The 71,316-nt window shown below is 47.8% G+C and overlaps 3 protein-coding genes and 2 pseudogenes across 6 annotated transcripts; all 5 read right to left on the bottom strand.

Annotated features, from left to right (window-relative positions):
• Positions 1 to 25,451: 25,451 nt before the first annotated feature.
• LOC109943035 (uncharacterized) lies at positions 25,452 to 26,086 on the bottom strand (annotated as a pseudogene). Its single transcript, XR_002265640.1, has 3 exons — positions 25,978 to 26,086; positions 25,767 to 25,887; positions 25,452 to 25,734 (listed from the first exon to the last, which is right to left on the bottom strand). The product of XR_002265640.1 is annotated as an uncharacterized protein (transcript).
• An 89-nt stretch (positions 26,087 to 26,175) lies between these two features.
• LOC103642546 (uncharacterized) lies at positions 26,176 to 26,742 on the bottom strand. Its single transcript, XM_020545788.1, has 2 exons — positions 26,567 to 26,742; positions 26,176 to 26,382 (listed from the first exon to the last, which is right to left on the bottom strand). Exons 1-2 carry the CDS (start codon positions 26,735 to 26,737, stop codon positions 26,176 to 26,178), a joined length of 378 nt encoding a protein of 125 aa, XP_020401377.1. The 5' UTR covers positions 26,738 to 26,742.
• Positions 26,743 to 30,164: 3,422 nt separating this feature from the next.
• LOC103642544 (protein phosphatase 2C 50-like) lies at positions 30,165 to 31,299 on the bottom strand (annotated as a pseudogene).
• A 17,149-nt stretch (positions 31,300 to 48,448) lies between these two features.
• Positions 48,449 to 52,478, bottom strand: LOC100193200 (uncharacterized). Of its 3 annotated transcripts, none has more exons than XM_008663182.4 (3): positions 52,270 to 52,478; positions 51,276 to 52,155; positions 48,449 to 49,198 (listed from the first exon to the last, which is right to left on the bottom strand). In XM_008663182.4, the coding sequence occupies exons 2-3, from the start codon at positions 52,069 to 52,071 to the stop codon at positions 48,903 to 48,905; spliced, it is 1,092 nt and encodes a 363-aa protein (XP_008661404.1). In that variant the 5' UTR covers positions 52,072 to 52,155; positions 52,270 to 52,478; the 3' UTR covers positions 48,449 to 48,902.
• Positions 52,479 to 53,515: 1,037 nt separating this feature from the next.
• Positions 53,516 to 55,349, bottom strand: LOC100381523 (uncharacterized). Its single transcript, NM_001174353.1, has 2 exons — positions 54,152 to 55,349; positions 53,516 to 53,952 (listed from the first exon to the last, which is right to left on the bottom strand). Exon 1 carries the CDS (start codon positions 54,918 to 54,920, stop codon positions 54,195 to 54,197), a length of 726 nt encoding a protein of 241 aa, NP_001167824.1. The 5' UTR covers positions 54,921 to 55,349; the 3' UTR covers positions 53,516 to 53,952; positions 54,152 to 54,194.
• Positions 55,350 to 71,316: the final 15,967 nt, after the last annotated feature.

Raw genomic sequence — 71,316 nt, 5'->3', positions numbered from 1 at the left:
ACTCCACGCACTCCACGTCGCATTCGTACGCGTGTCGGTACGTGGATCCGATGGTGATGACCCCATTGGGGCCCGACGTCTTGAGCTTGAGGTAGGTGTAGTTGGAAACGGCCATGAACTTGGTGTAGCATGGTCTCCCCAGCACTGCGTGGTAGGTTCCTCGGAACCCGACCACCTCGAACGTGAGGGTTTCCTTTCGGAAGTTGGAGGGAGTCCCGAAGCAGACGGGCAGATCAAGTTGCCTAAGGGGTTGGACTCGCTTCCCGAGGATGATCCTGTGAAAAGGCGCCGCACCGGCCCGGATCATGGACAGATCGATCTGCAAGAGCCCGAGGGTCTCAGCGTAGATGATGTTGAGGCTGCTGCCTCCGTCCATGAGGACCTTGGTAAGCCTGACGTTGCCGATGACGGGATCGACAACGAGCGGGTACTTCCCCGGGCTCGGCACGCGGTCGAGGTGGTCGCCTTGGTCAAAGGTGATGGGCTTGTTGGACCAGTCTAGGTAGACTGGCGCCGCCACCTTCACCGAGCAGACCTCCCGGCGCTCCTGCTTACGGTGCCGAGCTGAGGCGTTCGCCACTTGCCCACCGTAGATCATGAAGCAGTCGTGGACCTCGGGGAACTCCTCTGCTTTGTTGCCCTCCTTCTTGTCGTTGCCGTGGCCTTTGCCACCTTCCGCCGGGGGCCCGCCCTTATGGAAGTAGCGCCGAAGCATGACGCACTCCTCAAGGGTGTGCTTGACGGGACCCTGATGATAGGGGCATGACTCCTTGAGCATCTTGTCGAACCGGTTGGCCCCTCCGGGAGGCTTTCGAGGGTTCCTGTGCTCGGCGGCAGCGACAAGATCTGCGTTGGCGGCGTCGTGTTTCGTTTCGTTTGCGACTTCTTCTTGCCCTTCTTCTTCATGTCGCGCTGAGCAGACGCCTCGGGGACGTCTTCCTGCTGGCGTCCCTGAGGCTGCTTGTCCTTTATGGAAGATGGCCTCGACCGCCTCCTGGCCAGAGGCGAACTTGGTGGCGATGTCCATCAACTCGCTCGCCCTGGTGGGAGTCTTGCGACCCAGCTTGCTCACCAGATCGCGGCAAGTGGTGCCGGCGAGGAACGCGCCGATGACATCTGAGTCGGTGATGTTGGGCAGCTTGGTGCGCTGCTTCGAAAATCGTCGGATGTAGTCCCGCATGGATTCTCCTGGCTGCTGGCGGCAGCTTCGGAGATCCCAGGAGTTCCCTAGGCGCACGTATGTGCCCTGGAAGTTTCCGGCGAAGGCTTTGACCAGGTCGTCCCAGTTGGAGATCTGCACAGGAGGCCGATGCTCCAGCTAGGCTCGGGCGGCGTCGGAGAGGAACAGGGGGAGATTACGGATAATGAGGTTGTCATCGTCCGTTCCACCCAGCTGGCAGGCGAGCCGATAGTCCGCGAGCCACAGTTCCGGCCTTGTCTCCCCCGAGTACTTGGTGATGGTAGTCGGGGCTCGGAACCGGGTCGAGAATGGCGCCCGTCGTATGGCCCGGCTGAAAGCTTGCGGACCGGGTGGTTCGGGCGAGGGACTCCGATCCTCCCCGCTGTCATAGAGTCCCCCACGCCTGGGGTGGTAGCCTCGGCGCACCTTCTCGTCGAGGTGGGCTCGACGGTCGCGGCGGTGGTGCTCGTTGCCGAGGCGACCCGGGGCTGCAAGCGTTGCGTCCCGCGTGCGCCCGGTATGTTCCGAGGCTTCCGGCATGAATCGGGAAGTCATGACGCGATGCTCCGGGGGGTACCCCTGACTTCAGGAGGCAGAGCTTTCGGCCCGTCGGACCGCGGCATCCTCCAGGAGATTCTTGAGCTCTCCCTGGATACGCCGCCCCTCGGTGGTGGATGGCTCTGGCATCGCTCGGAGTAGTATTGCTGCTGCAGCCAGGTTCTGGCCGACTCCAATGGAAGCCGGGGGCAGCCTTGCCCTGGCATCGTCAGCGATGCGGGGCTGGACGTCCCGGGGCAGATGATGCGCTTCTCCGGCTGGTGCTCGGCCTGCCCACTCCTGCCCGGTGTTCTGCCGGAGCTGCACAAGTTGTCCTGCTTCCTCGTCGAGCCTGGCCTGCATCTCGTGGATTTGCTCGAGCTGTGTGTCCTGACCCCCCGCAGGGACTGGGACCACAGTTAGCTCCCGAAGGATGTCAACGTGAGGCGCAGGCTTAGGGGGATCGCCGTCCTCCGGCATACCAAGGTGGTTGCCTTCGTCGAGACCCCCTAGATCGATGTGGAAACATTCACGACTTGGGCCACAGTCCTCGTCGTCGAGGCTGTGGCCACCATCGGAGTAATCGGGGAGGCAGTAGTCACATGCGGTCATGAAGCCTCGCATGGCACTGGGGTTACCGAGCCTGGAGAAATCCCAACCAGAGTCGGGCTCGTCATCTTCCTCGGAACCCGGGGCCCGTAGGTCGAGACGGCCGTCAGTCGGTCCCAGGTTGACCACATATGGTACCCCGGAAGGTTAGGATATGCCTTTATGATAGCGTCCACCGAAGCGGGGTCGCTTGGTGGGTCGAAGCTGAATCTAAAAGGCACAGGGTGGAAAACGGACGATACCTCTTGATCGACGGATGGTGACGAAGTCGCGTCGAGGACGGACTACACCGTTATCTCAGGTACGAGGCTAACGCCCAGCAAGTCCTTCGCGAGCGTGCTGGCGTCATCCGTCCGCTTGGGGTTGGCGTGTTGCGGGGAGACGACGCTCGTCTTCATCTCAGACGCGAGGTCAATGCCCGACGTGTCCCCCGCTGGGGCACCGGTGTTATCGACTCGCTCGACAGCCAACAAGGTGTCGCCTCCTGCTTGGCCATGGTTGCCCCGCCTCCTCCTCCTGCGGCGGGGAAGGTGACGGGACAGGCCCGGATGCCGCTCTTCCGCCACGTGGGGAAGACGTCGTCGATTCCGCCATCGTCGGGTGGACTGACGGCCGCCATTGTCGTTGTCGCGCGGCGGAGGAAGGAGTACCATGTCGTAGCTGCCGTCGAGGGACATGAATTCGAGACTCCCGAAACGGAGCAGCGTCCCAGGCTGGAGAGGTTGCTGGAGACTACCCATCTGGAGCTTGACGGGAAGCTGTTCATCAACACGCAGCAGTTCCTGAAAGGGAAATGTGCCTTTGGGCCATCTCTAAGTATTTTGGTGATTTAGTGTCCAACACAAGTGCCTAAGTGATAAATGGTGGACAAAGTACAAATCAAGTATGAAGGTATGTTTCTAAGACTTAGTATATTGTTTTGGAGACAAATGTATTATGTCTAAGTGCTGGAAACAGGAAAAATCAAGTTGGAATTAAAGATGGCTTTGTTCAAGCCAAAGTCAGCTCAGTCTGGGTGCACCGGACTGTCCGGTGGTGCACCAGACAGTGTCCGGTGGTGCAGGCTGACTCAGACGAACTTGTTGGTCTCGGGAAATCGTCGGCGACGTACGGCTATAAATCACCGGACTGTCCGGTGGTGCACCGGACTGTCCGGTGGTGCACCGGACTGTCCGGTGAGCCAACAGTCAGCCGGGCCAACGGTCGGCCGCAGAATCCGCGCGCGACGCGTGGCAAGTGCTAACGGTCGGATGGGGCACCGGACTGTCCGGTGTGCACCGGACAGTGTCCGGTGCGCCAACGGCTCCAAGACTGCAACGGTCGGCTTCGCCAAATAAGGAAAGAGATCCGCACCGAACAGTGTTCGGTGGCGCACCGGACTGTCCGGTGCACCAGGCGACAGAAGGCAAGAATTGCCTTCTTGAAATGCTCTCAACGGCTCCTAGCTACCTTGGGGCTATAAAAGGGACCCCTAGGCGCATGGATGAATATACCAAGCATTCTCTAAGCATTCCTAAGCACCAAGACTTCGATTCCGCGCATTTGATTCTTTGTGATAGCAACTAGAGCTCCATTTGAGTTGTGAACTCGCCGGGTTGTGTTGTGAGCTCTTGTTGTGACTTGTGTGCGTGTTGGTACTCTGATTTCGTGTCTTGTGTGTGTTGCTCATCCCTCCCTTACTCCGTGCTTCTTTGTGAACATCAAAGTGTAAGGGCGAGAGGCTCCAAGTTGTGGAGATTCCTCGCAAGCGGGATATAGTAAAGTGAAAGCAAAACACCGTGGTATTCAAGTGGGTCTTTGGACCGCTTGAAAGGGGTTGATTGCAACCCTCGTCCGTTGGGACGCCACAACATGGAGTAGGCAAGTGTTGGACTTGGCCGAACCACGGGATAAACCACTGTGCCATCTCTGTGTTGATCTCTTTGTGGTTATCGTGTTGTGCAAGCTCTCCTCTCTAGCCACTTGGCTTAATTGTGCTAACTCCTAATCAAGTTTTGCAGATTAAGTTTCAAGTGTTTTACAGGATCACCTATTCACCCCCCTCTCTAGGTGCTCTCAATTGGTATTAGAGCCGTTCTCTTCAAGAAAGGGACTAATCGCCCGAAGAGATGGATCCTAAGGGCAAGAGGATGGTGGTCAATGATAAGGAGAAGGAGTCCTTCGTCAATGATCCAAAGGAGGACAAGCCTACTGACTCGGGCTCGAGCCACAAAAGAAAAGATGGAAGGAAGAAGAAAACAAGGCGCATCAAAGAGATAGTCTACTACGACAGCGACGAATCCTCTTCTTCCCAAAAGGACGACGACAACGACTACGAGAAAAAGAAGACGGTTAATTCAAACTTCTCTTTTGATTATTCTCGTATTCCTCAAAGTACCAATGCTCATTTACTCTCCATTCCACTTGGTAAACCTCCTCATTTTGATGGAGAGGACTACGGATTTTGGAGCCACAGAATGCGAAGTCACTTGTTCTCTCTCCATCCTAGTATATGGGAGATAGTAGAGAGTGGAATGAAATTTGATAGCTCGGATAGTCCTTTGTTTATCAATGAACAGATTCATAAAAATGCACAAGCTACTACTGTGTTGTTAGCTTCATTGTGCCAAGCAGATCTGGGACACCCTCAAGATCTCACATGAGGGGAACGACGTCACCATGCTCACCAAGATGGAGTTGGTGGAGGGCGAACTTGGGAGATTCGCAATGATAAGGGGGGAGGAGCCAACCCAAACGTACAACAGGCTCAAGACCCTCGTCAACAAAATAAGGAGCTATGGAAGCACGCGATGGACGGACCACGACGTCGTCCGCCTAATGCTAAGGTCCTTTACTGTACTTGATCCACATCTGGTAAACAATATTCGTGAAAATCCTAGGTACACCAAGACGTCGCCCGAAGAAATCCTTGGGAAATTTGTAAGCGGGCAGATGATGATCAAGGAGGCGAGATACGTGGATGATGCATTGAATGGCCCAATCCACGAGCCTCAAACCGTTGCTCTAAAAGCGACAAGGAGCAAGGAGGCACTACCTAGCAAGCTGGCGCAAGTTGAGGCGGTCGGGCTTAATGAGGAAGAAATGGCCCTTATCATCAAGAGGTTCAAGACAGCGCTAAAGGGTCGCAAGGAGCACCCCAACAAGAACAAGACAAAGGGGAAGCGCTCCTGCTTCAAATGTGGTAAGATTGGTCATTTTATCGCTAATTGTCCCAATAATGATAGTGACTAGGAAAAGAAGAGTGGAAAGTGGGAAAAGAAGAACTACAAGAAGGCGAAGGGCGAGGCACATCTTGGAAAGGAGTGGGATTCGGATTGCTCCTCGTCCGACTCCGACAACGAAGGACTCGCCGCCACCGCCTTCAACAAGTCATCCCTCTTCCCCAACGAGCATCACACATGCCTCATGGCAAAGGAGAAGAAGGTATGTACTCGAAACAATACTACTTATGCTTCTTCAAGTGATGATGAGTCTAGTGATGATGATGAGATAGACTATTCTAGTTTGTTCAAGGGCTTAGATAGAACTAAGATTGATAAGATTAATGAATTGATAGATGCTTTGAATGATAAGAATAGATTGTTAGAAAAGCAAGAGGATCTTTTGTATGAAGAACATGATAAGTTTGTAGAGGCACAAAAATCCCTTGCTTTAGAAATTAAAAGGAATGAAATGCTTTCTTGTGAATTGTCTACATGCCATGACTCTATTTCTAGCTTAAAGAGCATAAATGATGACTTGAATGCTAAGTTAGAAATAGCTAATAAATCAACATCTTGTGTAGAACATGTTGTAATTTGCAATAGGTGTAAAGATCTTAATGTTGATGCTTGTAGTGAACACCTAGTTTCAATTTCTAAATTGAATGATGAAGTGGCTAGTCTTAATGCCCAACTTAAGACTAGCAAAAGTGAATTTGAAAAGCTAAAATTTGCAAGGGATGCCTACACGATTGGTAGACACCCCTCCATTAAGGATGGACTTGGCTTCAAGAGGGAAGTCAAGAACTTAACTAGTCATAAGGCTTCCATCTCCACCAAGGAGAAAGGGAAGGCCCCTATGGCTAATAGTGCTCAAAAGAATCATGCATTTATTTATGATAGGAAATTTTCTAGAAATATTCATCATGATAGGAGTTGTAATGCTTATGATTCAAATGCAATGTTCGCTTCAAGTTCTTCCTATGTGCATGGTAGAAATATGCCTAGGAGAAATGTCATTCATCATACGCCTAGGAGAAATGTTGCTAATATTCCTAGGAAAATAAATGAACCTTCTACAATTTATCATGCTTGCAATGCTTCCTTTGCTATTTGTAGAAAGGATAAAAAGGTGATTGCTAGGAAGTTAGGGGCAAAATGCAAGGGAGATAAAACTTGCATTTGGGTCCCTAAGACCATTGTTACTAACCTTGTAGGACCCAACATGAGTTGGGTACCTAAGACCCAAGCCTAAACTGCCTTGCAGGTTTATGCATCCGGGGGATCAAGCTAGATTATCGACAGCGGATGCACAAACCACATGACGGGGGAGAAGATGTTCACCTCCTACGTCAAGAACAAGGATTCCCAAGATTCAATCATATTCGGTGATGGGAACCAAGGCAAGGTGAAAGGGTTACGGAAGATTGCTATTTCATCCGAGCACTCCATTTCTAATGTGTTTTTAGTTGAGTTGCTTGGATATAATTTGTTATCCGTTAGTCAATTATGCAATATGGGATATAATTGTTTATTCACAAATGTAGATGTGTCTGTCTTTAGAAGGTGTGATGGTTCATTAGCTTTTAAGGGTGTGTTAGACGGCAAACTCTACTTAGTTGATTTTGCAAAAGAGGAGGCTGGTCTAGATACAAGCTTAATTGCTAAGACTAGCATGGGCTGGCTGTGGCATCGCCGTTTAGCACATGTGGGGATGAAGAACCTTCACAAACTTCTAAAGGGAGAACATGTGTTAGGTCTAACAAATGTGCATTTCGAAAAAGATAGACCTTGTGCAGTTTGTCAAGCAGGTAAACAAGTGGGAAGTGCTCATCATATCAAGAACGTGATGACTACATCAAGACCCCTGGAGTTACTTCATATGGACCTCTTCGGACCCATCGCCTATCTAAGCATAGGAGGAAGTAAGTATGGTCTTGTTATAGTTGATGATTTTTCCCGCTTCACTTGGGTATTCTTTTTGCAGGATAAATCTGAAACCCAAGGGACCCTCAAGCGCTTCCTAAGGAGAGCTCAAAACGAGTTTGAGCTCAAGGTGAAGAAGATAAGGAGCGACAATGGGTCCGAGTTCAAGAACCTTCAAGTGGAGGAGTATCTTGAGGAGGAAGGAATCAAGCACGAGTTCTCCGCTCCCTACACACCACAGCAAAATGGTTTGGTAGAGAGGAAGAACAGGACGCTACTAGACATGGCAAGGACGATGCTTGGTGAATTCAAGACGCCCGAACAGTTTTGGACGGAAGCCGTGAGCACGGCTTGCCACGCCATAAATTGGGTCTACCTTCATTGCCTCCTCAAGAAGACTTCATATGAGCTTCTAACCGGTAACAAACCCAATGTGTCTTACTTTCGTGTATTTGGGAGCAAATGTTATATTCTAGTGAAGAAAGGTAGAAATTCTAAGTTTGCTCCCAAAGCTGTAGAAGGGTTTTTGTTAGGTTATGACTCAAATACAAAGGCGTATAGGGTCTTCAACAAATCATCGGGTTTGGTTGAAGTCTCTAGCGACGTTGTATTTGATGAGACTAATGGCTCTCCAAGAGAGCAAGTTGTTGATCTTGATGATGCAGATGAAGAAGACATTCCAACGGCCGCAATGCGCACCATGGCGATTGGAGATGTGAGGCCACTGGAACAAAAGGAGCAAGATCAACCTTCTTCCTCAACAATGGTGCATTCCCCAACTCAAGACGATGAACAGGTTCATCAAGAGGAGACGTGTGATCAAGGGGGAGCACAAAATGATCATGTAATGGAGGAAGAAGCAAAACAGGCACCTTCAACTCAAGTCCGAGCGATGATTCAGAGGGATCATCATGTCGACCAGATTTTGGGTGACATTAGCAAGGGAGTAACTACTCGGTCTCGATTAGTTAATTTTTGTGAGCATTACTCCTTTGTCTCTTCTATTGAGCCTTTCAGGGTAGAGGAGGCCTTGCTAGATCCGGACTGGGTGTTGGCCATGCAAGAGGAGCTCAATAACTTCAAGAGAAATGAAGTTTGGACACTGGTGCCTCGTCCCAAGCAAAATGTTGTGGGAACAAAATGGGTGTTCCGCAACAAACAAGACGAGCACGGGGTGGTGACAAGGAACAAGGCACGACTTGTGGCAAAAGGTTATGCCCAAGTCGCAGGTTTGGACTTTGAGGAGACCTTTGCTCCTGTGGCTAGGCTAGAATCCATTCGTATATTGCTAGCATATGCCGCTCACCATTCTTTCAGGTTGTTCCAAATGGATGTGAAGAGCGCTTTCCTCAACGGGCCAATCAAGGAGGAGGTGTACGTGGAGCAACCCCCTGGCTTTGAGGATGAACGGTACCCCGACCATGTGTGTAAGCTCTCTAAGGCGCTCTATGGACTTAAGCAAGCCCCAAGAGCATGGTATGAATGCCTAAGAGACTTTTTAATTGCTAATGCTTTCAAGGTTGGGAAAGCCGATCCAACTCTTTTTACTAAGACTTGTGATGGTGATCTTTTTGTGTGCCAAATTTATGTCGATGACATAATATTTGGTTCTACTAACCAAAAGTCTTGTGAAGAGTTTAGCAGGGTGATGACTCAAAAGTTTGAGATGTCGATGATGGGCGAGCTAAGCTATTTCCTTGGGTTCCAAGTGAAGCAACTCAAGGATGGGACCTTCATCTCCCAAATGAAGTATACGCAAGACTTGATCAAGCGGTTTGGGATGAAGGACGCCAAGCCCGCAAAGACTCCAATGGGAACCGACGGACACACCGACCTCAACAAAGGAGGTAAGTCCGTTGATCAAAAGGCATACCGGTCTATGATAGGGTCTTTACTTTATTTATGTGCTAGTAGACCGGATATTATGCTTAGTGTATGCATGTGTGCTAGATTTCAATATGATCCAAGGGAGTGTCACTTAGTGGCCGTGAAGCGAATTCTTAGATATTTAGTCGCTACGCCTTGCTTCGGGATCTGGTATCCAAAGGGGTCTACCTTTGACTTAATTGGATATTCAGACTCCGATTATGCTGGATGTAAGGTCGATAGGAAGAGTACAACAGGGACGTGCCAATTCTTAGGAAGGTCCCTGGTGTCGTGGAGTTCTAAGAAACAAACCTCCGTTGCCCTATCCACCGCTGAGGCCGAGTATGTTGTCGCAGGACAATGTTGCGCGCAACTACTTTGGATGAGGCAAACCCTCAGGGACTTTGGCTACAATCTGAGCAAAGTCCCACTCCTATGTGATAATGAGAGTGCTATCCGCATGGCGGATAATCCTGTTGAACACAGCCGCACAAAGCACATAGACATCCGACATCACTTTTTGAGAGACCACCAGCAAAAGGGAGATATCGAAGTGTTTTATATTAGCACCGAGAACCAGCTAGCCGATATCTTTACCAAGCCTTTAGATGAGAAGACCTTTTGCAGGCTGCGTAGTGAGCTAAATGTCTTAGATTCGCATAACTTGGATTGATTTATAGCATACATGTGTTTTATGCCTTGATCATGTTCCTTAATACTTTCGTTGTTTATTTATGGTGCTCAAGTTGTACTCATGATCCCCGGACCTCACAAGTCCATTTGCAAGTGATGCACTTATTTAGGGGGAGGCATGCTACAACTTGACCCTTTGAGACTAACTGTGTGCTTGAGTTTACTTGATTTAGTCTCAAAGGTGGATTGGAAGGGAAAGGTGAACTTGGACCATGCAAGACTTCCACTGCACTCCGATGAGAGGGTAACTCACTCCAAGTTCATCTTCATATTCTTATTGCCTTTGTACTCTTATTTGAAGATTTTGGTGAGGCAATGAGGTTTAAGGGCCAAGATTGATCCCGTTTTGGTGCTTGATGCCAAAGGGGGAGAAAATAAGGCCAAAGCAAGAAATGGATCAGCTACCACTTGAGAATTTTGAAAATAGTATAATAGAGCTTTTGGTTTGTCAAAACTCTATTATTGTCTCTTTTGTCAAAAGTTGGTCTCTTGTGGGGAGAATATTTGATTATGGGAAAAAGGGGGAGTTTTTGAATCTTTGATCAATTTCTCTTGAAATATCTCTCTTTATATTTCAACAAGTGTGTTTGACTTAGAGATAGGAAATTGAATTTGATTTGCAAAAACCAAGTGGTGGCAAAGAATGATCCATATATGCCAAATTTGAATCAAAACAATCTTGAGTTCTTATTTGAATTGATTTTGCACTTGTTCTACTTGCTTTGTGTTGTGTTGGCATAAATCACCAAAAAGGGGGAGATTGAAAGGTGTTGGGGCGAAGGCAAAGACGCCACCCTTCGCTCGTCCCTTTCGCTGCAGTCGCTGGTCTGTCAAAGACAAAACGGGCAGGGACACCCTTCGCTTCATTCAGCACCAGACGAAGGCCAGCAGTGACGTCTCCCCGCAGCACGGCCTCGTCCTGCTCTAAGGCCCACGTGTGATCTGGCCCATTGTAACGGGCCCCGCGTGGCCGCCTTTGTGTTACAGGCCTAGTTTGTAAAGGCATTCTTGTAATTACAACTTGTAACCCTGCTTTATGGGAATATTCTGGGGATAAACTAGGTGTCTGAGGGCACATGCGTCCTTAACACAAGGCGCTGGGCACTCAGCTACCTATAAATACCCCCGCACAGTGCCCGTGAGAGGCTAGATCAACAGAGCTATTGCCCCCGTGCACGTAACCCTGTTGTCACCACCGTTCACCCTTGTTGGCTTCCTTGCTGCTGAGAGCAAGTTCCAACATTTGGTGCCCACCGTTCGTGCTACGACAAGACCACCCGCGATGGCACCCAAGAGAGCTAACCCGAAGGCTGACGAGGCTGCGAAGGCAGCACTGCTGGCCGCAAGAAAGGGCAAGGCCCTCGCCCTCACCCAATCCACCCACCAAGAGCCCACTGAAGACAACATTCCCCGCACCTGCGAAGACGACACCTTCCGCACCTGCGGGCCCGAAGGACAATCGCAGCCGCCCCCAGGCTTCGCCCCAGTGGAGGGCGCGGATCTCACCGAGGACGGCGAGGTCCTCGGCGTCTCAACAGAAGAACAGTTACAGCTGCGCGCCCTGCGCCTCAAGAACCGCAATCTCCAGAGGCAGAAAGAGATACTGGAAGCCAAGCGCCAACGTGTGTCCGCACTAGCCAAGGTGCGGCAGATGATACGCGACGAGGAGCAGAAGGCCCAAGACCTCGAGCACGAGATCGCGCTGATGCAGCGCGAAGGCCACCTCGGTCTACAGCAAGAGCCACCCCTCCAGCAGCGCGCGCAACCGGAGGACACGCGCGAAGGCCACCTCGGCCTGCAGCATGGCCCACCCCTGCAACACCGGGCGCAGCCGGAGAACCCGCGTTTCCCCCAACATGACTATGCCTTCCAGCACGGCGCGCCATTCCAAGGGGTCAACTACCTCGACGAGCGAAGTCCCCTGGCGCCACACCTGCAAGTGACGCCTTGGCCAGCTAACTTCCGAGCAGGGGCATATCCCAAGTACAACGGCAGCACCGATCTGGCGCAATACATAATGAGTTATCAAGTCGCCGTTGCATCCGCCGGAGGGGACGACGCCACAATGGCGAAGTCTTTCATCATCGCCCTAGTGGGCCCAGCACTCACCTGGTTCACCAGATTGCCTCCGCTGTCCATTGATTCGTGGAGAAGTCTCAGGGACAAGTTCCTTCTCAACTTCCAAGGGTACCGCCCAGACACCGACGCTTTGGCCGAGCTCTCGCTTTGCAAACAGCTGGAAAAGGAGACTCTGCGGGAGTATTACCGTAAATTCTTAACGCTCAAGTCACAGCTGCACTCCGTCGATGATCAGATCGCTATCCACTACGCCATCAGTGGCCTTCGGGCCGGCGTCCTCTACAGCCACTGTATCAGAGATCCACCCAAGAACCTTCAGGAGCTATATCAGCTCTTTGAAAAATATGCCAAATCCGAAGAGCTCCACCAGCGCAAAGTTGAGTCACAGCGGAAGCCCAAAGATGCCTCGCAGTCCAGCCGCACATGGACGAGGACTCCGCAACCAGACTCCGGTCGAGATGGCCGCAGTCAACAGCAAGTGCACAACATCGCAAACCAGCAGCCTGCTGCTGACCCCCCTCGTCGCCAGGAATATCCCCCCCAAGGCCGCGGAAACGGAACTCGTGGCAGGGGCCGAGGGCGCGCGCAGCCGCCGCGCCGGTTCTACTGCCTTTTCCACGGCGAAGACTGCGCCCACCAAACCAAAGACTGCCCCGAAACGAAGGCCACCAGAGACAGAATGGCGCGGGCGCAGCCAGCCGACAATCCCAGAATTGTCGCGCATAATTACCAGCCACCCCCCCCCCCCCACCATATATCCACGCTCCCGCTCCGCATCCACCGCACCACGCTTACCAACACCATCAGGAAGTACAAATCATACCTCCTCCACCCCCACCACCACACCAGCAACACCAAAACATCCCCCATGCCCCAAAGCAGGAAGACTTCGCCGATCAACCATATCGCGGAGTCATTCACATGATAACAGGGGGGTCCAGCACTGACTTCGACACCAAGCGGCAGAAGCGGGACCACTACCGCAGCATCAACCATGTCGCGGTCACCGGCCCAGTCGTGCAGACGAAGTGGTCCCACATACCGCTAACCTTCGATGCACGAGACGTCGACCTGCGCAGCGCCCCCCACATCGACGCTATGGTCATCAATTGCAGCGTGGCAGGCTGGGACCTACACAAAGTCCTAGTCGACAACGGCAGCCAGGCGGACATCATCTTCCTCCACGCCTTCGACCGCATGGGTATAAGCCACAGTCTGCTCAAGCCTTCGGACAATCCGTTGTATGGCTTCGGCGGCAAGGGCACCTTTCCCGTTGGCAAAATAGAGCTTCCCCTCTCCTTCGGTGTAGCACCCAATGCCCGAAGTGAGCAAGTAACCTTCGACATTGTCGACATGGTATATCCGTACAACGCCATCATGGGCCGGGGCTCCATCAATAAGTTCGAAGCTGCCATCCACGGACTGTACCTATGTATGAAGATACCAGGTCCGCTAGGCGCTATCACGATCTACGGCAACCAGCAGACGGCGCGCAACATAGAGCGGGACTTCGTGCCTGGTCAGAGGAACGTACACTGTCTCACAACCCAGCGCGAGGTCCCCGCGCCCGCCAGCCCAACCGACAAGCAGCACGAGAAGGCACAGTTGCAGAGCCAAGACGGAACCAAGACTGTTCCCCTTGATCAGGCCACGCCCAAGCAGACAGTCACTATCAGCGAAGACCTTACGTCACATGAAGAAGAGAAGCTTCTCTGCTGCCTGGCCAAGAATAAAGATGTCTTCGCCTGGTCCGCCCTAGACCTGGTCGGAGTCAGCCGATCCATAATTGAGCACAGCTTGGGAATTGACCCTTCGGTGCGACCAAAAAAGCAAAGGCTCCGCAAAATGTCCGACGAAAAGACAGAGGCCGCCAAGGCGGAAGTGCACCGCCTCCTAGAAGCTAAATTCATCGAGCCAGTGGCTTACCCCACGTGGCTCTCCAATGTCGTAATGGTGCAGAAAAAAAGCGGGAAATGGCGAATGTGCATAGACTTCACCAGTCTCAATAAGGCCTGCCCGAAGGACAATTTCCCGTTGCCGCGGATCGACAAAATAGTCGATAGCGCGGCCGGATGCGAGGTCATGTCACTCCTCGACTGCTTCTCCGGCTATCACCAGATATACATGAAGGAGGAAGACAAGGCTAGCACCAGCTTTATAACACCCTTCGGCACTTATTGCTTCATCAGGATGCCGGAGGGACTCAAGAATGCGGGGTCCACTTTCTCCAGACTCACCAGAACAGTACTCGAAGGGCAGGTCGGTAGAAACATATTTACATATGTGGACGACATCGTCGTCGCCAGCAAGAATAAGGAGGACCACCTCGCCGACCTCGCCGAGACATTCGCGAACATGCGAGATGCACGACTCCGCCTGAACCCGGAAAAGTGCGTCTTCGGTGTTCGCCAGGGCAAAATATTGGGTTACCTGGTGTCACACCGCGGCATCGAGGCCAACCCAACCAAGATCCAGGCCATCGTCGACATGTCGCCTCCGCAGTCCGTCAGGGACGTCCAGCGTCTGACAGGCAGATTGGCCGCTCTCAACAGATTCATCTCCAGGTCCGCCGAGCGAAGTCTCCCCTTCCTCAAAACACTTCGCGGTGCGAAAGACTTCGCTTGGGGGCCGGAGCAAGCAGCGGCCTTCGCCTCATTAAAACAGTACTTATCGGAGCTGGCCATCCTCACAAGCCCCGACTCCTCGCTCCCCCTATTGCTCTATATCGCGGCTTCGCCGCACGCGGTCAGCGCGGCACTAGTGCAGGAGCAGACTGTTGAAGGCACAGTCAGACAGTGCCCTATTTACTATGTCTCCGAAGTCCTGACACCGTCCAAATGCAACATGACAGAGCTGGAGAAGATCGCCTACGCAGTTGTCATGTCCTCGCGCAAACTGCGCCATTACTTTGAAGCATTCAAGGTCCGAGTCACCTCTGACAGAGGGCTCGGCGAACTATTCAGAAACCCGGAGGCATCGGTGAGGATTGCCAAGTGGGCAGCCGAACTCTCCAGCTACCACATCAGCTTCGAGCCCAGGACAGCCATCAAGTCGCAAGTCCTGGCAGACTTCGTCGTCGACTGGACTAGGCCAATAGCACAGCCGGACCCGTCCACAGAAAAAGTCTGGACCATCCATTGCGACGGTGCATGGTGCCATGCGGGGGCAGGCGTCGCTGCAATCGTCACCTCACCAACCGGAGTCAAACACAGATATGCAGCACGCCTCAGCTTCGCTCTGGAGTCCGACAGATGCACAAACAACATCGCAGAGTATGAAGCGGTTATCCTCGGCCTCCGCAAGCTAAGGACCCTCGGAGTCACCACATGTATCATCAAGACAGACTCCAAGATAGTTGCCGGCCAGATCGAGAAAGACTATGCAGCAAAGGACCCCGCGCTCATGCAATACCTCGCGGCTATCCGAAGTCTCGAGAGACAGTTCAAGGGATTCACCCTGCAGCATGTGGATAGGGCCAAGAACGAGGAGGCCGACGCATTGGCCAAGGCTGCCGCCAGGGGCGAGCCCTTGCCCTCCGACGTGTTCTTTCACACCATCGGCACGCCCGCCGTCCGAAGCCCCGAAGGGCTCCAAATAACTAATGATAGCGAGGGCCACCGTATAGTCAACCTAATCATGACCGAAGACTGGCGGGCACCGATAACCCTGTTCCTACAGGGGTACTATCATCCAACTGACGTCAGTGAGGCAAAGCGCCTCAGACATCGAAGCCGGGACTTCGCACTGATTGAGGGCCAATTATACAAGAAAGGGGTCAGTCAGCCAATGCTTAAATGCGTCACCGAAACCGAAGGCATGCAGATCCTACGCGAAGTCCACAGTGGCACGTGCGGCTCGCACGCAGGGCCAAGGGCTCTGGCTGCCAAGGTGATCCGACAAGGGTTTTACTGGCCCGCAATGATCTGCGCCGCAAATCGGGTCACAAGGTCCTGCGAAGCCTGCCAGAAGTTCTCTCCTCGGTCAGGCAACCCCTCGCAATATACAAAGCTGATTGCCCATACATGGCCTCTCCAGCGCTGGGGCCTGGACATCGTCGGGCCCCTGCCCACCGCTCAGGGGAACCTTAAGTTCGCCTTCGTAGCCGTCGAATACTTCACCAAATGGATTGAAGCGAGGGCTGTTTCCACGATCACATCAAAGACTACCCAAAAATTCTTCTGGCAGAACATCGTTTGCCGCTTCGGAGTACCGTCCGAGCTAACAGTTGACAACGGCAAGCAGTTTGACAGCCAAGATTTCAAGGATTTTTGTTTCTCCATCGGCACCAAGCTTGCCTTCGCTTCGGTCTATCATCCGCAGTCCAACGGGGTCGTGGAGCGTGCCAATGGGAAAATATTCACAGCTGTCAAAAAGATGCTCCTCGATGAAAAAAAAGGCAGATGGACCGATTTATTACCGGAGGCAGTCTGGGCGCTAAACACAACTGAGTGCAGGGCGACCGGGTTCACTCCTTTCCGCCTTCTATACGGATCGGAGGCGATGACCCTGCAAGAAATAAAGCATGGGTCCCCGCGTACAGTTCCGTCAGCCGTCCCCGACGTGGACGAGCCAACTTCAAAAGATCTCATTGACGGAGACCGGGTCTTCGCCCTACAGGCCCTAAGCAAATACCAAGCCCAGACCAAAGCATGGCGCGACCGCGCAGTCATCCCGAGGGAGTTCAGCGAGGGGGACATCGTACTCGTCCGAACAGCTCGGACGGAGTCCAAGGGCAAGTTGGAGCCCAAGTGGGAGGGCCCCTTCATAGTCAAGTCAAAAGCTTCCCCCAGCGCTTACAGGCTCACAACGCCAAACGGCGAGGACCTGGAGCACTCCTGGAACATCGACAACCTTCACAAATTTTTTGTTTGACCCATTTAGGGCTGATTTCGCCCTTGTAATTCGCTGCAAACAATCTTGTACCGGCCCGCACTCTTTTCCTCCCGGGGGGTGAGGTTTTTAACGAGGCGGAGCCATGTAATATATGTGAGAAAAATCCCCCGCAAAAACATGTGTCGAAAAAAGACCGCGACAACGGTCTTCGACATTCGACCAATTCGAAGTCATCGCGAGGCTAAGCGCTAGCCACCATCGCGTGCGACAAATCCGCGCAGAAGTCGCCTAAGGGTGCAGCCGGACTAAGCACAACAAGTGCGAAAAAATCCGATGTCTATCGCGAAGACTATCCGCGCAGAAGTCGCCTAAGGGTGCAGCCGGACTAAGCACAACAAGTGCGAAAAAATCCGATGTCTATCGTGAAGACTATCTGCGCAGAAGTCGCCTAAGGGTGCAGCCGGACTAAGCACAACAAGTGCGAAAAAATCCGATGTCTATCGCGAAGACTATCCGCGCAGAAGTCGCCTAAGGGTGCAGCCGGACTAAGCACAACAAGTGCGAAAAAATCCGATGTCTATCGCGAAGACTATCCGCGCAGAAGTCGCCTAAGGGTGCAGCCGGACTAAGCACAACAAGTGCGACAAAATCCGATGTCTATCGCGAAGACTATCCGCGCAGAAGTCGCCTAAGGGTGCAGCCGGACTAAGCACAACAAGTGCGAAAAAACCCGAAGTCTATCGCAAAGACTCCGCGCAGAAGCCGCCTAAGGGCGCAGCCGAACTAGCACAACAAAAGCAGAAACGATAGCATCAAACCATCCGTGCTAAGAACGACTATAATCACAACAGCACAGCATAACCAACCATACCAGACAAGGGCACACAACGTCCTCGCAGGCACAGGCACGCGAGGGCGCACAACGTCATCGTACCCACACATATACAAGCGAGGGCACCACACTCTACATCGGCTCAACCTTAGGAATAAGTCCCATCTCTCTATAATTAAATAACATTATCCTAAGCTCCTCACCCGCAAAAAGACTTCGCAGTTCCCTTTCCCCTGTACTCGCAGCGGCCGGCAAAGACAACAGTTCCTGACGACCAGCCCTACTCACACGAAGCCGAGCCCCCTCCTCCGTGCTAACCCTACGTTTTGCAACCGCCCTTCGTCGTCGGCGCCCGGTCCTAGGACCTGGCACGTCTGGCGCGTCCGCGGCGTGTGGCGAAGCCTCCGCCGCAGCCACGTCCAAGGCCGCAAAATAATCCAAGTCCTCCTCCGACGACTCCTCAGTCCACTCAACCGAGCTCCTAGAGTCAGTAAAATCAAAAAACTCAGATACAGACCCACCATATTCATTCCCACCTTCCGCGGTCGTAGCCGCCAAAAACTCAGTAGTAGCGGTTGCGTGCGCAGACCCAAAACCTTGAACCTGCGCAGCAACCAAAATTCAGCACAGCATCCAAAAAGTCCCCAACCCTAAACACCCACTACGCCACCTGCGAAGGCCCTGACGCTGCGGGAGCCTCCGCCGTTGGCTCCGCCGTTGGCTCCGCCGCCACCGCCGCGGGATCTTCAGCACTCGGCACAGCAGCTGCGGGGGCATCAGGAGCGCCTTCGGCCACCTTCGGGGGCAGGTCTTCGCCGGCCACAGCGGATGTGGGGGCAGCCGTCGCGATCGCTGCGGTCTCCGGGGTTGGCTCCAGGGCGACCCCAGTCACAGCCTCCGCGAGGGTCGGCTCCGGGTCTGGCAGCGCGCTGTTCAGAGCCCCGAAGTCGTCCACCCGCTCGCCGCGCTCCGCCTAGGACAAGACACACAGATTCAGCAAACACACGCACAGCCTGCATACAGCAAACGCCAAACAAACAACAACGTTACCTGAGCCCTCGCAGTCTCGGCCCGCTCCCTGACCACCTCACGACCATACAGACCCCACATCCGGTCATAAAGGGCCCCGGCGGATTCCTTCACAATGGGGTCTTCGACCTTATAGATATCTCGCTCAAATTCTTCATCCGCCTGATCGAAGGCCTCAAAGTGCCGGCACCCTTCGCGGGAGAGAGCGTTCATCGCCCCCTCGCAGGTGACCAGGGAGGCGTACGACATCAACCCCCCCGCAACGGCTGGAAGTTCCAGCAGCTCCTCCTGCACCCACTACAGACAGCGAAGCCCGGGCTCTCGGTCCGGCACCTCGAAGTCACCGGTCCGCGCACCCAGCTCACGATATGTATCCATAAGCTGCGTGCGCGTCCGTTCGGCCTCCGCATGCATCGCGGCCTCGGCCTCCTTCGCGCGGCTCTCCAGGGCGGTGAGCCGCTCTTGCAGATGTTCGGCGAGCTCCTTGGCAAGATTGCCCTCCGCCCGCGCCAGCTTGGCCTCCGCCTGCGCAGCCTGCCCCTTGGCGGCGGCCTCGTTGGCTTCCCTCCTCTCTGCCGCCAGCTGGCGCCGGAGGTCGGCCTTCTCCCTCTCCAGGGCGGCCACCCTGTCCGTCAGCTTACGGCACTTGCTGTCGGAAGCCGACTTCTCACGGACAGCGTCAGCATGTTGTGTCCGAAGTCTCTCGACTTCGGCAGACACAGCTGCCGTGAGGGCCCCCGATGCAGTACGGCTGGCGAAGTCAGCCACCTGCAGAGCACACGTAAGGCCATTGACGTAAAAAAAGAAAAGAAAGGGGGGAGAGACCATAGCTCAGCGGACCTGGCTCAGCGCCTCCGTCGCCTGACTCAGCGCCTCCGTCACTCCCTTCAGCCGGCGGGTCGCCACGCCCGCCTCGTCCCTGACCAACACGAGGGCCGACACCTCGCCTTCGGCGCCAAGCGCCTCGCCCCTCGCCTTCGGCACCATGACGGCCGTCGCGATCGCCGCGCCAGGCGCAGCTATAGCAAGCTGGCCCTCGCCCGGCCCTGCAACGCGTCAACAAATTAAAAAAAATATAAATAACAATAATAGGCCAGCGACTTACCACCAAGATAGTCGTCCACAGTAATATCGGTGCCGAAGTCGGCAACACGTTTGCCCGACAACGGCAACGCTTGGGCCGCCTTCGAAGCCTCCGCCACTCCGCTGGCCGGCGGCACCACCCTCGTTGACTTGGAGACTCTGGCGCCCGCCGTCGCCTCCGGCGCCTTGCTAGGTGCAGCGGCGCCCGCCTTCACCGCCAGCGGCGCCCGCCTTCACCGCCAGCGGCGGCTTGCCTCCGCCGGAGGCCGCAGCCTTCGGAGCCCCCCGCGGCCTCTTCGGCCTAGCTTCATGCAGCCGGACAGTCGCCTGGCGTTTTTGCGCCGCACCTTAGCGATCCTTGTCCATCACTGCCCACACAACAGCACCGATATTTCGCCCGTAAGGAAAAACTCTCCACCGATGAACCATACGAGATGTAAAACAGTCCTCCCCAGCCACGCAGGGGATAGGAACATTTCTAGGCCAGCAGCCCCCGGTAACCCTCAGCATCCGAGCTAAAGACTCCCGGAGCTCGGGCGAAGACATCCTTTCCCCGCGGGGCCGCACACGTCCTCATCAATTCTCTAGCAAAACTGTCAGACACCCCAAGTCCTCTCATCGCAGTACCTAATTTTCTCTTTTTCGAGGAAGGGGCGGCCGCCGGCGCAGGGTCGTCTCCAGTCTCCACCGCCGGTTTCTTCCCACGGCGGTCCGCTTCGTCTTGACCGGGATAGCCGTCGTACGGCAATTGATTTAATTCGAAGACCCTGTTCAAACGATCATTTGACCCGCGGATATCAAAGCTGCGCTGGCTTTCCGTCCTCGGCACGTAACGTCCCACGAGCCGCACCGCCAGGTCCTCCGCATCACGCACAAAGGCGGCCAGGTCGCGGTTTCGCAAATTCAGTGCGAAGGCAGGACTTCGCACCACCCTTCCTCCGTGAAAAGGCATCTGGCGAGGGCACACTTCGCCCAACGCCCAGCCGTGCGCCAAGGGCCAGACCCCGTACGCCACGAACTCTTCAACTAAATCACGCCCACTGCTCTGACCGGCGGCGCACCGAAGGGCCCCTTCGTCTGCATCCTCTTCTGCCACTTCAAAGGGCGGATACGCAGAGTAATAATGAGAGCACATCTCAGACACGGGGAGTCCCTCATGGCCTTCGACAGCACCCTCAGCAACGTAAAACCAAAATTCATTCCAATTGCCCCACTTGTTGCGGGCGCACGGAACCAACTCCACTACTGGCATTGTGGTCTTGCCGGTCTTCGGCGTGAATGTGCATGACCCAAACTGGGCGACTCCGTCCCCAACCATCCTCTTCTGCCAATGCAAACAATAATTCTTCGCAAAAACCTCAACCGACGGCTGTCCGCCGTACGAAGTCGTCGCCCAGACATACTTCGCCAGCGCCACCATGGCATTCGGTGTCAGCTGATGTATTTGAACGTTGAATCTACGCAGGACTTCGCCAACAAACCGATGCGCAGGCAAGCGGAGACCGGCGGCGAAGAACGCCTCGAAAACGACCAACTCACCCTCCGGCTCGGGGACTTCCTCCGTCCCCGGAGCACGAGCAACTCCGCCGCCAAAGTAGCCCAACCGCTGCATATCTTCAACGCGGGCTGATGTCATCCGTGACACACCAAAATCAACAGAGTCACCGGCGCGCAACTCCTCCACCATCAAGCTACTCAACGTCTCCTCAGACGAGGCGGCCGCCGCCGGCGTGGTGTCGGCGGAAGAAGAAGAGGACGGCATTGCTACGTACCGTCGGCGGCGGCGGGCGGTCTGCTTCACTCGAGCCAGATCTCCGGCGAGCAGCAAGACGGCGGGCAGGTGAGCAGCAAGACGGCGGGCGGCTAGGGTTTTCGCGAAGCGCGGAAGGAAAAGTTCAAAAGGCACCGACCCCCGCCCCCCTTTTATAGACAGGGCGCGGCTCTTCGGGAAACCCGCAATCCGATAGGACGTGGCGCTTCGGGAAACCCGCAATCCAACAGTACGCCGTCCATCAACGGTCACATCGAAAACCCCCGCGGAACCACTTCGAGCGAGGGCAGCGTCTCCGCCATCTAGCGACGTCTTCGGCACCAGGTGACTTCGTCGAACTGGTCCCTCGGAGGGCAAATGTTGGGGCGAAGGCAAAGACGCCACCCTTCGCTCGTCCCTTTCGCTGCAGTCGCTGGTCTGTCAAAGACAAAACGGGCAGGGACACCCTTCGCTTCATTCAGCACCAGACGAAGGCCAGCAGTGACGTCTCCCCGCAGCACGGCCTCGTCCTGCTCTAAGGCCCACGTGTGATCTGGCCCATTGTAACGGGCCCCGCGTGGCCGCCTTTGTGTTACGGGCCTAGTTTGTAAAGGCATTCTTGTAATTACAGCTTGTAACCCTGCTTTATGGGAATATTCTGGGGATAAACTAGGTGTCTGAGGGCACATGCGTCCTTAACACAAGGCGCTGGGCACTCAGCTACCTATAAATACCCCCGCACAGTGCCCGTGAGAGGCTAGATCAACAGAGCTATTGCCCCCGTGCACGTAACCCTGTTGTCACCACCGTTCACCCTTGTTGGCTTCCTTGCTGCTGAGAGCAAGTTCCAACATAAGGGAAATGTGCCTTTGGGCCATCTCTAAGTATTTTGGTGATTTAGTGTCCAACACAAGTGCCTAAGTGATAAATGGTGGACAAAGTACAAATCAAGTATGAAGGTATGTTTCTAAGACTCAGTATATTGTTTTGGAGACTAATGTATTATGTCTAAGTGCTGAAAACAGGAAAAATCAAGTTGGAATTAAAGATGGCTTTGTTCAAGCCGAAGTCAGCTCAGTCTGGGTGCACCGGACTGTCCGGTGGTGCACCGGACAGTGTCCGGTGCGCCAGGCTGACTCAGGCAAACTTGCTGGTCTCGAGAAATCATCGGCGACGTACGACTATAAATCACCGGACTGTCCGATGGTGCACCCGACAGTCCGGTGCACCACCGAACTGTCCGGTGAGCCAACAGTCAGCTGGGCCAACGGTCGGCCGTAGAATCCGCGCGCGACGCGTGGCAAGTGCCAACGGTCGGATGGGGCACCGGACTGTCCGGTGCGCCAACGGCTCCAAGACTGCAACGGTCGGCTTCGCCAAATAAGGAAAGAGATCCGCACTGGACAGTGTCCGGTGGTGCACCGGACTGTCCGGTGCGCTAGGCGATAGAAGGCAAGAATTGCCTTCTTGAAATACTCTCAACGGCTCCTAGCTGCCTTGGGGCTATAAAAGGGACCCCTAGGCGCATGGAGGAATATACCAAGCATTATCTAAGCATTCCTAAGCACCAAGATTTCGATTCCGCGCATTTGATTCTTTGTTATAGCAACTAGAGCTCCATTTGAGTTGTGAACTCGCCGGGTTGTGTTGTGAGCTCTTGTTGTGACTTGTGTGCGTGTTGGTACTCTGATTTCGTGTCTTGTGTGCGTTGCTCATCCCCCCCTTACTCCGTGCTTCATTGTGAACATCAAAGTGTAAGGGCGAGAGGCTCCAAGTTGTGGAGATTCCTCGCAAGCGGGATATAGTAAAGTGAAAGCAAAACACCGTGGTATTCAAGTGGGTCTTTGGACCGCTTGAAAGGGGTTGATTGCAACCCTCGTCCGCTGGGACGCCACAACATGGAGTAGGCAAGTGTTGGACTTGGCCGAACCACGGGATAAACCACTGTGCCATCTCTGTTTTGATCTCTTTGTGGTTATCGTGTTGTGCAAGCTCTCCTCTCTAGCCACTTGACTTAATTGTGCAAACTCCTAATCAAGTTTTGTGGATTAAGTTTCAAGTGTTTTACAGGATCACCTATTCACCCCCCCCCCCTCTAGGTGCTCTTAGTTCCCCTACCTGGCGCGCCAACTGTCGGCGTTTCGACCCCGGGGGGTCCCTGGACCGACGAGTAAATTGTCGTTGCGTGTCCCAGCCCAGATGGGTCGGCGCGAGATAGAACACAAGGGGGAAAAGGGGGAACCGTGGCTCGTGTTATCCTACGCCCAGGGCGGATGCGCTTGCAGTAGGGGGTTACAAGCGTTCGCGAGAGGGGGGAGAGCCTGCTCGTCAGCCCGTCCTCCCGCGCGGCCACCCTCTCGTACGAGGGCCCTGGACCTTCCTTTTATTGATGTAAGGAGAGGGCCCAGGTGTACAATAGGGGGTGTAGCAATGTGCTAACGTGTCCGGCAGAGAGGCGCCAGAGCCCTATGTACATGCCGACGTGGCTGTCGGAGAGGTGTTAGTGCCCTGTGCATATGATGTCGTGGCCGTCGAAAGAGCGCTTGAGCCTTGTAGAAGCACAACTATCGGGGCTGATGGGACCTTGCTGACGTCTCCTTGCTTCCGTAGGGGGCTGAGAGCCGCCGTCGTCATGGGAGCACGCGGGGTATCATCATTACTTGTTTACTGGGGTGAGCCAGATGGGACGCCGGTCTTGTTCCCCGTAGCCTGAGCTAGCTAGGGGTAGGGTAATGATGTACCCCCCCTGTAACGTGGTCGGTCCGAGCCCAAGGTCGGACGAGGCGGTGACTCCTCCGAGGTCGAGGCTGAGTCCGAGCCCTGGGGTCGGGCGAGGCGGAGACCATCTTCCGAGGTAGAGGCGGGGGCCGAGCCCTGGGGTCGGGCGAGGCGGAGCTTCCTATGGCGCCTGAGGCTGGACTCGGCTGCTGTCAGCCTCACCCTGTCGGGTGGCACAGCAGTCGGAGGAGGGCAGACGGCGCTGTTTTCCTGTCAGGTCAGTCAGTGGAGGGGCGAAGTGACTGCGATCACTTCAGCCCTGCCGACTGAGAAACGCGCGTCAGGATAAGGTGTCAGGCGATCCTTGCATTGAATGCTCCTGCGATTCGGTCGGTTGGCGAGGCGATCTGGCCAAGGTTGCTTCACTGCGAAGCCTGCCCGGGCTAGGCCTCGGGCGAGTCGGAGGTGCGCCCGTTGCTTGAGGAGGCCCTCGGGCGAGGCGTGAATCTGCCTGGGTCTACTGTTCCTGCTCGAGGCTGGGCTCGGGCGAGGCGAGATCGTGTCCCTTGAGTGGACGGGGGGCCTTGATCAGAATTGCGCCCATCAGGCCTTTGCAGCTTGTGCTGATGGTGTTTACCAGCCGAGTTTAGGAGTCTTGGGGGTACCCCTAATTATGGTCCCCGACACATACCTATTAGAAAATAATTACAAGAAGGCCCTGGAATTAACGAAAACAACCCCGACCTCTCTGGTAATTGTGTCCACAGTTCAGAATTATTAGAAATATTCAGAAGTAAAGCAGAAAATGATTTTTAGTATAAAAACTAGGTGAGTGCCCGTGCGTTGCAACGGAAACGTATAGGGCATGTTTGGTTCGTGGCTAACTGTGTCACACTTTGCCTAAGATTAGTCGTTCAAATTGATAAACTAACCTTAGACACAAAAGTTAGACAAAGTGTGGCAAGTTAGGCAGCGAACCAAACATACCCATAATACCTTGATAACTTATGTATAAATATGTGTTATACTAAGAAAAAATTTCGTAATAATACAAGTACTTCGCTGTCCCTCAGCTGGGAATGCAAAAACAAAAGGTCTTCTCAGAGGAACGAAGTTTGCTCTCATTTGGGTGGCTGTAGAAGAGATTATAGGTTTTACAGGCTCATCATCATCCATCACCGTTGCTCCAGCCCCCGTACTTCTCTTAGGAGCGTGTATCTTGTATTCTCCATGGAAACTCCTCTCCGAGCACTGAAGTGTGCGAAACCGTTCGACGGAGAAGGTGGGGTGCTCCTGTCGATTAGGGATGCGAGGGGAGAATCCAGGTCGTCAAGGTTGTCGTCACTGGTGTACCCTCTCCTCTGCACCATTGAGGCTTTCCTGTCCAGCTTCGCGCCACCTCCTATGTCTGCTGCTCTCTCTGCCGCGCACCTCCTATGTCTGCTGCTCTCTCTGCCGCGTCCAACGTTGAAGGTGTGCGGTACACTATAGGGGCAGCGGTGCACGGAAACACACTGGTCGCGTCTTTGTTGGCGTGACGCTCCATCAAGCTCTGCATAGCATATGTATATCAGTGCATTTGAGTGACATTGTCAGCAAGATGTAGTGTGCAAGGCTGGAGTAGAGAACGAGTGGAACAAACCTCGGAATTCAGCTCTTCTAAGACCGTGCTTAGAACCGGATCAGGGCAAAACTCATCTGTGGTGAAGTTGCCCAGGATCCTAGTCACTAACTGAAGGCCAATTGAGGGACAAGCCTAAGAAAGACATCAGAATGTTTAACCGCGATGGAAATTGATGGTTACGTAACAAGAGGAAGCAGTGTAGTAGTTTATCGGCTGCTATGCACAAACACTGACCTCTTTCCTGATAGATTTTTCAAGGAGCATGTCCTTTGGGAGCATCAGGAGATCACTTAGCTCATTGAGAAGTTGAAACGATTTCGTTTCAGCTGCGGCTCTTCTTTCGTCTTCAACATCTCCTATGTCCTCAGAATCATCATGATCTATACCAAGCTTATCTGTCAGCCATCTGGACCAGTTTCCAATCTACAGTCATTTTATTTCATATAAATTCGTTGTTTGGCGTGAGGTGTAATAGCAAGACTCAACTGTATTTGTATCTAATTTTGTTCCTTAGCAAGCTACATCCTAACAAACAGCTACATAACAATTACAACAGAAAAAAGGAACAGGTCGTAATGCATAAAAAACGAGTAAATTAGGCACGTACAGAGTTCTTCAGCTGCGCGCCTGACCCAAAGCTTAGATCACCAGCTGGAATTGGTAGGACTTTTGGGTTAACAATCGGGTCAGATATAGGGTCTGTTGGTATCTCACTTGCTGATTCACGAAGGATGGCATTGAACATGGCAACATCCAAACGGGCTACACACTGCTCCATCACCTAATAATGAACACGCAAAGTTCAGAAATATACTTGGAGTAACAAAAAGAACTGATTATTATTTGAAACTAAGGATGTTAAAAAATACTTGTTTTGCTAATACTGGTAAACAGCCACACTCATGTCCGCCAGCACTGAGGGGGCACATTCTGTTGAATGTGTCGTGAAACGCAACCTTCCACAGGTTAACAGAAAAGGTTCCCTGCTGCTGATCACCCAAAGCAGGACCTAGCACTCTACCAGACTTTGGAGTTGGTGATCCTTCTGCCCGTTTTTGCATGTGAGGAGTTAGTGCCTGGAAGAGAAACATCCATAAGAAAACTGACAACATGAAGAATCAGAACATATTCAGACAACAGGTAGCCATAAGACGGCAAGACAGATCATGTGCCGGAGACTCCCAGAGTCTGAAAAAGGGATCAAACTGAGGCAAGCCTCCCCCGCAAATGTGAAGAGGCCGCTTTGAAACGCATGACCTTGTGACTCAATGAGACAGCTCTCACCACTACATCAGGTCTGCCCTTCTAAGTAGGCCATAAGAGACATTGACTTTCTTTTAAAAAAAAGAAAAACACCAGGCTAGGATAGGGTGTTCCTAGCTTCATTGAAGTGTCAGTCATGGTGTGTTGGCATTCATAAACATGAATAATATTTTCCATTTCCCTATGGTGAAATAACAGATGGCACATGAGATCAAGCCAGCAAGCTAAGGCCTACTGATATATGGACTGCCCAGCCCAGTACGTTCAATCTTCTGGGCTTAGTGCCAGAGGCTGATCAAGGGCAAAAAATGTCTTGAGCCCATCCCATCCATACAGTATGTTTAGAACACATTTTCCATCAGAAAAATAGAATATTAAATTTTGAGGACAGCCATAAGAGCGGTACCAAAAACTTCAAGCTACCTAAACAATTATCAGCTCAGCTGATATCCTCAAAAAATTTGTCACATGTCACTCCCATTGGAGACAAGTAATGTATAAAGAAATAACAACTTTTGTGAATATGTATAAAGAAATAACAAAACTTTTGTGAATATGTATAAAGAAATAACAAAACAAGGAATGTGAAACACACTTTATCTTACCTTATTCTTGAGATTCACCGAAACTAAATGGTTGTCAATCCCATTGGAGACGAGTTCATATCCTTTTGCAGTCAGGCTGTAATAACAATGTACTCATCAATAAGTGATTCAAATTGTCAAGCACAATTGATAATGACACAAAACTAAACATTTGTGTTTCTTCCGACTGAAGTTAATAAAAATGTCTGCTGAGTTATTTTATTCTTTTGGCTGAATATAGTACTGACAAGAATGGAAGTACATGAAAGTATCATAGGTATAATTGATGAGAAAATGAAAAATGGGTTTGACACACCTTTGCATTTTGCTGCATATCTTCACAGGTGAGGAGAGGATGGAGCAATGTGTAGCACAGCGCATCGGTAAATTTTGCATTTTGCATCCTATAGGCATCTAAAACAGCTAGCAGCCATAGAGAATATGTTCAGTAGATTGAGGATAAGCTCTAAAATAAAACAAAGGATTGTACCTTTTTAGCAACAATAAAACTCGTGAGTACATATCAATAATAATTACAAGTTGTTGTAATGAAAGGATCATATCCTCATGGCGAAGGCCAAACCAAGGTGGAAACTTTGTTGTTCACTGGCAATGAACACAAACTCCTGATATACCCTAGACCTTGATGAACCAAACCTACCTTGCAAATTGGTCTCTGAGGATCTCTCAAGTTAACAAGTAAGTTGTCGCATAGTGGCCTCAAGCTGCACAGTGGGGTCATTGGAGAGGATGACTTGTACCATCGCTGGCAAGCCATCAAGCTGCACAAAAAGGCAAGGAGAAAATCAAATCCGAATCCGCCAGATCGAGTATCACTCCATCACCCAAACCCTAACCAAGAAGGCAGATCAGATTATGTTATTAGATATACCTTCCTATAGGCAGAACCAGTAGAGAACCATCCTTTCTTGGTTCTGCATATGCTGCAATTACATATGCCACGACAAACTGGACATATCCAGTTAGGATTCTTCTTAAATTCTAACACGTTCTCACCATACCTCCAACAACCAGTGTCAATTATTTTCTGCTAAGGGAACTTTAAATGCGTTTAAGTAGCACAGCCCCACAACTGAATTTCTCACAAAAAACAGTTAAGTACATTTTATATATATTGCAACCCAAATCCAACAGGTGCCAAAAAAATCAAAGAAAAAACTTGCAGCTTCAGCATCAGTAAATTTGTTTTAATTTGTGAACCGTGAATTGGAAAGTTTCTGTTATATTTTTTATAATCACAGATAAGTCCATGTCAAAAGGATCTGTAGCCATGTCAAAAGGAACCTAAGCACCAAAAGTAATCAGACCATATGGTATACTGCATGTTCTGAATTGAGATGGCCATGGACTTACGAAAGTGCAAACAAATGCTAGTTGAACTTTGACAGCTGCACCTTTGATTCTAAGTGCGCACACAGCCCCTAGATCTGCGCCACTTCTCGCTAACCTCCTCAGCAATCGCAGTATGTACCTGACGATGTTAACATAAAGATAAAAATTAAATTCAGAATTGTGAAAACTAAACAACATTAACCATTAATGGTAACAGAAACAAAACACCAAGGAGAAATGCCATGAAATCAAACCAAAACTGTATATTTGAAATCAAATTGTTCCTGGTTCACTTTACCACCAGTCCACCACAGCTAGCAGAGTATGAAAACAAGATAAACAAAAAATACAGTAGTTAGTGAAAATATGTTAACAGAAATGGTATGGGACAAATCCCAAAAAAATGGATCCTGAGGGTGAAAAGGAAAGAAACATACTAAGAGCTAGATCGACAATGTGCACAAGCCTCTGTTGTACTAATGTTGAATTTTCTTTTCACACAGCTTGGAGAAAATATAAAATATCATATGAGGTTGGGAAGGAATAATACTGTAAGTTGTAACTGATATTTGGCATGCCTAGGTCTGATATTGATAGCTAAATCAGCCATAAGCAAGTTTGCTTACTTTCTGTTTATTCAGTTATTCTAAACTAATACTACACCTATAATACTCTAATTTGGCACAACTGTTCATCAGTCACCCCTCGAAAGCACTAAGAACACTTTGTTATTAGCTTGCACCTAGGAATAAAAACATTTTTATCTACCATCATGTCGATCAAGAGATACAGTTGATCAAAGAAAAAAAGATACTACAAGGCACATATTTAATCCTCTGTTTCGTAATAGTGGTACTGTTGCATCGATGTTCATGAATCTAGTGAGCATGCCATAAAGAAACAACATAAGCATTTTCATGTTGCTATAACTATGCTTTCCACCTCACACAAAGAGTCATTCTACCAAGATCTAGCTGAGGAACCAATGTACATACCAATCAATCTTTACATAGCAAGTATACCGGAGACTCGATAGCCATTTCATTGGATGACCTTGCATCCCAGTCCCAACGCCTCAATCCTCGCCTGCTCATCCTTAATGTCAGACTATAACAACCATGGGTCAATCGCACGATCGTCATCATGGCTCACTCCAAGTAAAAGAAAAGGCTCACCGTGCGATCAATCGATGACTCTATTGTCTCCTTTCCACGACGGAGAACGACATGTGAATCCCCGCAGTTGGCAACCACAGCATGGGATGAGCAAACTGGTGACAACCGCAGTTGAGCCCACGTTCTTGGCGGCCACCAGCCATGGCTCATGGATGCCACGGACAAGCCTGCTTGCCTGCCTTGACACCTCATCATCCAGCCTCTAGAAACACCCGGTGAACAACTCGCCCTACTTCATGTCAAATCCTTACCAAGTAGCCTCAACTCCTACCTCAAGAGTACCTGGAACCGCTGCCAACAATAGTTCAAGGGTCATCGATGACAGGAGTGGCTTTCTAAGGGTTCCCTAGGCCCACAGGTGTACCTCGGCACCGTCGTGTCCGTAGAAGATGCCAAAAATGTGCGTCGACAGGCGGAGTGCGTCGGCGTCGAGGTCCAGACTGGCAAGGTCATGGCGGCTGCCATGCAGGCGCACCGGCACGTCGGCGAACCGCAACCGCGGTCTACGAGGTAGACGCTCCTCTTGCCGCCTGCGGCGCTGACAATAGCGAGTTCTAGCTTCTCGATCACTGCACATTCCTCGATCGAGAAGAAACCCTAGGCTCACCCTGAGAGGAGGCGAGTTCCCAGCGGTAGCGGTGGAGGACGACGGGATCCTCAGAGGGAGCGGGATGCGAGATCCGGGCTGATGGATGGGACGGGATTCCGTGGGGGAGCTGGGTCCTGCCCGCCCGAGCAGGCGGCGGCAGAGGCGCGACTCGCTGGTGGATGTGAAGTCGGGGGGAGAGAAGCTCAGTTGCCCAGTGATGGAGAGGAGAGGCGGAACACGCCTAACAGCGTGGCTAGTTGCGCAGTAACAGCGCGGAGGGGAGGGGAGGCGACGGCGTACCTTCGCGTTGAGCCTTGGATCCCCGTAATCGCGTAGCAGAGGGGGAGGAGGGTGGGGATCCTCGGCAACCTTCCATGACTGGCGATGTTGCCTGCGATGGAGGGCGTTGATGGCGACCTTGGTCCCCGTAATCGCGGAGCAGAGGGGAGGCGGTGTTGCCTGCGATGGAGGAGTGTGGGGCGGATCTGCGTTGACGGCGGGGAGACTGGCAGAACCAAGTTTGTGGACGCCTACGGTACTCTCTTAAGGAGTAGTAATAGATTTCTAACAATGAAATCTTCAGAAAATCATAACTTTGTAACCGTAACTCCGAATTTAGTGATTTTCGAACCTAGGATCTAGTTACAACGCGGAGAACATTATTGTACAGTTTGTTCCTATGTTTGGTGTGATGTTAATTTTGTCTATATCATGTTTGTTTCTATTGCTACGACTAGCAGCGAGGTTATGAGTCACTTGAAGAACAAGTTGGTACCTGAGAATCTTGAGTCTCAGGCAAGTTGTGCCCTTTATCACTTTTCTTTACCTAATAATGTTCCTGTTAATCACTGTGACATGCTCAGGTTGATTCGATGGGACCCAATAGGTTTCTCTAGCGTTGTTTATCCTCTACATTGAAAACAGAAGCACTATTGGGTAGTTTTGCTATTGGTCTACCTGGTTTTGGGAATTAAATGTTATATTATGATCATATTCTAGTTATATTGTTGTTTTAATTATTGATCATGACAAATCATTGTGTTAATTGGAACATGGAGCGACCATCCAGGAAAACAGTGCTACCACAAGGGTGGTATGGGACGCCCTTGACTGACTAATTAGGAAAGCTAGTGAAAAACTACCTTACTCGAAAGGGACAAGGGCGGTAGAGGAGCTGCGTATAGGGAGGTTCTCGGGTCGATCATGCTGCGATGGCTTTTCGGACCAGGGATTCCTATATTGCCCTTCTCAGAAACCGTAGCGGGTTTTCGGAAGCTAGTAGAACTTTGTAAATGCCTCGTAGTGGTACCCTGCCTCGTCTCCTCGATAGAGATGAATGGGAAGTCGCGATCACTTGGCAAATGGGTAACACGACTTGTGGGTAAAGATGTGCAACCTCTATAGAGTTTAAAACTGGTATATCAGTGGTGCTCACGGTCATGAGTAGCTCGGACCCTCACATGAGTAATCTATGGAACTAAACTTAATTCGTCATATGCATTGCATTGTGGGTGTTATTATTAATTTGATCTCTTATTTATTTGGGTTGGTATCTACTTACACTTAGTAACTGTTAATAAAATTTTGACCAACTTTAAAAGCAATGCTCAACTTTAACCATCTCCTTTGGTAAGCCTTACACTTTACATGAGCTCCCACCTTTAGTGAGTTCATGCACATTATTCCTCACAACTTCTTGAGCGATGAACGTATGTGAGCTCACCCTTGCTGTACTAATATTTCCCCTAGGTCAAGAACATGTATCGCATGGTGAGGTGCATGAAGGATGTTGCGATGAGTTCGTGAGAGGTCTAAGTCGTCGTCTCTCAGTCAACTATGGTTGCTGGATCGTTGTCTACGTATGATGTAATTATTTAATTATTTTGTACATAACTCCTATTATATAGTAAAGATATGACATTTGTTTCTATACCATGAGTCATCATATATGTGAGACTTGGTCCCAGCACAATTGGTGATAATTTCGTGCCCGGGTTTTGGATCCCTAAAACCCGGGTGTGACAAGTCATTTTAGAAAAAGGTGTTTGGCAGGGCTCTGACTTTTTTCCAGAGAAAAACTAGAGTTGAAGCCCTGCCAAACAGGCTCTAAGTTGCCCTCACTCCACCTAGAATAACAAGGTGGTACCAAAGTTTCTACCATATACCATGCATACGTGAGTGTATCTTTGAGATTTATAGAAATTATTATTTGGGTCAAGCCCAAATTCTCTGCGTCCTTATATGGTGTAAGTATCTGCGTATAAGGTTATACAACCATGCATGTGTAAGTCCATACATGGATGTACAAGCAAACATGTGAACAAATCAAATTAAAAATTTGAGAAACTCAGAGGGAGGAGGTAAAAGAAAGGAAACATTATACAGTATAAGAGCGGTGTTAGTTCAAAATTTATTGGATTATATAATCTGAGAAGATTATAATCCCAAATAAACCCTCTATGCAGGACGGAGAGCGGGTGGCCATTTTGCTGCTAAGCGTGCAGCACATGAGGTGCTAATTACGGATATAGGACTAGTGATGAGTTAACGGCAGCTTGGCGAGTCTCCCAAGTTCCGATCTGTTCTTCTCCGGCAAGTAACCAACTAGCGCGTGCCACGTTTTGGCGGAGCCCACGTGGGCTGTCGCTGTTGACCACTCCGCACAGCAGCTCCCGTCGGTGCGTGTGCTGAGCAGCTGAGATGCTGATCGGTCGTCGCCGGTCAATCACCCACGCAACAGATTACATTGATGAGAAAGTTTCAGAGCATCACCGTACCAGACAGATCGCAGGCATACGGTTTTTATTCTGTCTCCATATACACGCGTGTGGACTTTGATTGAGCAATACAAAACGTGTGCCACCAGACCATTCCAAGCGAAGTTCACTTTCACGGATCGGAGGTTTAAATCTGGTCAAAGGAAACGTATCATCAGATGTAAACAAACCACTTGATGCAAACCGTGCAAGTAGATATTGTAATTTTTCTAAGCAACCCTTTCACCAAGCATGGGCTTTCAAAATACCTCTTCTACTTCTCCTAGTATATTTTTAAATACATCCTCTGACTTCACTAACATGTTGGTTTGTACGGTTTACACCAAGTTACTTGGTTGGTTTGGTTTACACATGAACGGCGTCTAATTTATGAGCCACAAAATCGGAGAGGTTGAAAGTGTTAAAATTCTCTTCTTATTTAATTTTGAAGAAGATAGAGATTTTAGCCCCTACAACCTCTTTCGGTTTTCTTGCTTCCAAACTAGACTATAATGTTTCCATTTTCCAATGCTTGAAAGGAAAATATTCCAGTATCACATAGGTACACCAGATCAATCGATGAACACCAAAAGCTTAACCACCAGCACTTGATACACATTCAAGTACTAGGCTGATCCACCGAAATATTTTGTTACTTGTACCCGTAGTACAAGTGCCGCTACAACCGCGCGTGTCTTCTTCTCCAACGACGTGGGTAGCCTGCCGTCCATTAGTAAACCAAAGATGCGGAATGATCCAAATAATAGTGCATTTGTTTTAAGTAATGGAGAGAGGTTATCCAGCGATCTAAACCTTAGTCTTAATGGTGTGTTAAATATGAGTGCAATTTATTTGGTTTTGGTTTAGTGGAGGTTATTTGTGTGAGTGTTTTTAGAACTATTAATAATTCTCTCTATAAATCTCCCCTTATCTATACTTTCTAATATATTTTAATATATCTCTCTCTAAAACATTTTTCCTTACATACATGACGTCTACAACCATTTCACCTATACAGCTCCCCACTAGTAAAAAAAGGTTTAAAGACTGCGGGGCGATATATTTTTACAGGCGGATTCGATTATCAACCGCATGTGCTATTTTTAGTGGCGGATCCTTAATAAAACCGCATGTAAAAATTCATGATTTCTAATTGCGGTTTTCTTAAGGAACCGTCACTAGAACCTTAATTTTTTGAGTTATGAAACCACCAAAATAGACGTTGTAGATCTCTAAAAATTATGAAACTTTGTAGTTGACAACTTTTTTATTTGAACTCATTTCGGTTCTCAAAAATTGAATCTAAGTATGTCAAATTTAAAAATTCCAATTTTGTAAACTACCTCGGATGAAAAAAAAAGTGTCAAAATAAAAGTTGTAGAACTTCTAAAGTTATTCAAATTTGTAGTTGACAACATTTTTATTTAAATTCGTTTACGGTCTCAAACAAGCAATTTACACTCAGTTGGTTGTAATATGTGGACAAAAAAACTATAAACTAGATATAAAGCATGTCATAGGTGGAGTTGTAGTAGAGGGTACACGCGAGAGTAAGGTCGGCGATTCAATTCCTAACAATCGCGTAGCGCGCGAATATTATGCAAAAAATGCCGCGACTTGCGACTTTTACCAGCGGTTTTGTTAAATGATAATTTCTACTAGTCCTTAGCACCGACGGTTCTAAGAAACGCCAATGAAAATAGGTTCACAACCGTCAGTATAGAGCTTTTTATACTAGTGCCCCCTATACACTATAACTCAATTATTTAACATTTATTTATTATTTCTTGATTTTTTTTTCAAAACAACCATACAATATTGTACTACCCTAATACGTATTTTTATCAAGTTAAAGGTTTTAAATGGGATTAATATCAGAAAAATTGGTGTGACAAAAAATAAAAGGAGTACAGTACTACCTTTATACATACGAAGAGATTCCATCTTCCGTAAGCTGTAGGGGTATACCCCTAGAGATTTTGAACCGCTCTTAATAACAATTACCTAACCACACTACGTAGATGCTGCTAGATTTAAAAATTTTAAAATAAAATATTTTGTTACTCTTGGGGTTACATTTGTGATTCTTACGTAACAGTTTTCATGAACGCTTGGATTTTGAACCGCTCTTAAAAATCAATTTGTAGAAAATGACTAATATTTTCTGTCTTGCTTACCAAATTGATTTATAGGCACGATTACATAATAGTCCGTATAAATTATTAATTTGCAGAAACAAAAGTCTAAAGACGACTGGAGCAGCCGCCGCAGAGACCGACTAGCCGCGCGATCCTGACGCTAGCAGTGAGATGTGCTTGTGAAGTTGTGATCATGCATTGTGGGTCCTCTAGATACTTGGTGGGCAGCGCAATATTGTCACGCATTATCCGCCTCAACTATGAAACCTACGTCCGTCCAAATGAACTTAAGGACGTGTTTGGAAATAAAAAGTATTTCAAAATCATGATTTTAGAATACTACGGTTTTAAAATATCATAATATAATTATAGTATTTTTTACATTACTCTTAATATGTTTGGAGACAAGGTATTTAGTATACATGTGAAAGTGTAGTCATAAACAAAAAAATGCTTTTGATTGGAGTGGAGTTTTAAATATTCAAAACAGAGTTTTTTTACAATGCGATGATATTCTCCAATACCATGGTTTTACCTCAAAGCTTCAAAAATATTTTGTTTCCAAACACCCCCTAAATTCAAGATCAGAGAGAGTAATATAATTACTAATTAGGCGTGTTTGGTCCACTAGCTAATTTTTAGTCTCTGTCACCACCGATATTTGGATAATAGTTAGAAGTATTAAATGTAATCTAATTATAAAACTACTTACACAAACGAGGACTAAACGATAAGATGAATATATTAAACCTAATTAGTCCATGACTTGCTTATGTGGTGCTACAGTAACCTTTTGTTAGTTATAGATTAACTAGCCTGTTGGGGACCTTCGGCAGCCGAAGGTCCTCAAAAACAGGATTTAACAGTATTTCTGGAGTATAATGTGTGAACAGGTATCTTCGGACTCAAGTCGGCATCACAGTAGACCAGAATAATACGAAGGTTGGTACAGCGCCGAAGGTGTGAGCAGGAAAGCTTCGGCGTGACAGCAGAAAGTGAAACCGACTTAAAGATGAAAAGGCTATTTAGACCTCGACAGATTACTATAGAGTTATTATCAACTGTAAAGGGCATGAATGTAATTTTGTATGGGTTGTGTCCCGCACCTATAAATAGGTGAACAGTACTCCCGTACTGTTCACGCGGACTTGGCATTCGCTTTTTGCGTCACGTTTGTACTATCATCTCCTTCCAGTTGAAGGTACATTTGTAATTCAAAGATGTTTATGTCTATGTCTGATAATAATATATAATTATTTATGTTCTCTCTTATATTCTCTACATTTTATCCTTCGTCACTGTATAATAAATTTATGAAGGCACGCTCTTCATCACCTTCGTCCGAAAATTATTATATCCGAAGGGAAATAATGCTTCAAAGGACGAAGGACTTTAGCGATTAACATTTTTTATGTTGCCTTGTTCTTAACTCCTAGCATTTGAGAACAAGTCCCCAACATTGGCGCCCACCTCCGGTGAACTCACTTCCACTCTCAGTTTTTTGAACATCTTCGGCGATCATAAACCTTCGTTATGGCGCCGAAGAAGGCTTCAGCGACTGGGGCTGCAGCTCTGCAACCACTGGACCACAATCAGGAGACAGTCTCCCTGCGGAAGGCCCGAAGCCAGAAAAGGAAGGCTGTCAGCCCGACACCACCAGAGGACGAGATAGATCAAGAAATCAGAGATATGGAGATGCTTCATCAACAAGTACAGAGGAAGAAAGAAAAGATGGCCAGGCTAGCTGAACTGCAGAGGCAGATAGACGAAGCCTCTGAAGAAGTTCGTCATCTTGCTCAGGATGAGCAGCACCGAAGGCCTCAACACCAAGATCTTCATCAGGAGGGTTTCCCCAACGAAGATGACTGGTATGACAATTTCCATCATGGGAATTTTGTTTTTGATGATGCTTCTCCTCTGTCCGCTGAGCTGCAGGCTACACCTTGGCCTCCGTCCTACAAGCCGCCCCAGCTTCCTGTATTCGATGGCCACTCAGACCCGAAGCAGTTTTTGATGAGCTACGAAGCAACAGTATCTTCGTATGGTGGCAATGCTTCAGTCATGGCCAAATCTTTCGTTATGGCTGTCAGGAGTGTGGCTCAAACCTGGTATTCCTCCCTTCGACCAGGAACGATCACTTCATGGCAGAAGCTGAAGGACTTGTTGTTAACTAGCTTCCAAGGATTTCAGACGAAGCCGGTCACTGCTCAGGCTCTGTTCCAGTGCACCCAAGATCACGAAGAATACCTTCAGGCGTATGTCCGAAGGTTCTTGCGTTTGAGGGCACAGGCACCAACGGTGCCCAATGAAATTGTCATTGAGGCCATGATCAAGGGGCTTCGGCCAGGACCGTCAGCTCAGTACTTCGCTCGGAAGCCTCCTCAAACTTTGGAGAAGCTGCTCCAGAAGATGGACGAGTACATTCGGGCCGATAATGATTTTCGCCAAAGAAGGGAGGAGGCTTTCAGGTTTTCTGAAATGACCAGGGGCTTCGGAGGGAGGTTCTACCCGAGGCACGTGAGATCAATTCATAACTCTACACAAAATGATGATAGAGGAAGCCAACAACAAAGGCCACAATGTTCCTCACAGGCTTCGGGGCAACAGCAAAGCTCCTTCAGACCACCAGCTCCAAGAGGCAGAGGCGCCAGGGGCTTTGGAGGAAGATTTGGCGATCAACCGAGAAGAATCTTTTGCTTATTCTGCGGTGAGAACAAAGGCCATACTACCAGGATGTGCCATGTTACTATTCAGAAGCAAAAGGAAATAGCTGAAGCAGCAGCGCAACAAGCTCAGCCGAAGCAGGTCATGCATACAGCTTCGTATCATTCGCCCTACATTCCAGAATATGTGGGCAATCATCCTGCAGTTTCTGTTGCTTCGGCGAGTCAGCCTCAAGCTTCTTGGCAACAGCCTCCGCCTCCACCTCCGTTGCAACAAGGCCAGCAGCCAGAAGGGAGCCAGTATGCTCCACATCAGAGGGACTTCAGAGAGCAGTCCGAAGCTCGTACAGTCAATAGCACTGTGCCAGAGTCAAAGCACATCTATTGACAAATATCCTACCTTAATAGCAATCTTTTTCATTCAGTTTTATTTTCTGTAATAAAGGACATTGTTTAGGTTTCATGAAATTAGTTTCGTTGATTCCTACAAGGAAAATATATTTTCTTCACAGGCTTATATTGATTAAAGTCCAAAGACTTGTGATAACAAAGAGGACCTTCGAACTATCGAAAATTCTTCGAAACAACAAAAAGTCGTTCTAAGGAACGCAGAGTAAGTTTGCCGAAGTCACAAAAAAGTCGTTCCAAAGGGAGCGCAGTGTAAGTTTTCTGCTCCAAAGTCGTTCCAAAGGGAATGCAGAGCATACAGCGAAAAGTCAACGCTGATACCGCCTAAGTAAAAGGCGAAGCGCGAAAAGTCAACGCGAATACCGCTGAAAGTAAAAGGCGAAGAAGCTCCTAAGGGAGGCTTACAGCGAAAAATAAACGCTGATTCCGCTGAAGTAAAAGGCGAAGAAGCTCCTAAGGGAGGCTTATAAAAGATTGTGTTTTATTGTAGGGATGCGTATGTACCTTCGGAATAAACATCATCTCACATAACATAACATCATCGCATCATTTCGCATAGCATAAGCATCATACATCATTTTGCACATGGCACAAGATGTGGATACATTATCAATCTACAGAAGAACGCTTTGAAAAAAAGGGAGAAATCATAGTCACAAAAAGATACATCATTGATCTTCGGAAGTGTAGCTTCGGAAAATATTTTCACGAAGCCTGGATATTATTCATCAGAACATTGGATATTGTTGTGACAAAGATAAATTTTTCTTCACGAAGCATGAAAAGAAGGGAAGGTGTTTTTTCGTCAAAGACTCAAAAGCGGTACGTGTAAAGTTTCATGCATCGTAAAGAATTGACTAACAAAAATAGATATATTACATTTGGGGTTACAAAATGTTACAGTATATTACATTTCAGAAGTTTTCACAAAAATACTTAATCTTCTCTCAAAACGACTTCTGCAGCCTCGTTCAGGAGCCGATTGACGACTTCGTCCATAATATCTTCAGCCATCTTTTTTATTTCGTCGTCTCCTTTCGGCTGAGGGCCCGAAGACGTTTTAGCAGGATCTGAAGTAAGACAGGATACGGCTACATTGCTATTACAAATCGCAAACAAATCTTAAAGCCTAAAAATTACAACACAATAAAAACTATTAGTTAATACCTAAATGACCTTCGGCCTCTGCGCTCTTTTCAGCAGCCTCAGCTACTTCTCTAGCATCGTGAATGCCCTTTTCACTTCTTCGAATAATTTCTCCGGCCATTTCTCGGCCACCATTATCCCAGATATCGGTAAAAAACTTTCCACCAAGTATACTAGCTTCGGCCGAAGGATCTCTTGCACCTTCAAAGGACAAAGCAGCTTCGGACTGTGCTAAAATTTTTACATGTTCGCAGCCCTTCTTCTCTAAGATGGTGGCAATCCCTCTGGCACCAGAGAAGGCGCATATATCTCCTCGGCTATTTAAAATTTCTTCGAAGGCCTCAGCTTCGTGGCCGATCCATTCGATGGGACCTTCGGGATTGCCTCTCGTAAAGTTTTCTTCGCTTGAAAAGGCGCCAACCCTGGCGAAGCTAGCTTTTAACTTCTTAACACACTCTATAGATTTGTTATAGCATCTCTTTCTGGATGAACGAAGCTCTTCAACAGTTATTTCTAGGTGATCGGCCCATTGGTCGCTGAGTTCTCGCTTTGTTTCTTCAAGTATGCGTTCTTCCTTGGCTCTGGCCAGTTGTTTCCGAAGATCTTCAATTTCCCGCTTCTGAGCTTCAGCTTGACCTTTGAAAGCAGCTTCGTCCTCCTTTATTTTATTTATCAATGAGTGCAACATTTTATCTTTTTCGAGACCTTCGTTCCTCAGTTCAATAACTTCGGAACGAAGGTTGCTCAGGGCTATAGAACACCCTTCGTCTTCAGCATCTTTCTGTGCCCTGAGGGCATTGCTAAGTATCAGGCCCTGCAAAGAGAAATATGTCTGCGTCAATAGGTTTAAACAAACGAAAAATTTTGGACTCAACAAAAAATACAAGGATTTCATTTGTCGCACCTTTAAGCTATTGTAAGCTAGGCTGTCGGCCAGATCGTTCTTCGACAGCACCGAAAGCCCATCTTCTAAAGTTGGGAATCCGAAGCTCCTGCTCATCTCCCGACAGACAGAAATTTCCTTGCTGTCGGGGAGACAATACAAGAAGTCTTCTTCTCCACTGCCATTGAATATTAACGCCCCCTTTGGATATTTCAGTTTTTGGGCGTAGTGGTGGGCCTCTTGCTCTTCTTTTTCTGATAGTTTTTTCCCCGAAGCATGACGAACAATATAATCACGAACTTTGGGGGATGCTTCGGGGGCAATGACACCAGTTTCTTCAACAAAAGTTGGCTTTGTTATTTTTTCTGCCTCACTTTCCAAGGATTTTATCTTTACAGGCTCTGAGGGCCCAGCTTCGGCTTTAGTCTCTTGCCCTAGAGCTTTAGAACCAGAAATTTCAGTTGTTGTTTCAGGAACGACAGCAGCCCTCTTCGGAGGTGTGCTTGAAGATTTGATCGTTTCCAGTACATCTAGCACATTAGTCATTCTCTTTCTTTTCGGAGTCACTGCTGGCACTTTTTGATTTTTTACTGTCTCAATGTTTGCTGCAGGACTCAAAACTTCTGATGTTTTGGATCCCTCAGTTGCTTCTTTTACCCCTTCCATTTTTTCTGTCGACGGCGCTTCGGCCTTCTCTTTCGTTTCTGATAACAAAATCTTTGATTGTTCCAATTTTATCTTTGTTGGCATTTCGGCCGTTTCTGCGACTTCTGGCAGCAAGGTCGGCTCGGCTGGTTTTTCAGCTTCGGCGGCCGAAGAAGTTTCTCCGGTAAACTCAGGCACCGAAGCTGGTTCAATATAGCGCGGCCGATGTGTAAGGACCTTTATCTTCTTTCTTTTCGGTTCTGGCTCGCTAGGAGCAGTTGCAGCTTCTTCTTTTGCAGAGGTTGTGTTTTTTCTTTTTTGCCTTCGAATGGGATAGCAATAGTCAGGGTAGACAAACCCGATTGCATCAAATACCCGATTCAGCCTCTTCTTTTTTCGGCCTCCGAAGGCTTCTGACATTGCAGTATCTTCAGCCTTCGAATAATCCCCAAGCAGTTCATCACTTAAATTTTCAATACTTTTTAACCAGTCATCATCTGGCTCAACGAATTTATCTCCAAATTTAAAGGTGTACTTCAACCTGATAAGTCCACCTTCGTCGGCCTCTTTTACGGTTTCTTGTGGCATTTCCCATTTCTCCGCGAGCGGCCATACCCTGAAGGCAATATGCTCTTGTACTAAGTCTCTCGTTCCAATGAAAGAGCAGACTGCGCCGAAGGCCCTCTGGCATTCTTCGGCAGCTTCATTCATTTCAACCTTCGGCCTCCGAAGGCCGAAGCTTTGCCAGATAGGGCGCATAATTATACCTTTGATATCTTCTCGTATTGTCAGATCATTCTTCACATAAAACCATTCTGTCATCCAGTCGCCGGGCCATCTCTTCCGAAAGGTTGGCACGGGGCAGCTTGACCCGGACCGAGAAACGAAACTGTAGCAGCCAAAATTATTGTGATACTGTTCCTTACCCCAAGGTTTTGTTTCGTATGATAATTCGTGTATATTGCAGAAGCTTTTTGCATCAGGCTTCAGACCTTGGCTTCTCACGGCCCACACGAAGATATTCAGCCTTATGATTGCTTCGGGGGTAAGTTGGTGAAGATAGACTTCGAAGATTTTCAACACCTCCACGACGAAGCTGCTCAAGGGAAATCGCAGTCCAGCTTTCAAAAAGCTTCGGTACACTACGACTTCATTCTCTTCAGGGTGTGGGCACGTTTTTTCCCCTTCGTCGGCCCTCACAATGGATAAATCCCGGAAATACCTTCCTCTCATGTTGACAAGATGATTCTCTTTGATAGTTGATCTACCATAAACTGAATGGCTTGGTCGCCAGGGACGATCTTCGGAGTCTTCACCACCACTGTCCACATCATAGCTGTCACTGTCACCAGTATCTTCAGACAAGCCTTCCAGAATCTCCTTTGTGATTTTTTCTGTATTGGTCTTTGACATCGCTATAAGAAACCCCAAGTTTTTCTCTTCGTCCAGGCTCAGCTTCATCTCAGCAACAGTCTTCTTATCCTCAGACATCTTCGGAGACACTAAAAACTATTTTCAAGGCCGAAGCTTCGAAACTAAAGGCTTAACAAATCTTAGTGCACAAGAGCTAAAAATTGAGTAAGCGGGAGCAGTTGGCCAGAGAGCGTGTCAAATGAGTTTGCGGTATGACCGTATTTATACGCCAAGTGCGTTGAAAATTGAAAGACCCCGCTTGTCAGTGAATGTTGCTATTCTAGCAAAGGGAAGGTGTTTTTTCGGACCTTCGGCGTAAAGCCTTTGTCCATGTCGCAATCTAAATTTATTATTTTAAACAAATTAATATTGCGAGGGGCTACTGTTGGGGACCTTCGGCAGCCGAAGGTCCTCAAAAACAGGATTTAACAGTATTTCTGGAGTATAATGTGTGAACAGGTATCTTCGGACTCAAGTCGGCATCACAGTAGACCAGAATAATACGAAGGTTGGTACAGCGCCGAAGGTGTGAGCAGGAAAGCTTCGGCGTGACAGCAGAAAGTGAAACCGACTTAAAGATGAAAAGGCTATTTAGACCTCGACAGATTACTATAGAGTTATTATCAACTGTAAAGGGCATGAATGTAATTTTGTATGGGTTGTGTCCCGCACCTATAAATAGGTGAACAGTACTCCCGTATTGTTCACGCGGACTTGGCATTCGCTTTTTGCGTCACGTTTGTACTATCATCTCCTTCCAGTTGAAGGTACATTTGTAATTCAAAGATGTTTATGTCTATGTCTGATAATAATATATAATTATTTATGTTCTCTCTTATATTCTCTACATTTTATCCTTCGTCACTGTATAATAAATTTATGAAGGCACGCTCTTCATCACCTTCGTCCGAAAATCATTATATCCGAAGGAAAATAATGCTTCGAAGGACGAATGACTTTAGCGATTAACATTTTTTATGTTGCCTTGTTCTTAACTCCTAGCATTTGAGAACAAGTCCCCAACATAGCCCTAATAAATTTTACTCGACACTTAGTTTATAGTTGTGTAATTAGTTTTATAATTAAACTATATTTAATACATGTAATAGGCATTCAAATATATGATACTACAGAGCCTAAGTTTTAATCTATAGCCAAACACCCCAAGCAACGAGACTAACCGTACGTTGGCATAGCTTACATCGACGGGCACCGCGGGCTAGCTGAACTCAGAGCTGGTCTTGGCCAGCCAGCTGGTAGCAAGGTAGGAGGTGTTGTTCACAGAAACCGATGCAGCAGCTACAGCTAGATGGCCAGAAGCTTCTGAATTTCCTCGGTGTTATCACCTGGCACACGTAGGACTACACACGACCGACATACAGCAGCGGTGGTTGCGATGCGACCCATACATACATACATACATACATAGATCATGATATATGGCCGGTCCGTCGCAAAATACTATAGTCAATTCTCTCGGACGACGCCATCTCTTACATCCATATACAATATAGTATATATATCCATGCTAGCTGCACATTTATAATGCAGTTTGGTTCACAAAATATAACGTAGATGACTTCATGACTATTGTCGGGGACCATAATTAGGGGTACCCTCAAGGCTCCTAATTCTCAGCTGGCAACCCTTATCAGCACAAAGTTGCAAAGGCCTGATGGGTGCGACTAAGTCAGGGATCGGTCCATTCGAGGGACTCGATCACGCCTCGCCCGAGGCCCCCCCCTTCCAGCGACGAACATACTTCCGGCTCGCCCGAGGCCCAGTCTTCGCCAAGAAGCAACCCTGGCCAAATCGCCACGCCAACCGACTAAATCGCGGGGGCATTTAATGCAAAGGCGGCCTGACACCTTTATCCTGACGCACATCCTCCAGTCGACAGAGCCGAAGTGACCGCAGTCACTTCGCCGCTCCACTGGCCGACCTGACAGAAGGACAGTGCCGCCTGCGCCGCTCCGACTGCTGTGCCACTCGACAGAGTGAGGCTGACAGGCAGTCAGGCCCGGCCTCAGGCACCATAGGAAACTCCGCTCCGCCCGACCCAGGGCTCGGACTCGGGCTCAGCCCCGGAAGACGGCAAACTCCGCTCCGCCCGACCCAGGGCTTGGACTCGGGCTCAGCCCCGAAAAACGGCGAACTCCGCTCCCCCCGACCCAGGGCTCGGACTCGGGCTCAGCCCCGGAAGACGGCGAACTCCGCTCCGCCCGACACAGGGCTCGGACTTAGGCTCAGCCCCGGAAGACGGCGAACTCCGCTCCGCCAGACCCAGGGCTCGGACTTGGGCTCAGCCCCGGAAGACGGCGAACTCCGATCCGCCCGACCCCAGGGCTCGGACTTGGGCTCAGCCCCGGAAGACGGCGAACTCCGATCCACCCGACCCCAGGGCTCGGACTCGGGCTCAGCTCCGGAAGACGACGAACTCCGCTTCGCCCGACCCTAGGGCTCGGACTCAGCCCTGGCTTCAGCCGACGGTCTCCGCCTCGCCCGACCCAGGGGCTCGGACTCGACCTCGACCACGGAAGACAGACTCGACCTCGACCTCGGAGGAGCCTCCACATCGCCCAACCTAGGACGCGGACCGACCACGTCAACAGGAGGCGCCATCATTACCCTACCCCAAGCTGACTCAGGCTACGGGGAACAAGACCGGCGTCCCATCTGGCTCGCTCCGCCAGACAAGTAATGATGGCACCCCGCACGCTCTATGACGATGGCGGCTCTCAGCCCCCTTACGGAAGCAAGAGGACGTCAGCAAGGACTCAACAGCCCAGACAGTTGTCCTTCCGCCAGGCTCCAGCGCTCCTCCGACGGCCACGACACCACACGAACTGGGTGCCAAAACCTCCCCGGCTGCCACGATGGCATGTACTTAGGGCGCTAGCTCTCCTCCGCTAGACACGTTAGCACTCTGCTACACCCCCATTGTACACCTGGATCCTCTCCTCGCGCCTATAAAAGGAAGGACCAGGGCCCTCTACAGAAGGTTGGCCGCGCGGGGAAGAGGACGGGACATGCGCTCGCGTGAGGCCGCTCGCTCCCTCTCCCGCGTGGACGCTTGTAACCCCCTACTGCAAGCGCACTCGACCTGGGCGCGGGACAAACGCGAAGGCCGCGGGATTTCAACCTCCCTCTCTCTCCGGCTGCCTTTTCCCCCCTTCGTGCTCTGTCTCGCGCCGACCCATCTGGGCTGGGGCACGCGGCGACATTTCACTCGTCGGTCCAGGGACCCCCCGGTCTCGAAACGCCGACAACTATAATGATTCACATTTAAGTACCAGTGGTAATAAATTTGAATAGTCCGATATTAGCTTCTCGTATAGTATATATATGATTATAGTTAGACTTAAACCAACAAGGTTTAAGTTTATCAGTTATCCATTACATTATAACATGTGAACAAAACAGTACTGTAAATAATCAAAGAACAGCAGCGGTAATTTAAGTTTATCAATGTAAATAATCAAACTCGAAGAAAACGCACTTCTAGTCTAGGAGGTAAACGATCCAAACCTCTATCCCAAGATAATGGCATTGTCAAGACCAATGTCGTCGTTATACATGTCCCCATATATATTGACTGGAAGAGCGATCGGAGTACGTCCCAAGAACAGCAGCTGCATCAGTGTAACTGTTTGTCTTGATTGTTCATCTTTGTAGGCGTCGACTACGTTTGTCTTTTCAGTTCGCTAGTCGCCCTCCGCAAACACGACCAAAAAAACGATGAATAAAATTTACCCCCTTTTTAGGACCTGTGTCCCGTGTCAGTGAGCCTGTTTGGTTTGGCTAATAAAATTTTCTGAGAAGCTGGCTACATAGAAAAGTTGGTCGTGGGAAGAAGATGACTAGTTAGAATCTAGGTGTTTAGCTGGCCGGATCATCAAATATCAGATTCTGAAGTCTATACGCTTAAATATCCAAATTATCGTATTGTTGACATCTGACAAAACATGAGGATTTAAGGTACACTTACCAATTGCAATGGCACTGGCACATAAATATATTGTTCAAAACATGAGTTAACACATCCCTTGCCATTTGCCACGCTATACTCAAGCTTAAATTATACGAACAGCATTGCACACCAGCGTGCGGAATGTGAAGGAGTACTGTGGAAATCGCACGCTTCCTCACGACACGGCCGTAGAGTCGATTCTCCATCCATGTTGAAACATCACGGTGTGAAGAAGGGAGAATCAAGTAGAGAATCCATATGTTTGGCACCGAGAACCAGCTTTTCCCCACTAGAAGCCACACAGAATCCATTCCAAACAGGCCCAGTATCTAATCCATACCTCTGGACTCGGGTTAGGCTAATTCCCATGATCACTCTCCACTTCTCTCTTAGGCCTCGTTTGGTTTGATGGACTAAAATTAGTATCTCCATTTTAGTCTCATTTAGTTCTTAAATAGCCAAACAGTGGGACTAAAACAAGGACTAAAATGTTTTAGTCTCTATTCCCTCAAGTGGTGATTAAAAGAGACTAAATCATATTAATTCTATATTTTGCTTCTCATTTATTTCAGTTTCACTAATGATGGAAGAATGTTAAGGGGTATTTTAGTTTTCTTACAAGTCATTTAATTTGTTCCGAATACTTTTAGTCCCGACAACCAAACAGGATATAGACTAAACTTTAGACACTCGACTAAACTTTAGTCCCTATAGTAAAGGAACCAAATAGACCCTTAGTCTCGTTCATGTCATTCTTTACCCTTTAATAAAGATCAGTTACTTTCGCTTCTCGCTAGATCTTGTCTGTTAATTAACTGTTATAACCAAATTAGATATACGCACCTCGGCCAGTGACATTGGGAAACAACTGGTAGTATTTGACAGCCAGATCAATCCGACACTTTGGATCCGTTTGATTTCTCCAATGGAGTGTCCGGGACAAAAGGCTGTCCTTTTTGCCATTTCTTTAGTGCAATGTCACACGTATTGTTTATTGGATAAGATTATTCGAAGCCGATCACTTGCGTATATTTATTGGATAAGATTATATACATGCGCACACATGTGCTCTAGTTCCAATTACGTTTTGTTAAATGGTTGCGCTAAGCTCTATCCCCAAAGGTTCCAATCTGCAGCGGTAAGTGTTTCGCTAAAAGATTCGTTGCTATCGGTTTGTTGTCGTTGTAACAAAAGATGACATTTTTCGCAATTTAATTATTTCCAGTTAATAGTAATAGTGTAGTGCATCTTCTCTCTAGAAGATATAGAACATCCCTTTAGGGCTGAGGCTAGTATGGTGACCATAGATTACAAGAGGATCTATGGGAGAGAAATTCACATAGATCCTCTCGTGATTCCTGGTCATCAAATCAAACTTTATGGCTAGTTTGGTAACTCTATTTTTTCAAGTGATTTCTATTTTTCCAAGAGAAATTAGTTCATTTTTCTTAGGAAAAATAGAAATCTCTTAAAAAAAATAGACTTTCCAAACTAGACCTCAGGGGAAAAAATACCCTGTTTATTGGCCTTAACTGCTTGGTACACAGCGCACTGCTCAATGGGCCAAAGAGTAAGGCTAGAAATATCCGGCCCAATAATAATAGCCCGAAAACAAGAACCAACAGACAGTCACGGACGCACCTGAACAACCAGCCTTCAGGATGCAGCTCAGCCACCCTGTACAGGGTGCACCATGACTCGCTATATGCTATTATGCTCCTCCATCCAACACACAAATTACACAAGCATAGCAATGCTACTGAGTTCAACGGAAGAAAGCGGCACTATGTTCCAGCAGTTTATCTCCCCAATACAGGTCTTGCAAAGATGATCTTGACTCTGGTTTTGCAGCGCTAACGAGATCTTCTAAGCCAGGTAAAGCTTCCACCAGCTGATGTGGAGTCGGACGGATACCAAGTAACAGCTTCCCTTCGGCCCACCGTAGAAGATCCTTCTTCTATTCGTTCTCATCTATCCAGTCTCCATAGATCCTGCTGATCTTGTCAGGGCCCTTCCATTTCTGGATGGGCCTTTGCAGCTGTCCAGACCTCTGGCTGGCGATGGCCGAGCGCTGCGACTGGATGCCGAGATGGTACACGTCTGCATGAGGGGGCAACGCAGTGGACGCAGCAGCAGACTCTAGAGGAGCTTTAGCAGAGCCACCGGCTTGCTTCGAATCAGGAGTGGACAAGATGTCCCTGCCGTCGATGTCCACGAGGCCCCCTCCGTACTTGTGAAGTTCTGCAATTATAGCTAAAACATGTTAAGATTATTACTCAAACAAAGAGTTGCCCATGATCCAAGCACCAACCATCCACCTAGCTTCAATTCAGTATTATGCAAAGCATGAAACAGAAATGTGTTATGCAGGATAAAGGACTGCAAAAGCATATTAAATGTCCACAGCTAATTTAAGGCAGCACAGAATGAAAACTGCGACAGAGATACAATATGCCCATTAGCTGGCCCTGGAGCAGCACAAACACAAACCCTCAAAAAGGCAGGTAACTGGGTAAGTGATACCTTTTGTACTGACACCCAATACTTCACTGGCTGAACATAAATGAAAACTTGACACAAGGGCCAAAATTTATGAAATATTTACGAAAAATTGCATTACAACTTGCAGTACCACAATGCACCTTCCAGTATGTAGAAAGCTTTACCAGACCTTGTTTTGCTGCCACCGAACCCAACCCAGCATAATGTCCACAAATCCAAAAAGAAAAGGCAGATGGAACTACATTCTTATCAATGACACACCCTCAATCAGCAATCACAAACTTTGAAAATTGAAACCAACCAAACCCCAAAAGAATTATGTATATGCTACAATGTCTACACCTACCAGCATGGTTCACTCATAAACCATAAAATATTTTTGTAGCCTCTTGCTAGGCTGGGGTGGTGGTGTGTCCTGTGACTGATATGTGTCTATGTTGTGTATGTTTGGTGTGTGTGTGTGTGTGCTTTTTGTGAGTCTGGTGTGTTTTTTTTTTGTGTTGTGTTCTGATTGTCCCAGGCCTCAGGCCTTTTTTCCTCTACTTTAATATAATGATACGCAGCCCTACTGCGTATTCGAGAAAGAAAAAAATAAACCATAAACATCTCACAGCCCAAAAATATTCCTTCTAGGAATTCATCAGCGCATTGAGAATCATAGCATATACTTCCAACCATACATGATTGAAAAATAATTGACAAAACAGTAGTTCAAATCAGAGATACTGCTACAAAGTAACTACATAAACCAGCATGGTCTACTCCAGAAACCATAAAGATCTTGTAACCCCAACAGATCTTTTTTTCCTGGCAATTCATTATCATGTCAGAAATCAGCATAAACATCCACAACACGACACAAAATTAATTCAATGAAACAACATTTGAAATTAAGCAACCATTTATTGTCACTAATTATGAAACACGGTCAATAACCCAACCTATTAGACTTAATATCAAGGATAATAATTAAGGAGTGCAATGAACAATGTTTCTACCAAAAGTTCACTATAATAGAGTATCATGCACAAATTACTTAAAAGAAACACAAATCGCAAGTCCTAAATTGAAGTAGGAAGTATAACAAGTTGATGCACAGGGAAAAACTCTTGTACAATCAAGTTTCGCGTGCAATCGAACTACCAAAAGTCATAAAAAAGGAAAAAAAAATATATATCTACTTCATTATTTACTCTACCAATGCATCAAATGTAGCATGAAGGCCAAGACTTGCTATATGTTTAGCACTAGCCCTATCCCAATAACTCAACTCATCTAAAAACAAACTTTTAACTGAACTCAAGGAAGGTTTACATTTTTCAATCTGGTCTAGTCTTATGTGTGCCCATTGGGCATTGTACTTTGGTCCATTTTAGACCTTTTCTCTCTCTTAATATAATGATCTGCAGCTCTCCTGCGTGTTCGAGAGAAAAAATACATCAAATGTCAAGTTCTAATTCATCTTATGTTAAAAGATATAAAAGAGAAAATTCTATCATTTTATAATTCTTCATATTGGATAGAATTCTCAATTTCTCTTTTTTATACCTCTTAACATAAGATGGATTAAAACTTGATATTTGATATATTGGTAGAGCAAATAATGAAAAACATCTATATTTTTCCAAAAAAAAAAGACTTTTGGGAGTTCGCTTGGATAGCGATTGCACGCGAAAATTGATTGCACAGCAGTTTTTCCCAGTGCATCAACTTGTTATACTTCCTGCTTCAATTTAGGACTGGCTTTTGGTAGTTTGATTGCAAAGCGAGCTTGATTCCACAGAAGTTTTTACTGATTAATAAAGACGCATATGAACCTGAGACTCACCGGTAGAACCATGAGCAAAGTGGCATTTGCTCCCAAATGGGCAGTATCCAGTCATCTCCCACTTGTTACAGATCCTTGTCTTCCAGTTGGACGGCTTCTGCACCATCACTCCGTTGGCGGAGGCAGCATTGTATCCCCCACCACCAACGGTGGGCGAGAGACTGATGGCCACGCTCTCCCGTGCCTTAGACTGCTCATCATGCAGGAAGGTGCATGTGTCACCATAGGGGCAGCCCTCTTCAGTGTAGAACTTCTTGCAGTGACGGCCCTTGAATGCCCTGCCCCCCTGCGAGCCGCCACCACTGCCACCGCCGCCGTCTCCAGCTACAACACTTCCAGATGTCATGATGGGGATCTGGTGCTCCTCCCGCTGCTCCGTGGCCTCCTCGTGGGCGGCCACGATCTCCTGCCAGTTGGGCGGTGGCTTCCGGAGCTCCTCCATGCCATGCGCGAAGTTGCAGTTGGTGACGTAGGGACAGGTCCCGGCCCGGAACTTGCAGCAGAGCTTGGTCTTGAAGAACATCTTGCCAATGGCGCGCGACTTGCTCGTGCTGCCACCGCCGCCGCTATCGCTGCCGCCGCCCCCGCCGCGAGCCTTCTTGCCCGGCGGCGGCTGCTCGCTCCCCGCCCGCGACGAGGGGTTCCGGTCGCCGTAGCCTGGTTCGGCGCTCCACTGGCGGTAGTCGTCCTCGGTGGCCCAGATGCTGGCGTCGGCGCCCGCGGCCGACGCCGCGTTGGCCCAGGCGTCGGGGCCCGCGGCGTCCGGGATGATGTGGATGGCGTTGGTGTAGTCCATCGCCGCCGCTGTCCCCAAAGACACGAACTTTGGGGCCCAAACCCTACCTTCGATCCCGCGCGCACGCGCCGGAGAAGAGAGAACCTAATCGAACAGACCACCAATTCCGTTCAGTAGGACACCGCATCTAAGAAATCCGCAACCAAATAAGCTGGATAGGGAGGACGGGAGAGAGGGATTTGGGTATGGTTTGCTCACAGCGAAGGGAATCAATCCCCCCCAAGTCGCAGTCCCGCGTGTCGACGCACCCTACCCCGCCGCTGCGGGGCCGATGTCGGCCTAAGCGCCCGCTAGTCACCGCCCGTCTCACTCTCACCTGCTTGCGGCGTCTCCCGCCGTCGTCGAGGCACGACGGCGCCACTGAACTGAACCGGACGAGCAAGTCGCCACGGCATTTGGAGCTCCTCATTTCCCTGCGTTTGTTAGGGCTGGCGTGGGCCCATGGGCCTAACCAGCTAACCTGGACGGCAGGTTTGCGGCCCAGTAGCGCTAGAACAGAAGGAAAAGGAAGCTAGGAGAGACATTGAATTGTATGTATAGTTTGGTGGATTTTCTAGTGCAACTCATTTACAAATGATTTGAGTTGTGCGTGAAGTATATCCTCTCGTTTTTTGCGCAGCTTTCTGATTTGACTCAAGAAATTTATTCCAATGTAAACTGCCGTGCTATTTGTTGACACCATGAATTGAACTCAAAAATCTGGACACCATAACCGCGGAGACGATACTGCGCAAGCTTATCAGGATGACCGGAAACATAGATGAATCATCACTCGCCAGAATTCAGGCATGCAATTTCACAATCTTGTTCATGCACGCAGCATCATCCATACTTCCTCGGGTTCAAGAAAAAAGAATCTTTACCGATTTCATCTGTTATTTTTATCTGCGCCAAAAGAAGTATGGGTAGTATAACAGGCACACTTTTCAGGGAAGATGAGACGAAGCGACGAAACATTAGGGCAAACACTGTTCATAGATAATATTAGGGCCCCAGGCATATATAGCATTTCATACACCATTAAGAGCGCAAGCACATTAGGCAATTTAGAGAATGAGTAAATTATTGGAGATAACCTAAGATAGACCGATAGAAAGGTAAAATTGCTCCATGATCATTCACATTTTCTCAAGTCTCAGCAAATCGAGCCAAATCTTACCAGTTTCATCTATTTTTCCTAAGCAACACCCCTTTTCACAAAGATAAGATCGAAGAGGAAAGAAAGTTACAGCAATGGAAACATATGAGCAAGATGTTTGGCCATCTCAGCAACCACCAAGGCCAGCTGCAGCTTATAGACATACCTATAAGATGCCCTCCGCTTGCAACAGTAACAATAGTGCATCTGAAGACCAAAACAAGAACATCACTGCACCTTTTTAAAGGGATAAAAACACTAAACAGAGCACACAAGTAATGAAGGGTAAATAGGACCAAACCAACAGAGAAAGCTATAGCTTCTCAGCTTCCGAATAGGCAAATCAATACGTACACCTGGATTAATTAGACCATAGTCACACAAACTTTGTATTGCCTCTCACAAAAAGGGAACGATATCCATAAACAAGAAAATAATAAGATCAGTTTTCAAAGTGTCATAACACAACCAGCACTTTCAAAACCGCACCAGAAAACTGGCCGCCTTCCTTTGCATTACAGCACTCGGTCACCGCCTGTGTTCTAAGTCTTCTGTCCAAAGGCAATGAAAACTCATCAGTAGAAATTGCCAAAATACCCCGACAATTTCATAATAATCATGTCACATTAAGTAACCATAGTTGCCTTATAAAAGAGTATCAGACAAAATAAAAGGCTGGAGACAGCAAGAGCATCAGAAGTAGCAATCCATCAGCGGCTTTGAAGTGTGCAAACCATTATAAGCTGCAATAAAAATCAGAAAGTTGTCAGTAATAATAACATGCATAAGAGCAAACATAGCATAGAACAGACTAGTGCCATGCAAAATATAAGACAGAAATGAGAAAAGCATCAGTTTGTTATGACTATGACAAGTGTTCCCAGAGAGATCAGCTTGAAGTAACAGAAGGAACTAATTTGTATACTGCGCCCACACACATACCTCCTAAAAAAATACTCGGCCACTTTGTTATCTACTCTGCAACTCAAATAACAGAATATTTTCCAGTTTGAGCAGATCCAGGAAGATTTAGAGCCTGGTTTGCACAATCCTCAAGGACACGTTTTAATTCTGCTTTCGCCTTCTTCACAGAAGACTCTGTCGGGCCCTCGATAAACAGGTAAAGCTTGCGCTCATTTGCACCAACAATTTTTCCTTGAGGAATATATGTTCCCCTCGTAGTGATAGCAGCACCAGTCCAGTCCTGAATAGGGGCCAGTGTCTCTTTGTGAGTGATTCTCCAACGGGCATTCTGTGGGAAATCATTAATCTCAAGTTCAGCCTCATAGTGTTCTGGAACTGCATGGGCCTGTATCCTTGCCAGATTTTGTTGCAAGTTCATTGCAGCCTGAAGTGCCCGAGCAGTGGCCTCATCATTTTGTTGGTTTGATGCTGTGAGTAAAGGAATCAAGGGGGCTGTTGCAGATCCTGGTATTTGCTGATTTGCATTATTAGCAGCCTTGTTTGCAACCAAAGCAGCAGCTGCATGAGCATTGGCAATAGCTTGTGCTGCCAGATCACCTCCTGCCTTACGCACTCCCCCTTCATCATCAGAATCTGAATCTGACTTGTCCTCCTCATATCCATATTCCCTTGCCTGAGCCTTCTTCGCGGTCTTCCGTGCTTCATCCTCTTCCTCGTTAAACTTAAAACCACTACCACCATAGCCTGTGCCATGGGCCTGCTCAGTTCCCTGTTTCACCTTAGCCATAAATCTATCAGCCAGGGCTTTTAGGTCCTGTGGAACAGCCTGCTCAGAGAGCTCCAGAGCCTTAACAAGGTCTGTTGCATAGCGCTCATCCTCATCAGAAATAAAAGTAACGGCAAAGCCCTTTCTACCAGCACGACCTGTTCTACCAACACGATGAACATAGTCCTCATAATGGTTAGGGACATCATAATTGACAACCAGTTCAAGTTCTTTAACATCTAATCCTCTAGCAGCAACACTAGTAGCAATCAGCAAGCTGCACACGTTGCTCTTGAAATCAGCAATAGTTGATTCGCGGTCAGTCTGATCTTTGCCACCATGAAGGGACAGACATGGATACCCATGCTGGAACAAGTCTTTGAGTAGAGAATCACACTTATCTTGTGAGTGAACAAAAACAAGGATTTTCCCCTTAACATACCATTCACCAAGCAACTCTAATAGCCTGAAGAACCTCTCGGTGTCTGGTCGGACCTCAACCAGTTGTGTGATATCTTTGTTCACGACACTCCTCCCACCCACCTGAATTTCAACAGGCTTGGTAAGCACCTTGCGTGCCAGTATCTCCACCTGCCGTGGAAATGTGGCAGAGAAAAGTACTGTCTGCCGATCTGGCCGGGTATTCTGAACTATACGAGTAATCTGAGGCTCAAAACCCATGTCAAACATTCTATCAGCTTCATCCATCACCAAGAAAGTCACTCTGCGAAGGTTAGTTATTTTTCCACTGCTAGTGCAAAGGATATCGATCATCCTTCCCGGTGTACAAACAACAATTTCGGCACCCCTCTTCAATTCGCTGATCTGCTGTGCAACTCCCGAACCACCATAGATTGCAACACAGTTGATGCCAAGCACCTTAGAGAACTTCTTGATGTCTGAATGTATCTGGACCACAAGCTCTCTAGTAGGAGCCATAATAAGCCCAATAGGGCCATCTCCAGGGACAACAGGGGGCTGATCTTTAACATGCCTCAGCATTGGGAGGACAAATGCTAGAGTCTTGCCAGATCCAGTTTTTGCGATGCCTATACAATCACGACCACTCATTATGATCGGCAAAGCCTGTGTCTGTATAGGCATCGGTTTCTCAAAACCAAGCTTCTTGATGGTATCAAGGAGTTTGCTTGTCAGCCCACTCTGCACCCATGTCTTTATTGGCTTGGGCACATCTTTCCCATGCACCTTGAGCTCCAAGTGCTTCCGGTAGTCTACCACTTCCTCGGATGTCATCTTGGTGATGTCCTTCACCTCAATATAGAAATTCTTCCGGAACGGTTGGTAGTCAATCTTCGAATGGTCAACGATCGCCAACTTCTCAGCCTTCGTCTTCTTGACACGCTTTATGAATTCCTCATCATCCTCATCATCCTCTCCAGCCCCATCATCATCAGCATCATCGTAGTCCGAGTCTGAATCATCCCCTTGCATAATTCTCCCCGTAGCTTTCCTTGACCCTTTCTTATCCCCATTACTAATGACATCCTTTGAGCTCTTACCATTCTTGCCATCTGCACCTGCAGCAGGGGCTGTATCCATTGCTACTGCAGCACTCTCCAGCTTGGCAACCTCTGGCAGCACCATGGAATTCATGAAGGCATCGAGCGGATCAATTTCGTCCTCCTCCATCTCAGCACCACCGTTGGCATCACCATTTCCACTGGGCAAACCCACGTCCATGTCACCAGCACCACCATTCCCCTCAGCCTTCTTGCCGTCCTCCTTGTCCTCTTCCTCGTCAGACTCCTCGCCATCCAAGGTCCACTTCTTCCCCGCTTTGGCGCCATCAGCCTCGGCCGCCACAGCAGCAGAAGCGCCACTGGCAACACTGCCGTCCTGCTGCTGCTGCTCGCGGCGCTTCTCCTGCCACTCCTTGACGCGCCGGCGCCGGCGCTCCATCTCGTCGTCGAGGCGCTGCTGCTCGGCCTCCATGTCCTCCTCCTTCTTCCGCTGGCGCCGGCGCTCAGCCTCCTCGGCGTCCACCTCCTCCTCTTCCCGGGATGCAGGCTCCGGCTCCGGCTCTGGGTCCCGGTGGTGGTGGTGCGAGGACCGGCGGCGCCGCTTGCGGTCCCGGTCGTCGTCCTCCTCTCCATCCGCATCCCCGCGCCGCCTGGAACTCTCCCGCTCCTCGCGGTCCCTCTCCTCGCGCCGCCGCGCCCGCTCCTTCTCTTTCTCCTTCTCCTTCTCCCTGTCCCGCTCCTCCCGCTCCTCCCGCTCCCGTGCCTTCCGCTCCTCCCGCTCCCGTGCTTTACGCTCCTCCCGCTCCCTCTCCTTCCGCTCCTCTCGATCCCGGTCCTTGTCCCGGTGATGGCGGTCCCGGTCCCGGTCGCCATCGTCGCGGTGGTGCCGCGAGGAGCGCTCGCGGTCCCGGTCCTTGTCGCGATGGTGGCGAGACGAGGAGCGGTCACGGTCCTTGTCCTTATCGCGGTGATGGTGCTTGGAGGTGGAGCGCTCGTCGTCACCGGAGCCCATGGCGGCAGCAGCGGCCGGCGGCGAGCGGATGGTTCGGGATGGCGCAAACCCTAGACCGGGATGTGGTGGTGGGGAGGGGGACTCTCTTTTTCCGTGCTGCGATTTTTTTTCTTCCAGAGTTGAGAATTTCTCAGCGACAAATATTGCGTGATTGTATCGTGAAAGCTCGGAGTGGGTTTCGTGAAGGTCTTGGGTGCTGCTTTATTACTCTTTTGCTAGTTTGGAATTCTATTTTCACGAGCGATTTATATTTTTCTAAGGAAGAATAAAGTAATTTTCTTTGAAAATGGATATTTCTATATTTACAATTATTTGAAATTTCAAAACAATACCCCAAAACTGCTATATTACAAAATGATTATTTGTCGCCCCTCCACTGAACGGCAGACATCCAATTATATTTATTCCATAAAAATCCTTAGAAGGGTACCTCCCACTATACTCATGTTTGCTGTCATAAAATAGGGTTTTTCACATAGAAGTTCTTAGAAGGGTACCTACCATCCGGTGGAGGGAAGGCAGAGCAATCGAGCCTACGACGTAATGATTTACACCACTCCATGCTAACTAGCCTATTGTTACAATTTTATATAAAGAATATACTAGTCACTCTATTTAATACTCTCTTCATTTTTTTCATTTGCCGTGTTTTAATTCAAAATAAAATAATAGACGATAAATATTTGAGAATGTACCTTGAGGGTCTGTCCCACCGAACTACAAATCCCTTCAGTGACCAAACAATTCAGAAAATTTATAATTAGGTCCCTGTCACCCAACGGAGAGGCGGCAGACATCCATTTTTATAATATTTCAGTTTTGATGCATCATTTTGAATTTTTGAATGTTTTAAATGTAAAAATGAAAAAAGGTACCTCCCCGTCAAGAAGAGAGGCGTTTGACGTGCATTCAATTGTACGCGGTGTGCTACTTAGGCCATTTTTTGTTGGTGGATGTGATTGGGCCGGGTTGTTATTTTGGTTCGAGATCGCTTTGTGAAAGGCTGTCAAATGGCCGAATCAAGCGCTGAAGCCCAATTGGCTTTGTTGGAGGCCTTTGTGCCTAGCCAGCTCCCCTGGTGCAACGGCTAGTTCTTTCAAAAGGCCCCGCAATAATAATTTGTTTACAAGCAGCTGAAATACAACACTCAGATTTCAGGATGCATGAGAAAGGATTTACTTGACCAAATTTTGCCCAAAAACGCCGTTCACTGAATTCAGAAACCAGGTTGCAATCTTGGGCCTACGAGCTATGATGCCTAAAAGAAACGACAAGGCTAAAACAGTCCACATGAAAGACAAAGTGACTCCTAGAGTCCTAGTCCTAGCTAGGAGATGCTACCTCTTCATTGTAATCCACAGAGCTAGGTAATTTTTCATGAAAAAATAGTTATTGTTAGAAATGACAATGAGTTTGGCAAAGCAATGGCTATATGTTTGTGTTTAGAATTTCTAGGATCTACCTTTTTAAAGGGAAATGTGCCCTTGGGCAATTTCAATGATGTTTTGGTGATTAAGTGCCAACATGATTAATTAAGTTCTTATGTGCCAAGTAAAGTGAGAAGTGCAAATCAAAGAAAAAGGTACGTTTTTAGACTTAGTACATTATTTTGAGTACTGATGTGTTTTGTCTAAGTACTAAAAACAGTGAGAAAAGAATTGGAAAAAGAGTTGGCTATGTGCAGCAAACTCCAGCTCGGCTTGGCACACCGGAGTGTCTGGTGGTGGTGCGCCAGGCTGGTCCACGTGAACTCGCCGCTCTCGGGACTCGACGGCGGCGTACGGCTAAAATTCACCGGACCGTCCGGTGGTGCACCGGACTATCCGGTGAGTCATCCACGACGAACTCGCCGCCCTCGGGAAAAGCAAAGGGGCGACATGGCTATAATTCACCGGACTGTCCGGTGAGCCAACGGTCGTCAGCGTCAACGGTCGGCCGCGCAATCTTCGCACGACACGTGGACTGCTCCAATGGTCGGCTGGTGCACCGGACAGTGTCCGGTGCGCCAATCAGCCCACATGAGCAACGGTCGGATATGTCAAATCAGGAAGGAGATCGCACATCGGACCGTCTACAGGACCTGTCTCGCACTCGACATAAGGCAAGGATAACCTTTCAAGTTGGTCTTCAACGGCTCCTACCTGCCTTGGGGCTATAAAAGGGACCCCTAGGCGCATGGAGGAGTCATCCAAGCAATCACTAAGCATCCTAAGACTCCAAGGTTCCAATTTCACGCATTCGATTCTTTGTGATAGTGATTTGAGCTTCATTTGAGTTGTGAACTCCGTGCGTTGTGTTTCGAGCTCAAGTCGTGACTTGTGTGCGTGGTTATGCTGCGTATTTGAGTCTTGTGTGTGTGTTGCTCTTCCCAACCTTACTCTTGTGCGTTCTTTGTGATCAATATTGTAAGGGTGAGAGGCTCCAACTTGTGGAGATTCCTCGCAAACGGGAAAAAGACTATAAGGAAGAAAGTTGTGGTATTCAAGTTGATCATTGGATCACTTGAAAGGGGTTGAGTGCAACCCTCGTCCATTGGGACGCCACAACGTGGAAGTAGGCAAGTGTTACTTGGCCGAACCATGGGATAAAAATCGCGTGTCTCTTGTGATTGCTTTCTCTGTGATTGTTTTGTCCACAAGAACTCGTCTCTCAACCACTTAGTCGTACTAACACTTTAAATTAAGTTTTTGTGGCTATTAGTGTTTGAATTTACAGGATCACCTATTCACCCCCCTCTAGGTGCTCTCAATTGGTATCAGAGCCGTACTCTTCACGTAAGGGACTAATCGCCCGAAGAGATGGATCCTAAGGGAAAGGGGATGGTGGTCAACGACAAGAAGAAGGAGTCCATCTTCAACGAGCCAAGAGATGACAAGCCCACTGACTCTGGCTCGAGTCACAAGAAGAAGGACGGGAAGAAGAAGAGGCGCATCAAGAAGATCATCTGCTACGACAGCGATGCATCTTCTTCTTCACCAAGAGACAATGACGATGACGATTCTTTGTCAAAGAAAAAGATGGTTAATCAAAACTATTCTTTTGATTATTCCCACATGTCGTACAATTCAAATGCGCATCTACTTTCAATTCCCCTTGGAAAACCTCTACACTTTGATGGAGAGGACTTTTCGTTTTGGAGTCATAAAATGTGTAGTCATTTATTCTCTCTCCATCCTAGCATATGGGAAATTGTAGAAAATGGGATGCACTTTGACAACACTGATAATCCTGTGATTATTAATGAGCAAATCCATAAAAATGCCCAAGCTACTACTGTGTTGTTAGCATCTCTTTGCAGGGACGAGTACAATAAGGTGAGTGGCTTGGACAATGCCAAGCAAATCTGGGACACCCTCAAGATATCTCATAAGGGAAACGACGCCACCATTATCACCAAAATGGAGTTGGTGGAAGACGAGCTGGGAAGATTTGCGATGGTCAGGGGAGAGGAGCCAACACAAACCTACAACAGGCTCAAGACCCTGGTCACCAAAATTAGAAGCTATGGAAGCACAAGATAGACGGACCACGACGTCGTCCGACTCATGCTCAGGTCCTTTACAGTTATTGACCCCCATCTTGTGAATCTTATCCGTGAAAATCCTAGGTACACAAAGATGACGCCCGAGGAGATACTCGGAAAATTTGTGAGCGGGCGCATGATGGTTAAGGAGGCAAGGTATGTAGATGACGCCTTAAACGGCCCTCTGCCCATCTACGAGCCGCAACCCGTTGCGCTCAAGGCAACTAACAGCAAGGAGGCACTACCAAGCAAGGTAGCTCAAGTGGAGGCTGTCGGCCTCAACGAAGATGAGATGGTGCTTATCATCAAGCGCTTCAAGACCGCACTTAAAGGACGCAAGGAGTACCCCAACAAGAACAAAACAAAGGGAAAGTGCTCCTGCTTCAAATGTGGTAAGACTAGTCACTTTATTACAAATTGTCCCGATAATGATAGTGACCAGGGACAAGAAAAGAGCGGGAAGAAGGAAAAAAGAAGAGCTACAAGAAGGCAAAGGGCGAGGCGCACCTTGGAAAGGAATGGGACTCAGGCTGCTCCTCTTCTGACTCCGACGATGAAGGACTCGCTGCCTCGGCCTTCAACAAGTCTTCTCTCTTCCCCAACGAACGCCATACATGTCTTATGGCCAAGGAAAAGAAGGTACATGTTCGAGATACCCCTAAGTACACTACTTCTAGCGATGATAATTTTCCAATGATGAAGTAGATTACTCTAGTTTATTTAAAGGTTTAGATAGAGCTAAAGTAGAGAAAATTAATGAATTAATTGATGCTCTAAATGAAAAGGATAGACTTTTAGAAAAGCAAGAAGATATTTTGTATGAATAACATGATAAATTTGTTAGTGTTCAAAAATCTCTTGCTTTAGAAATTAAAAGAAATGAAATGCTATCCTCTGAGTTGTCTGCATGCCATGAATCTGTCTCTAGTTTAAAGAATTTAAATGATGAATTAAATGTTAAGCTAGAGGAGGCAAATGCAACTAGATCTTATGTAGAACATGTAGTTATTTGCAATAGATGCAAGGACTTTGATGTTAATGCTTGTGATGAACATCTTATTGCTATTACTAAATTGAATGATGAAGTGGCAAATCTTAATGCTCAACTTAAGACTTGCAAAAATGATTTTGATAAATTAAAGTTTGCTAGGGATGCCTACACTGTTGGTAAACACCCCTCAATTAAGGATGGACTTGGTTTTCGAAGGGAAACCAAGAACTTAACAAGCCAAAAGGCTCCCATTCTCACCAGGGAGAAAGGGAAGGCCCCTATGGCCAGTAGTACTCAAAGGATCATGCTTTCATTTATAATAGGAAAATTGCTAGTCATTCCAATTAAAATAGGAGTTATGATCATGATGCTTTTGATTCACATGCTATGTTTGCCTCTAGTTCTACTTTTGTTCACGGTAGAAGTAGGCCTAGGAGAAATCATGTTGTGCATCATGTGCTTAGGAAAGTGTGTAATGAATCTACTACTGTTTTCCATGCTTGCAACACTTCTTTTGTTCTTTCATGTAAGAATGCAAAAGTAGTGGCTAGGAAAGTGGGATCCAAATGCAAGGGACACAAAACCTGCATATGGGTTCCAAAAACTATTGTGACTAACCTTGTAGGACCCAACAAGAGGAATGGGACTCAGGCTGCTCCTCTTCCGACTCCGACGATGAAGGACTCGCTGCCTCGGTCTTCAACAAGTCTTCTCTCTTCCCCAACGAACGCCATACATGTCTTATGGCCAAGGAAAAGAAGGTACATGTTCGAGATACCCCTAAGTACACTACTTCTAGCGATGATAATTCTTCCGATGATGAAGTAGATTACTCTAGTTTATTTAAAGGTTTATATAGAGCCAAAGTAGAGAAAATTAATGAATTAATTGATGCTCTAAATGAAAAGGATAGACTTTTAGAAAAGCAAGAGGATATTTTGTATGAAGTACATGATAAATTTGTTAGTGTTCAAAAATCTCTTGCTCTAGAAATTAAAAGAAATGAAATGCTATCCTCTGAGTTGTCCGCATGCCATGAATCTGTCTCTAGTTTAAAGAATTTAAATGATGAATTAAATGCTAAGCTAGAGGAGGCAAATGCAACTAGATCTTGTGTAGAACATGTAGTTATTTGCAATAGATGCAAGGACTTTGATGTTAATGCTTGTGATGAACATCTTATTGCTATTACTAAATTGAATGATGAAGTGGCAAGTCTTAATGCTCAACTTAAGACTTGCAAAAATGATTTTGATAAATTAAAGTTTGCTAGGGATGCCTGCACTGTTGGTAGACACCCCTCAATTAAGGATGGACTTGGTTTTCAAAGGGAAACCAAGAACTTAACAAGCCAAAAGGCTCCCATTCTCACCAGGGAGAAAGGGAAGGCCCCTATGGCTAGTAGTACTCAAAGGAATCATGCTTTCATTTATAGTAGGAAAATTTCTAGTCATTCCAATTATAATAGGAGTTATGATCATGATGCTTTTGATTCACATGCTATGTTTGCCTCTAGTTCTACTTTTGTTCACGGTAGAAGTAGGCCTAGGAGAAATCATGTTGTGCATCATGTTCCTAGGAAAGTGTGTAATGAATCTACTACTGTTTTTCATGCTTGCAACACTTCTTTTGTTCTTTCATGTAAGAATGCAAAAGTAGTGGCTAGGAAAGTGGGATCCAAATGCAAGGGAGACAAAACCTACATATGGGTTCCAAAAACTATTGTGACTAACCTTGTAAAACCCAACAAGAGTTGGGTATCTAAAACCCAAGCTTAAATTCCTTGCAGGTTTATGCATCCGGGGGCTCAAGCTGGATTATCGACAGCGGATGCACAAACCACATGACGGGGGAGAAGAAGATGTTCACCTACTATGTCAAGAACAAGGATTCCTAGGATACGATTATCTTTGGAGATGGGAATCAATGCAAGGTCAAGGGTTTGGGAAAGATAGCCATCACCAACGAGCACTCCATATCAAATGTATTTCTAGAGTCGCTTGGTTACAACCTTCTGTCTGTAAGTCAATTGTGTCACATGGGTTACAATTGTCTTTTTACAAATGTTGATGTATCTGTCTTTAGAAGGAGTGATGGTTCACTAGCTTTTAAGGGTGTATTAGACGACAAACTCTACTTAGTTGATTTTTCGAAAGAGGAGGCCGATCTAGATGCATGCTTAATAGCTAACACTAGTATGGGCTGGCTGTGGCATCACCGTCTAGCACATGTTAGGATGAAGAACCTTCATAAACTTCTAAAGGGAGAACATGTGTTAGGACTAACCAATGTTTGTTTCGAGAAAGATAGACCTTGTGTAGCTTGTCAGGCAGGGAAACAGGTGGGAAGCACTCATCATAGCAAGAATGTGATGACAACATCAAGACCACTGGAGCTTCTTCACATGGACCTCTTCAGACTCGTTGTCTACCTTAGCATCGGGGGAAGTAAGTATGGTCTTGTAATTGTTGATGATTTTTCCCGCTTCACTTGGGTGTTCTTTTTGCAGGATAAATCAGAAACCCAAGGGACCCTAAAGCGCTTTCTAAGGAGGGCTCAAAACGAATTTGAGCTCAAGGTGAAAAAGATAAGAAACGACAACGGGACCGAGTTCAAGAATCTGCAAGTGGAGGAGTATCTTGAGGAAGAAGGCATCAAGCACGAGTTCTCCGCTCCCTACACACCACAGCAAAACGGTGTGGTAGAGAGGAAGAACAGGACGCTTATCAACATGGCGAGAACGATGCTTGGAGAATTCAAGACGCCCAAGCGGTTTTGTTCGGAAGCTGTGAACACAACTTCCATGCCATAAACCGACTCTACCTACATCGCCTTCTCAAGAAGACCTCGTATGAACTCCTTACCGGTAACAAACCCAACGTTTCTTACTTTCATGTATTTGGGAGCAAATGTTACATTCTGGTGAAGAAAGGTAGACATTCTAAGTTTGCTTCCAAGGCAGTAGAAGGGATTTTACTAGGGTATGACTCAAATACAAAGGCGTATAGAGTCTTCAACAAATCATCGGGTTTAGTTGAAGTCTCTAGCGACGTTGTATTTGATGAGACTAATGGCTCTCCAAGAGAGCAAGTTGATCATGATGACATAGATGAAGATGATGTTCCGACAGCCGCAATACGCACGATGGCGATAGGTGATGTGCGACCACAGGAACAACAAGAGCAAGATCAGCCATCTTCCTCCACAATGGTGCATCCTCCAACTCAAGACGGTGAACAGGTACCTCAAGAAGAGGGACAAGATCAAGGGGGAGCACAGGAAGAACAAGTGCTGGAGGAAGAAGCACCATAGGTCCCTCCAACTCAAGTCCGAACGACGATCCAAAGAAATCACCCCGTCGATCAGATTCTGGGTGACATAATCAAGGGAGTAACAACTCGCTCACGTTTAGTTAATTTTTGCGAGCATTACTCGTTTGTCTCTTCTATTGAGTCTTTCAGGGTAGAAGAGGCCTTGCAGGATCCGGACTGGGTGTTGGCCATACAGGAAGAGCTCAACAACTTCATGAGGAATGAAGTTTGGAGCCTGGTGCCACGCCCAAATCAAAATGTTGTGGGAACCAAGTGGGTGTTCCGCAACAAGCAAGACAAGCACGGGGTGGTGACAAGAAACAAGGCTCGACTTGTGGCAAAAGGTTATGCCCAAGTCGCAGGTTTGGATTTTGAGGAGACTTTTGCTCCTATGGATAGGCTAGAGTCTATGCGAATTTTATTAGCCTATGCCACTCACCACTCTTTCAGGTTGTTTCAAATGGACGTAAAGAGCGCTTTCCTCAACGGGCCAATAAAGGAGGAGGTATACGTGGAACAACCCCCTGGCTTTGAGGATGACAGGTACCCCGACCATGTGTTCAAGCTCTCTAAGGCGCTCTATGGACTTAAGCAAGCCCCAGGAGCATGGTATGAATGCCTTAGAGATTTCTTAATTGTTAATGCTTTCAAGGTTGGGAAAGTCGATCCCACTCTTTTTACTAAGACTTGTGATGGTGATCTTTTTGTGTGCCAAATTTATGTCGATGACATAATATTTGGTTCTACTAATCAAAAGTCTTGTGAGGAGTTTAGCAGGGTGATGACACAAAAGTTCCAGATGTCGATGATGGGCGAGTTGACCTACTTCCTTGGGTTCCAAGTGAAGCAACTCAAGGACGACACCTTCCTCTCCCAAACGAAGTACACTCAAGATCTTCTCAAGAGGTTTGGGATGAAGGACGCCAAGCCCGCGAAGACACCGATGAGAACCGACGGGCATGTCGACCTCAAGAAAGGAGGTAAGTCCATTGATCAAAAGGCATACCTGATACACCCAGCCCAGGTGGGGTTGGCCGAGGCCCAACAAATTAGGGTTGCCCGGAGCCCAACAGTTCATTAAGCACACCCAACTCAGGGAAAGGCCCAATCGCCCCAAAAGACTAGTCCAATGGGGGAAGGGTGGCTCTCCCTTTTAAAGTGGCTTCCTCCTCCCAAGTTAAGCGAGGTGGGATAATTCTGAGGCTCACACGGTCGTCGTCCAACTACAATTGGGCAACTAGACCAATTGCGTCTTTGCCAATGGGTAATAGTGGAGGATGTCCTCATCATTCCCACCTTTAAAATGGGCCCTAGCTCTGATACCAGATGATACACCCAGCCCAGGTGGGGTTGGCCGAGGCCCAACAAATTAGGGTTGCCCGGAGCCCAACAGTTCATTAAGCACACCCAACTCAGGGAAAGGCCCAATCGCCCCAAAAGACTAGTCCAATGGGGGAAGGGTGGCTCTCCCTTTTAAAGTGGCTTCCTCCTCCCAAGTTAAGCGAGGTGGGATAATTCTGAGGCTCACACGGTTGTCGTCCGACTACAATTGGGCCAACTGGACCAATTGCGTCTTTGCCAACGGGTAATAGTGGAGGATGTCCTCATCAATACCGGTCTATGATAGGGTCATTACTTTATTTATGTGCTAGTAGACCGGACATTATGCTAAGTGTATGCATGTGTGCTAGATATCAATCTGACCCCAAGGAATGTCACCTTGTGGCCGTTAAGCGAATTCTTAGATATTTAGTTTCTACGCCTTGCTTCGGGATCTGGTATCTAAAGGGGTCTACCTTTGACTTGATTGGATACTCAGACTCCGATTATGCCGGGTGCAAGGTAGATAGGAAGAGCACATCAGGGACGTGCCAATTTCTAGGAAGGTCCCTGGTGTCATGGAGTTCGAAGAAACAAACATCCATTGCCCTATCCACCGCTGAGGCCGAGTATGTTGCCGCAAGACAGTGTTGCGCGCAACTACTTTGGATGAGGCAAACCCTCTGGGACTTTGGCTACAATCTGAGCAAAGTCCCACTCCTATGTGACAATGTGTGAATCATCTAGGCCCCTTTGGTGATGTTTTGGTAATTCATGACAACTGCTTGTGGGCTAACGATTCTTGGAGAAATAAGAATGCAGGGTTGGACCACATAGAACAGGAAATATTGGAGAATCATAAGCTTTGGTTGTGGATCAAATGAAGGCAAAGGTATAATTTAAGTTTCGTTTTTGCCGGTCTTGAGGAGTTTAGAGAAGATACTTGACCGGATTAGTAGGCTAGATAGCCGTACTATTAAGAGGGGTCAATGACTTTGATCTGTGTAAAACTTAGTGCCTCATAGAGCATCAAGTAGTTGCATTTGCATGAGGACTAACAACGCTTCAAATTTCTTGAGTTAAAATTTCTTTTAAAAGCGAGTTTGAAAAATGCAAAGTCTTGGATGCGCGGACCGTCCGCGATCCACCAGAGGGGTCCGAAGTCTGACCACTTTGGAAGCCATCTTGTTCCTTTGCACTGCGGACCGTCCGGGCCTTAGGGCCGGACCGTCCGCAGTCATGACCAGAGAAGGCTGGTTTCGGGCCAGTCCCTGAATTACAGCACGGACCGTTCGGCTGTGCTGGGCGGACAGTCCGCAAGTGTCAAATATGTTTTGGACAGGGACTGTGTGATTTTGTAGATTTGTACTACGGACTGTCCGGGGGACTAGTCCGGACAGTACTGTCTCAGGTCTCGGACCGTCCGGCCTTATAGGCGGACGGTCCGCCCGTGTTAACAATTCTTGGTCCGAAGTCCAGGTGCTTCTTGCTGTCAGGTCGCGGACGGTCCGGCCTTCATGGGCGGACGGTCCGGACCCAACTTTTCTGACAACTCTGACAGATTTCAAACGGGAATTATAGCCGTTATATGTACGGCAGACCGTCCGGCCCTAGGGCGCGGACCGTCCGCGTGTGCGCAGAACTGGTGCTTTTTGCACATAACGGTTGGAATTTGGTGGGGGGCTATAAATAGAAGGGTAGCTCGTGTGAGAGAGCTCTCTTGGCCATTCCTTGCACACATTGAGCTCATTTGTGATCCTCCAACTCACTCTCTCACACTCTTTGCTTGAGATTGCATTCTAGTGAGAGATTGAGGGTTCCTAGTGCATTTGCATCCTTCGGTGATTCTTGAGGCACTAGGTGGTACACCGAGCAAGCGTCATCGGCTTGTTACTCTTGGAGGTTGCCGCCTCCTAGACGGCTCGGGTGATCGTCTCCGTCGAGCTCTCCAAGAAGATTGTGGAGAAGCCGTGGTGTTGATTGTGAGGGGTTCGCGCCTACCTCACCGGAGCGACAAAGGTGACATTAGTGGAATCGAGGTATTGAGTGATTTCTTGTCCACTTGGCTCAAAGATCAAGCCGTGTCTTGATAGAGGAGCAAGTGAGAGCTTGAAGTCCACCTCAACGTGGATTAGGGATGATCGGCAAATCACCGATACCACGGGATAAAATTCGGTGTCTCTACTTTCTTGCATTACTTATTGCCTTGCAAGTGATTAGTGTTTTGCATATTGTTCCTCAAGTATTCAATCAACATAGTTGATTCTTATACATCGTTTACTTGTTGTCACTAGAGAATTTATTCCTCTTGTTATATTGATTAAATTTACCTAGTGTTCTTGATTTTAGTCAAAACCGTCTATTCACCCCCCTCTAGCAGGTGTCCTAGATCCTACAAGTGGTATCGGAGCCAAGGACTCCATTGTTTGTGGATCTAATCATCCCGGAGTGGGACAAAATGGCTAGCAACAACAATGTGCACATTGGGAAGCCACCTCATTTTGATGGGAATAATTATGACTATTGGAAAATAAGAATGTCAATGCATCTTAGAGCAATGGGTGGAAAAATTTGGCCAATTGTCAGAGATGGATTTGTTGTGTTGAAAGAAGATGAACCATCCGTTAGTGACAATGAGAATATCCTCACAAATGATCAAGCCATGAATGTCTTTTATGATGCTCTTGATATAAATGAGTTCAATCGCATCAAGAATCTCACAATCGTTCATGAGATTTGGATTAAGCTAATGGAAATTCATGAAGGAACTACAATTGTGAAGAGTGCCAAACTATATGTGTGCAAAGGGAAGTTTGAGCAATTTATTATGAAAGAAGATGAGAGTGTATCCGATATGTTCAATCAGTTAAATGAGATAGTGAATGAACTCAAGGGACTTGGTTTTAATGTTCCGGATGTGGATTTCACTCACAAGTTCCTTAGATCACTTCCAGAAAAATATGAGACCATTGTGACAATGTTAGTAAGGAGTGATCTATCTACGACTTCTCCAACCGAAGTATTGGGAGAAATTCTTACTCAAGATATATTTAAGAAGTCACAAGCCGATGCTTTAAGTTTGGCAAAGAAGGTGAAAAATGAATCAATTGCTCTCAAAGCTAAGGCCTCAAAGGATTGAAAAAGAAGATAGTAATGATGAAGAAAATGAAAGTGAGAGTGATGGTGACATGGCTCTATTTGTAAGGAAATTCAATAAATTCATGAAGATGAAAAGAGGACAACCTAGAAGAGGTCAAACATCAAGAAAAAATGCTTTCAATGATAGAAAGTGTTTTGAGTGTGGGGAACCCGGTCACATTGCCATGAATTGCCCAAGCAAGAAGAAGAAGGGCAAAGATGAAAGTGATAAGAAGAAAAAGAAATATTACAACAAGAAGAAAGATGGCAAAGCCTACTTAGTTGAATGGGACTCGAATGATAGCTCGGATGATGATGATGATGACACCTCATCCAAGCTTAATGCCGGAATTGCCATCAAGGAAGCTCCCTCACTCTTCTCATCCCCCCATTGTCTCATGGCAAAGGGTGATGCTAAGGTAAAAATCATCACCGATTTAAATGATATAAATGATGATGATGATATCGATGATGTTGATGATGATGGCTATTCATATGATGATCTTGTTAGAATGTTAGGTGAGGCCGATGACTACATGCACAAAGAAAAAGAAAAATTTAAGACCTTGAAGGAATTGTATAAAAACCTCCAAGTGTCTTTTGAGGAGCTCAAGACCTCTCACAATGACCTAAAAGAAAATTGTGAGAAGCTTGCGGATGCTCAAAAATCGCTCATTGTGCATGAAGTTGTGGTGGTCACTAAGGATGTTGGAGTCACTTGTGACTTACTTGATAGTCTTACAAGTGAACCACTACCTACTAACTCTATTTGTGATAAATGCAAAATTTCTCTCAATGATAATATTGCTCTTGATGAATCAAAAATTATTGTTGAGAATGAAGTGTTAGTAGAGAGAGTAAATACTCTAACTCATGACCTAGAAAAGGCATATGGTGGTAAGGCTAAATTGGATTTCATATCGGGAAGTCAACAGTGCTCACTTAACCATGAAGGTCTTGGATATGTTCCCAAGAAAGGAAAGAATGCTTTTATAAAGCAAAAGACATTGTTTGTAAAAGAATGTGACAAAGTGTGTCACAAGTGTCACAAGAAGGGACATGTTAGGAAAAATTGTCCTAAGCTCAAAAATGTATCCTCCACTTGTTTTGAGCATTGTTATGTTCTTTCTCATAATGCAAAAGGTGTTCATGCTAAATTTGTTGGTACTTCAATTGTTGGAAACAAAAAGAAAGCTATTTGGGTGCCAAAGACCTTGGTCACTAACATCCAAGGACCCAAGCAAGTTTGGGTACCTAAAAGAGATTGATTTCCTTTTGTAGGTGAACTACAAGGCGGGAGGGAACCATTGGGTGTTAGATAGTGGATGCACTCAACACATGACCGGAGATATGAAAATGTTCACCCAAATGAGTGAGGAAGATTGCTCAAATTATGATAGCATCACATTTGGAGATAATCGCAAAGGAAAGGTTAAAGGTTTGGGTAAAATTGCTATTTCAAATGATCATTCCATATCAAATGTGCTCTTGGTTGAGTCTTTGAATTTTAATTTACTTTCCGTAGCTCAATTATGTGATTTAGGATTTAGTTGCAATTTCACGGTTGAAGATGTTATTATCTCTAGTGTTGATGGTAGCAATCTTAAGTTTAAAGGTTTTAGACATGAAAATCTTTATCTT

Source organism: Zea mays, chromosome 10, assembly GCF_902167145.1.
Source record: "Zea mays cultivar B73 chromosome 10, Zm-B73-REFERENCE-NAM-5.0, whole genome shotgun sequence".
Taxonomy (NCBI): domain Eukaryota; kingdom Viridiplantae; phylum Streptophyta; class Magnoliopsida; order Poales; family Poaceae; genus Zea; species Zea mays.
The sequence above is the reverse complement of the archived record's forward strand: the minus strand, read 5'-3'. Positions and strand labels throughout refer to the sequence as shown.

Coding starts and splice junctions, on each gene's coding strand:
- LOC103642546 (XM_020545788.1), bottom strand. CDS start 26,737: ATGGAGCAGTGTGTAGCCCGTTTGGATGTTGCCATGTTCAATGCCATC. Junction 26,383..26,566: donor GCGCGCAGCTGAAGAACTCT/GTACGTGCCTAA, acceptor AAATGACTGTAG/ATTGGAAACTGGTCCAGATG.
- LOC100193200 (XM_008663182.4), bottom strand. CDS start 52,071: ATGGACTACACCAACGCCATCCACATCATCCCGGACGCCGCGGGCCCC. Junction 49,199..51,275: donor CTTTGCTCATGGTTCTACCG/GTGAGTCTCAGG, acceptor AACATGTTTTAG/CTATAATTGCAGAACTTCAC.
- LOC100381523 (NM_001174353.1), bottom strand. CDS start 54,920: ATGGCTAAGGTGAAACAGGGAACTGAGCAGGCCCATGGCACAGGCTAT.